Source organism: Aquila chrysaetos, chromosome 11, assembly GCF_900496995.4.
Source record: "Aquila chrysaetos chrysaetos chromosome 11, bAquChr1.4, whole genome shotgun sequence".
Lineage (NCBI taxonomy): Eukaryota > Metazoa > Chordata > Aves > Accipitriformes > Accipitridae > Aquila > Aquila chrysaetos.
The window spans coordinates 11121900-11193988 of NC_044014.1; the positions used below are offsets into that span (position 1 = coordinate 11121900).

The 72089-nt window shown below is 40.5% G+C and overlaps 1 protein-coding gene across 6 annotated transcripts; it reads left to right on the forward strand.

The window, feature by feature from the left end:
- The first annotated feature begins 11950 nt into the window (after positions 1 to 11950).
- On the forward strand, positions 11951 to 51132 carry GPAM (glycerol-3-phosphate acyltransferase, mitochondrial). 6 transcript variants are annotated; one of them, XM_030030183.2, is made up of 22 exons: positions 11985 to 12000; positions 18959 to 19085; positions 20486 to 20616; positions 22642 to 22764; positions 25797 to 25870; positions 28789 to 28902; positions 30148 to 30297; positions 31246 to 31342; positions 32315 to 32451; positions 33563 to 33662; positions 34380 to 34592; positions 34987 to 35100; positions 37095 to 37180; positions 38175 to 38290; positions 38946 to 39016; positions 40141 to 40405; positions 40939 to 41081; positions 42687 to 42764; positions 45311 to 45451; positions 46224 to 46413; positions 46523 to 46581; positions 47785 to 51132. In XM_030030183.2, the coding sequence occupies exons 3-22, from the start codon at positions 20515 to 20517 to the stop codon at positions 47899 to 47901; spliced, it is 2490 nt and encodes an 829-aa protein (XP_029886043.1). In that variant the 5' UTR covers positions 11985 to 12000; positions 18959 to 19085; positions 20486 to 20514; the 3' UTR covers positions 47902 to 51132. The 6 variants fall into 6 exon arrangements, with proteins under 6 accessions (XP_029886045.1, XP_029886043.1, XP_029886046.1 ...); XM_030030186.2 differs by lacking the exons at positions 11985 to 12000; positions 18959 to 19085 and adding exons at positions 12919 to 12922; positions 19442 to 19446; XM_030030184.2 differs by lacking the exon at positions 11985 to 12000 and adding an exon at positions 18320 to 18406.
- Positions 51133 to 72089: the final 20957 nt, after the last annotated feature.

Sequence of the window (72089 nt, forward strand, 5' to 3'; positions counted from 1 at the left end):
TGGCGTCCTCGTTTAAGGGAATTTGTTTGAACTGGCATCCCAGCTTGGATGTCTTTGTCACACAACAGGTGCTTCAAATCACTAATCTCCTGCAGTCCGAGCTGGTATTTATTGCTGTTCAATGTCAGATCCTTTTGCTTGGCATAGCAGAGCATACCATGCAACCCGCAAATTGTGCTGGCGAGCATATTTAATCATACACCAGCAGATTACCTATAATTAGCTCCATCACAGCTAGATCCTTGGAGATCCTCAGTGGGAGGATAATGTCTACTCCAAGGACTGAAGCAACCCTGCAGGGAAGATGGGAGCCCAGCTGCAAAGTACTGCTGGAGTAGATTTAAGATGGTTAAAGCCTTTGATGATCCATCTGAAGTTGTTTATAGTTTCATATTTCAAAGTCCAGGCTTTGACTTCCTTAAACTGTTCCAGTGGGTAACCACAAATATCTCAGGGCTTCATGTCACTCCTGTGCATCTAGATAAACTGTTCATTTATTTGCTTTGTACCGTACTGTCAAGGCTTGTCTGCTGGGATGGAGTTTACCCTGCCCATCACTAGAAGTCAGCGGTTTCTCTATATTTGGACTAGTCACCTTAAACTAATTTTGTATTCAGTGCAGAGAAGCAGGGTCCTTCAGAGCCTGTTACGAGCAATGCATCTGAATGTTTGAGGCATCTACTTTGGGATCAGATGAACTGTGCCCTAGAAATGAATGTTTCTTCCCAGAGTGAGATACAGATATGGATAATCTAAGCTTAGCTGGATGAAACTCACCCAGTACGTTTGCCCTTCAGTCCAGTTCAGCTTTTCCTTAGCCTCTCAGTAATCTCTCAGTATTAGCAGGACTAAGCAGGACTTAGGATGATTTTTCTATGTTGTAGAAGGCACAGAGAAAGCAGACAGAAAAGCACGGTGTGGCAAATCATTTGTAGAATTTGTTCGGACCTGTAAGTTCACTCCAGTTTTGTGTTATTAATACTTTTTCAAAAAAACTCCCAATTTTCATCCCTTTTGAGTGTGCTAGAGCAACACCTGCTGCCTCATAGACCTTCTAGCTCTAGAGCAAGGCCAGGGAGACAGAGTCACACCTCCCCTTGGGAGGTAACAATATTGTGGTCACGACACATGCAATATTGTCCCGGATGGTTATCTCCCCTAGATTAAGAACCCACAATGGTTTTCTGTGTTACTGTTTCAGACGTTCCCACCTGATTAGCACCAAATCTGTTTTCACTCATCTGAATATCTACTAGTCATATTATATCTTATCATGTCAGCAACTGGATTTTCCTGGATAATGGTATCTAATAATCTAATTTCTTGTAGGGATATATTTAAGAAGACTAAATACTGAATCTTCTGATTTGGAGTGAGCTCTGTCTATGACACGCCCCCCCCCCCCCCCAACTGACAATGCTGCATCAGGATCAGTTTTGTGACTTGAAAATCAGAACGAAATGTGTATACAAAATAGAAGCAAGGAGACATATCTGAGGATGAGAATAAAGGTCAAGAATATAGGAATAAAATCAAGAAGGCTAAACTGATACATATTTGAGAGGGTATAAAAAAAGCAAGAGGAAAAGATTCCATAATGAAAATGTAAAGACAGACAAAGGCAAGTTAGAATTTCACTACTTAACATGAAATGAGATTGAATAGTAGATTATAAGAAAGTGAAATTATTCAAGGCTTTCAATCTGAAAGTTAGTTGTGTCCAGAAGTTTAGCAAAATTAATTCTAACTTTGGTAGGAGCTTAAGTCAGAAAACAGAAAGACAGGTTAAAGAATATTTTAAAGCATGCATATAGAAAGAACCAGAATATGAAAAAAACCGCTCCAGGATATTTAAGGAATTAGCAAAAGCAGCCACTGAATTGTTATCTGTGGTGGTTGTGGAAAATGAAAAGACACAACACATTTCAGCTTTCTCAGCCTCATTCATCAGTAGATTTCCATCTCCACTGAATTGTGACTAGTGAACCTACTTTTTCCTTCCTTTTATTCATGCACAGATTTCTTTCTTACTGCCTTTTACAGTCCTTGCATCTTGAATCTTATTCTTTCCAATATGCATATCCAGGGATTGGAATGGAAGTTTTGAAGTTCTGTTATGAACACTTAGACATGCTGGTGTAAAAATGTGAGAACTCCTTATAGCCTTCATTCTGCCCTATTTCCTCTCCATGGAAATTGCTGGTTTGAAGTATGGCACAGCAGCAGCTACCAGCTCATCCCAGTTGCAGTGGAGAGGTGTCTACTGCAGTATATTGCTGTTACGCTTACGTTGAATGCTTGTGGATTTTTGTTACTCCCACTGCTGTATAGTTAAAATGTATGTATCTATGTAAGCCTGCCATTAAGAGAACTGAAACCATACATGCATAATGAGTTGGAAGTGAATTTCCAGTCTTGCACCATGGCTCCTGTGAGTAATACATATGTCACAGGCCTTTTCAGCATCACTGAGATTCCTCTCCTGAGAGGGGACTGTTGAGCTGAACAAATGTTCGAGGGTCAGGACTTGAATTTCTATTATCTATTAATGCTCTTCTGCCACAAACTGCCCTGCGTGGCTGAACTTACTGGAAATATTGTCATGTGTATGTGCAATGCTGTCTCTGTAAAGAGAACAGAGAAAAGTTAGTCTGTGTTCATAGATTTGTCCAAAGACTTCCAAGAGAGAAAACTGAAATGATTGCCTATTCAGAAATACCGCTGCAGAGACCTGGAGAGATGCATTTCGGTGCATGAACTTCTATCTATCTCAGACAAAATCTCTCAAGATGCATTATGCCAGGGGAGATGTTGCAGAACATATAACCTAGCCAGGGATCCCAGCCCAGAGAGGAGAATGAAGGCAGGAAGCATTCGAACTATGTCTCTCTTGAAACACAATGATGTCATTGATAACACACTATTAAACTGTGAGCTCATCCTCCATCTCCGTAAGGCAGTGCTGCAGTATTTCTGAGGTAGTATCTTCATTTTTCAGCAACTGATTGGGTCAAAATTACTCATATTTTTGGATTAAATGAGAGCTGAACAAGAACAAAAATTCCCATAAAGACTAACTTTATATAATACTTTCCATCCATTCTTTCATGCAAAAATATCCTACCAGCTCTAGTGCAAGATGTTATTAAAAGCTGTTAAGAACATTTTAGAATTGGTTGGCTCTTACATCTGACTATACCATATTAAGGTTAATGTATTAAATTAATCTTAAAGCTCACATTGGTTACAGCTGAAATAGCTAAGATATTTCAGCATGAAGATAGGAAAGCTGGAGCCCATAATTTCACCTAAGTCATCTGAATGGATGCATTGTGTGAAACTGTCTAGCATTGTTGCCATCAATTCCAGTCCAACCCCTCTGATTTTTATTAAGCCTAAATTGTCACCACTAAAAGTTGAAACTGATTGAATACATGCTGAAAACAGCCTTCATTACATTGCTGCAATGGTGCTGCTGCAGAAAGTGTCTTTGGCATCTGGAATTTCATAACATTTTCTTCTTGTATGCTTTTCGTTTGGTACATTTATTGGTCACAGGTTTTCTGTCATGAGGATTTTGTCTAGGTATCTAAAACATATCCATGTGACTTTAAAGCTCAAGAATAAAAAAATAGAAGTTGGCTTAGAAAATAGAATGGTTAAAAAAACATTTTCATAATGAAATCTGAAGCAAATTACTGCTGACTAAGCTTATTGATCATGACCACATATTGGCATAAGCAGAACCATAGAATCAACCCTTGGGTTGGAAGGGACCTTTAAAGGACATCTAGTCCAACTCCCAGATGATGGGAGATACAGTAATGTATCGTGTTAGAAGGATGGTACTAGATGAAAAATATTTTGATTAAACTGGAATACTAGGTGTTTTAAGGGAAATGATGTCAACAACTGTGTTTGTTGTCCAAACCCATTATTAATTTTCAGCAATCCAGCCTTGCTTATATCTTTTGGCTACTGTCATGGTTCAACCCCAGCCAGCAACTAAGCCCCACACAGCCACGTGCTCACTCCCCTCACAGTGAGATGAGGGAGCGAATCAGAAGGGTAAAAGTGAAAAAACTCATGAGTTGAGATAAAGACAGCTTAATAGGTAAAGCAAAAGCCACACATGCAAGCAAAGCAAACCAAGGAATTCATTCACCACTTCCCATGGGCAGGCGGGTGTTCAGCCATCTCCAGGAAAGCAGGGCTGCATCGCGCCTAATGGTGACTTGGGAAGACAAACGCCATCACTCTGAATGTCCTCCCCTTCCTTCTTCTTCCCCCAGCTTTATATACTGAGCATGACGTCATATGATATGGGATATCCCTTTGGTCAGTTGGGGTCAGCTGTCCCAGCTGTGTCCCCTCCCAAATTCTAGTGCCCCCCCCAGCCTACTCGCTGGTGGGGTGGCGTAAGAAGCAGAAAAGGCCTTGACGCTGGGTAAGCACTGCAATAACTAAAACATCTCTGTATTATCAGCACTGTTTTCAGCACAAATCCAAAACATAGCCCCATACTAGCTACTGCGAAGAACATTAACTCTATCCCAGCCAAAACCAGCACAGCTACCAAGGCCTGTGAAGCCATAAAGGCTGCACGGGTGATGACATGGGTGTCCGTTAACCAAGTGTCAGTGGATCATATATTTCTCTCTCGCAGGACTTAGCATTCAAGAGTCTTAAGAGCTTCTCCAAATAATAATAATATTTCCCAACATCCTACCAGGTTGGTAAGTATTTTGCCATTTTACAGATAATTATAAACATGTTAATGCTTTCTGACTGTATGGTATCATAAGGGAATCATAAAGGATTGTATAAAGAGCATTATGCCTCCACTTGTAGCAAAGCAGCTGTACAGAATTTATGGACTAAGGGGCATACAATGTGTTAGCCAGCCAGCCAGCAATGGGTACCTCTACAGGAGAAGCTACCAGGTGACATCCAACCATGAGCCTGAACTTACATCACTCATGGTAGATGTTAACATGCCTGTGTCCCATGCAGAAATCTCACTGCTGGCTTCCGTAAATTAACAAGATCATATTCATATATTTGTATTTTGGGGATAAATTCTTGATGCATGTAAACAGGCATGTTTTGCTTCCAAATCAGTTTCAGGTATAACACTGCTTTAAAGCATGTTCTGATAGTTTAACTTTGAAAACCTAAAGGCATGAGTAGGTTAGTGACATCTTCATCTAATAGAAATGAACTCAATTTTATGACCACATGGGCAATGGGGGAAATATGGTCTTACTAGGAACTCTATGATTAAAATGATGACTAAAATAGAAATTTAGAAGTCTTGTTAGGAAATATATTTGACAGCCATAGCTGGAGAGCTTTTGATGTGCACCAAAAGAAGCTGCTATAAGTCAAACACCAGTTCATTTCAGCCATTGGTTCATGTCCAATAAAACCTCCAAGATGGGGCTTCTTGACTATTTTAGTATAAATGCTTGAGAAACACTTGGATACTTTGGGAATGGGGTTAGGTGTGGATTTATATAGAAATGGTTGGTAAACACCTTCTACTGATCAAGAGCTTGTGAAGCTTGCGCAATGATCTGTTCTACTTCAAACTTCTGACACGGGATAACCCATATAATCTGTCCACCCTATTTGAGTGTTGTAAGAATAGCTGTATGTTCCTATATATTCTGGCATCACAGTAATGGGAGCTGTGTAAATGCCTTAGCAAGACAGATAAAATAGCAGGGGACAGAGATCATCCGTGGCACGTCTTCTGGGTACCTCCCCTGTAAATATGAATCATGCTTCATCCAACCAGGTTTTATTTATGTCCTTGTTCACAATCACACATTTGGCAGGATTGGCTGGACGTGGTAAGACACTGGTTATTTTGTCATTAGATTTTGCATAAAAGGAAAAGAAAATACAGTTGGAGATGGCCATACAGTGCTCAGGATACTTGCAGGCAGAGGGAAAGGTGGGAAATAAATGGTTCTCAGATGTCTTACAATGGGCAAAGTGAACTGAATTGGGGCAGAGCAGTTTAATTTCTTTCTTAATCACTGCCTGCTTTACAGTTATCTTTTTATATGTTCCTTTATTTTTATTTTTTAGTTGAGGAAGAGAAATCCACGTTTAAAAATAAGTCTGTGGAATGATGTTTTCTATTTTTCTGTTAGTTAAAGCAATACAATTAGGATATTGTAGACGACAGACAATTCTGGAATAACCGGTACAAAGAAGCCTTTAAAAACTTAAAAAGATGACGGTAAAAGTAATTCAGAAGATAGTAAATAAATGCTTCGTCATGTTTCCCAGATTCTTCTGTACTCATAGATCCTTAGTTTGTATGCAGAGGTTCTAACCATGCATATAGAGATAAAATGGCAGTTTGCCAATAGTAGGCAAGGAAAGAAAACAGCCAATATGACAGTATACTGGTTTCCAAACTGTAGGTGGTGGAAACCTATTTCATTAAGAAAAAAAATGATGTTCCTGACCAACATAATGATAGTGTTTTCAAGCATGGCTGAATTGGATGTCACCTGTAGCAAAACATCACACTGAGGAAAACACCTTGTTCAAGAAAAACATGCTTTGGTGATTAATCCCATCGACACCACTGTGCTCTAAAAGGGCTTTGACAAATGGAATTTAGTTTCAATTAGGGAATGAATACAAATATAATCTGGTAAATTGAATTGTCGGCATATAAGCAAAACTGATTAACTTTTTTTTTTTTTAACTGGGAATTTAAATGAGGGAAAAGGCATGATATGAGTATTGAAGTTATTTTCCTTTTTTTCAGCCCCAGAAAATAAAACTAAGCCTTAACCTGGGTAATCATGTAAAGAATGTACTTTTTAAAGCCACAGTTTGACCTCATTCTCCATGAAGTCTGTTTTCCTCCTGGGGCTCTCCTTCCCCCATGTTTATATTCTCATTCAATAACAGGAAACAATGCTATTCCTCACAAGCAGTAGGATATAACTCTTTGAGCACAACTCCACTGTCGTGGTTTAACCCCAGCCAGCAACTAAGCACCACGCAGCTGCTCACTCACTTCCCCCCCACCCAGTGGGATGGGGGAGAGAATCGGAAAAAAAAAAGTAAAACTCATGGGTTGAGATAAGAACAGTTTAATAGAACAGAAAGGAAGAAACTAATAATGATAATAACACTAATAAAATGACAATAGTAATAATAAAAGGATTGGAATATACAACTGATGCATAATGCAATTGCTCACCACTTGCCAAACAATGCCCAGTTACTTCCTGAGCGGTGATTTCCCCCAGCCCCAGTCCCCCCAGTTTATACACTATATGTGACGTCACATGGTCTGGAATACCCCTTTGGCCAGTTTGGGCCAGCTGTCCTGGCTGTGTCCCCTCCCAACTTCTTGTGTCCCTTCAGCCTTCTTGCTAGCTGGGCATCAGAAGCTGAAAAATCCTTGACTTAGTATAAACATTACTTAGCAACAACTGAAAACATCAGTGTGTTATCGACATTCTTCTCATACTGAACCCAAAACATAGCACTATACCAGCTACTAGGAAGACAATTAACTCTATCCCAGCTGAAACCAGGACATCCACATACATGTCCTTTAATGGCCCTGCCACTTTGTGCAGCTCCTGCCCCTCCCTTGGTTATTCTTCACACCCTTCCTCTGCCTCTATGGTTGGACCAGCATGACTGATAGTTTTAATGATGACTTATTTTTCAGATGGATCATTTCCCCCATCTAGCTCACTGCACACCTCCCAGCTGAGGGATATATTTTGTCACTAGTGAATTTTAACCCCAAAGGAATGGTGTATTTTCCTTCTGTTGAGAGGGAGGGAAAAGCAATGGAAAAGGTGAATCAGGCAGGGTCAGGGTTTCAGGTGATTCTTAAATCTGGTCTTTGGGCTTTGTTGGGTAGGCTTTTCAGTGACTGAATGAATATATTTAAGTATTTCCAAGTGATTGTGTTTGGAGAGATGGAAGCCTAAAAAGAGGACACTCAAGAGGGGAAATAAAATGCCTCCTTAGACTAGTGGGTCGGAAGTAAAGTTGGATGGGTGGATTCTTATCAGGCTGTGAAAAAGGTAAAAACCAAACTTTCCCTTATTTCAGCATTCCTGTCCCCCTGAACGCAGCCCAATTCTGTGTGCCCTGGTTGTCTGGTACTATTTTACTGCTGTTTGAATATATTTGATTCAAACACATTACCTCTTAAACCACTGTGAACACCTCAGTCAAAGAAACAGGCAATGCCACAGATTAAAAAAATAGCCCTGTAAATGTCTTCTTCCAGGCCTGATGATGTTTAAAATACTTGAGTATTTTCTAAAGATGTGATGTAGTTAAACTGTGATAAACTACACATCTTTCAAAAAGTATTTCTGTTATGTCTTGCCATGCATGTGAGTCTTTTATAATGGCTGAAGAAGAAAAATCTGTTTTGTTATACCAGTAGAAATTTGGAGTCAATTTCTATTGATGTAAAAGTGACCAGAATCTGTCGCATAAAATAGTTTGTATAGCACTTCAACTTCTGCAACATAAAGTATCTAAAAGGGGTCTTGGAATGCTCCTTTTGTACAAAATGAAATTTATTTACCAAAAAATTACATCAACTTAAAAAATATTCTGAAGGTAGTACAAAGATAATTGGATATCGTTTCTTGAATTTAGAATATATGTATCTATGTGCATGGCTGCCTGAATTTAGACATACCCTGTGACCTAAGTTAACACCTGAGATAAAAGTATTGCCTGAATTAACAGTTATAATTAGGGGATACTAATAAACTTTGTGCATAGAGAAGTGGAGTATGTTCTTCACCCCTACTAAATTTGAGAAAGCTGCAAGGCCCTGGCATCATGAAGACATACTCAGACATCAAACTCTAAGCCTGTGAACAGCGAGTGAAAAATGGGATAACAGGAGGAGAGAGGCCCAAGTAATCACAGTGCACGATGCTAATGATCTGTTTGTTTTAGACCAAAAGTTTATTATTACAGTCAGTGAAGATATGAGTTGAATTGCACACACATTTTGTAGCAGTGTTGGTCAAAGTTTGTATTAACAGGTTTTGAAGGATAAAAAATTTACAATAAAAAGCCACTTTGTGGTAGACTTCATATTAAGACTACCAGCAACTGAAATGCAGAGCATCCCCTGAAATGCATTGAACATGAAAAAAACTTAAAAAAAAAGAAAGTTTTCTGCAGGTAGAATTTGCTTTCTGGCACTGCTTTGATGATTACTCAAGATTCTATCTGTGCCATGGGTTGTCATCTGTCAGTGGTGTTTGCATTAAGTTGTGTAACTGCTTCTTAATGCCTGTTACGTAAGGATGCATAGATTGCAGCTCCATGAGGTATCCTGCACAAATCACAACTGATAATGTAAGCATGGTTTCAAAGGTTACTCTCAGTTGAATTAATTTTACATTAATTGAAATCCTCCCTGCATAAGTCAAATGCTTGATTAATACAGAAGCGTACCGTGTAAGTTCAAACAGGGCTCAGCAAGTAGGTATCTGTGGTTGTCCTGTAATATAGTGTATAAGTTTTGTGATATTCATACCATACCATATACCAGTGTGATGCAGCTTTCCTGGTCTGGGTGGGAGTTTTGCCATTGGCTTTTAGCCATGCCATGGTTGTACCCCAAGGATCTCAGACTGTATCACCTAAAACACAATAATGTGTAGATAGAGAAGACAGCAGAAGAAGACATAGTCAACGTTCACAAGGTAGTTTTGGGGTTTTTTTTAATTTTATACTACATTTACTGTGTTAGCCCTTTTTCTTGTATTTAATCTAATTTTAATTACGCTGAGTCAGGATCTGTACTGAGGAAAGAGAGTCTAAAGATGTCTTGGACGTTGCATTAAATACAGAGTTTTGCCTGGAATGGAAGAAATTGAAGAGAATGGAGATGGGGAAAGGAATCTTAGTATAGCAAAAATGAAACAAGTATTTAAATCTAAATCAGAAGGATTATAGACAGAGTTGCAATTTGAAATGTTGTTAGCTGTAATAACACTTACCTCCTTTCCTTCTCTAACATTAATTTAACACCTTTCTAAATGATTAATTTTAATTCCCATAGCAAACCCCATAAGTTAGATTTAAGGCACTTCTTCTTTGGAGTGTTCCATCAGCATATATTTTCTGGTGTGGTCCTCTAAAAATGCACACCTTGCTTTGTATGGAGCCTTTTTCAATTCTGAGTATCAACTGACCACCCAAATACGAGATGTGCCACATCTATGGTCAGGAAACATCTTATATAGATTCACCAGAGGAATAGAACAGAGAAGCAGAGTGGATCATGCTACTGACCACAGATTTGCAAAGTGGCATTTGGACTCTTCAATCGTTCGTTGCTCTGTTTCCAAATTTTGCAAGCACAGATATGGATGACTTTTTCTCCAGATCTGCCTGACCCAGGTTTTATGAGATTTAACAAGGCCTAGGTTAGAAAATAAATCATGTTTCAAAATATATTGACTCTCACTTTGAGGGCTGATCAGGAACAGATAACCTATGTATGCTAGTGCTTGAAATATTAGTTAAAATATAGTAACTAAGACATTTTTAGCAACAAGTGTTCCTAGTGTAAACAAACTATGAAATTTTGTTCCGTGTTTCATCATACTAGGATTACTGGTGGTACCTCCTGGCCCATATGTACTAATGATCTACCAGAGGAGCTGAAACTGAACGAGGAATGGCCAAAAATAATCAGGATGATCCTATGATGTAGGTTGCACTTCAGGCTGATATTTGCCCCATAATCCTCTTGGAAGGCTGTTCCAGAAATTACTTCTTAACTGCATGCGAGCCTCCTCCAGTTTCAAATCTCGCCAGTGCTTCCCAAGTATTTTTTTTTATTCATTAACTTAATTAGCACATTCTAAACTTGTGTCATATAAGAAATAATATCCACAAAAAACATATCTGAGAAATGTCACAGGTGAAAATGCATAGAAAGTTCTTTTATGAAAAAGCTGGTGAGGAAACATCACTCAGCTTGAGTGGTGGAGCTCAGTTTAATCTTGGAGACATTGCAGTAGCACAGATAGAAAATGAGAAGAAAACTTTTTGCAAGGAAGAGCCCGAGGCAGATGCATGCCCAGTATTTTCTGGCCACTAAAGCAGATTTCTGAATGCACAAATATTTCATAAAACCAGACCGGTGTAGTCAATCCATAACATTGAAAATGAAAAAGTTCAATCAGAAAATGCAGAAGTGGTATCTATAGTTTACTAGTTTTTCCAGCTCCTCAGCAGAAATAAGACACTGCTGCTTCAAGAGTCTCCTCATCTTGCCTTTCAACGTGAATTCTATCACCCATTATGCCAATTTTATGTTACCTGAACTACCATGACACTTCTAGTAAATCATCATGACGGATAGGTGCTGATATTTGCCCAATTTTTTATGCTGGATGAAATGGGGTTTTTGTTACTTCGTGTCTCTGAAAGACAGGTATTTTAAAGGCAAAAGCTGATATAACCTTCTCTTGTACCTCAGGTTAAGCTGATTAGGTCCTAATGAAAGGCATCAATCATTTCTCTTCCCCAAAAGACCTGGCTCAAAACACCTCTGTCCTACAGCCTAGGGTACTTTGCTGCAGGGAATGTGTAGTCTCATCTCTCACTGCAGGTAAAGGTAAAACAAACAAGAACCCTCCAGAAACCACTGTTGCTTTACCCCTCCTATGGAGAGAACGAAAGGGGAAAGTGCTGTAAGAATAAACAAGGCATATATAATCCTGCATTATCCTAAATCTGAAAGACCTGTGGAGTGACTCAGTCCTAAGCCCACAAACAGCTTTATGAAACCAGCCTGTCATGCTGTGCCTCATCTAGTTTTCCTGAAGCAATGGTTGGTCGTGTGTGAAATACCAAGCTAGTAATATGCACTGTTCTTTTATAAAGGGGAAAGGCCAGAGCGGCAAAAACATCATCTCTTAGCAAGACATGATACCCTTTTCAAGACCTCTGCCATTCCAGGTGAGTATCCTGGAATAATTAAGCAATTTAATAGTTTAGGGTGTACACATAAAAATATTTCTGCTCTCGTGAAGGTACAAGGTGCTTGGGAAAGTATTGGGTTATGGCTCAAACAGTTAAAAAAAAAAACAACTAGGTAGGATTTTAACATTGCGAGTTGAATATCTGTTACTTAGTAACTGAAAGATATGCTTTTGCCGGGTCAGTTGGTATCGTTTTGCTCAAATGATCACTGATAGTTTGTGAAATCTAGCACTGCAATACAATTGTTGGCCATGTCTTAAGACTTAAACAAGGATATTTTTCTGCAGTTCCCAGATCCAGAAGACGCATAAGTGGGAGTGGAAAAAAATGCTTTTGTTTGGGAAACACACTGTGGGAAAATTGCTCAACATGATTTGAATGTCAGAATTGGAATGTAACAACTAGTGTAGCCAGATTAGTGCAAAGAGAAGGCAAAACAATTGCTTTTGTCAGGGTCCTCAGTTAATTTTGTAGCGCTGAAACAAAATTGATAGTTTACTTTTTGTTGATTGTGTGCAAGGATAAAATTTCAGTTACATAAATTTAATTACATAGATCTATGATAAACTAAAGTCTGGAGACCTTGTATTTTTTAGTGAGACTGACTTACAAAAAAAAAAAGCCATCTATGGGAAGTTTTACTTCCCATTTGCTTTTTGCAAAACCTAAATCAGCGAATCCATTTTGTTTGCCTGGGTAAATTGGGGCGGGGTGTGTTGCCCTTTGGAGATTGGAAAATACTGGGATTGTAAAGCCTTCATTGGACTATATGGCAGTCTGCATCAGGATCATTGTATCAGGTCAGAACAGATGGCTCGACACTCTCCTAACCCTCCCAACGTGTTTGCAAAAGATGTCCCCAAAATTTTGAGAAAATTTCCCAATGAACAGGTCTTGCGTCTTCCATGTCAAAGGCATTAAGACTCTTCCAGTGACAACTCCTGGATTAAGGTCCTGAATACCTGTAATAGAGGGGAGAGGTGGGACATCATGTGATTCAACACCTGGGCCATACCCTCTGTTGCAAAGACTGTTGTGCACTGGTGGTTGCAAGAGCTGTCTATGATCCCAACTTCCAAAACCTACACTGCTTTAAATTATAAGATATGACAAGTCCTTCTAAAGCCAACAACTGCACAGCAGAGCAAACCTGAGCAGTGAAAACCATGTCCTTTTGAGATACCGATGAAAGACTTGCCTAGCATCTCATAATAATTAGGGGTTGTGTTATTCTAGAACAATTTGCAATCCCTCAAGGATGAGTCACAGCAAATTTGACAAGATCACAATTTTGTGGGTTTGTTTTTGGGTTTTTTTTTTTTTTTTTGTGATATGCTGTTTTTTCAAAATGGTCCATACTGACTTCAGCTCTCAGATTTCTTTATTTCTGTTCCTTGGTTGTTTCTTTGGAGGGATAGAAAGCAGCTCTGCATTCCTGGAGAGAGAACCAGATGAGAAGAAACTCATCTTCTGTCTGTCTTCTGCAGGGGAGTTGGCAACAAGTAGAAGTCCATTGGGCCTGACGTAAAATAAGGCCACTAGTGAAACTTGAAATATCTGCAAACACAAAACTGGATTTATCCTTTCTGTAACCAGAGTCCCCCACGCATACTGATTTTTAATGATTTACAGATGGATAATATTTTTGAGGTATCCATCAGTATTTAGGGCCTATATACAGTAAATTAGTTGTTTCATCTGTGTTATTTCTCATAAAATTAACTCTTGGATAAAATGTCAGCTTTGCAGATACCCTCAACATACAAACGCAGAGAACTGAAATAACCACCCTTACAAAATGTACCCCTTATTCACAGCAGGCATGGGGAAGCTTGCATTGTTATGGCAGATAATTGCTGAAGGTCTGAGTACGGGAGAATCTTGTTCCAAATTCTGTCAGTCAGTGTTCCTAAATTAAAAATGCTGGCAAATTCCTTTGGATAGTTAAGATTTTCTGATTTGTATGTAATACAAGTATATGTGTAGTTGCTTGATAAATAAATGGTGCTAAGTTTGCAAGTGTAAAAGTTAGTTATACTGGTTTTAACCCAGTAGTGCTTTCTGTTAGAACAAAAGCCTTTTTTATACTAATGTGAGTAACAAGTTCGAGGGACAAGCTAGGAGCAGCTTGGGCTGAAATGCCCATATCTTTTCAAAATTACAGTAATGAATATGATATTTGAATGAGAAGAAATTACAGAAACACAGTGTGCTGTGTTACATAGGAGGGAGTCACTATACTCTTAAAGAATTTTCCATTTGTTCTCAAGATAAGGGAGATGAAATAGAAGAGAAGAAATGATTTGTCTTGAAAGGAGATATAAAGTATACCCAAAGCATTTCTACGTACAATCTTATCAGTCCTTTTCATGGCCGCTTGCCACTCTTAGATGCTCTTAATAAATCGTATACCAAAGGCAATATTGCTGACATGGAGTTCTGCAACTGCCAAATTGCATATTCATTATTGTTCATAGTCATGTGAGGTCAAGTTCGGTCACTGCAAACAGAGAACCTTTGTCTGGATCTTTACTCCCTCCTCACGCAGTTTTTGGTTTCCTAACTTTTGTAGCACTCCCCGGGTTGAAAGTTTCTTTTTAAAGAGGATGCTGTGTACTCTTTTGTAAACATGTCTCCATTACTAAAAGTGACATCATGGGAATCGCTGAAGGGAGCTGAGAGCACAGACCCGGGGTAGAGGCGGTGTAAAAAGAAGTCCCCCTCGTCCTTTCTCCCTCCTCCTCCCCACAGCATTGTCTAGCAAACAGGTACTTTGTTGAACTCCATTGAAAGCATCATGAGGAATTTAAACATAGGAAGGACTAATCAGTATGTACAAAAACAAACGAGTCCTGCCAGCTCTTTCTCATCTGCAGGCTGCTATGCACGATGTGGTCAGCAGCTTATTCACACAAAGCCAGGGTTCTGCTGATTTGCCATCATATGCAAATTGCCTCCCTGGACTCATTGGCACGGTAAACACCTCGGTTTAAGAAGTTTAAAAAGATGGATTGCAAAACTTAGGCATGCTCCCGCTCCTACTGAGATCAGTGGCAAGCCTCCCATTGACTTCAATGGAAGCAGGATAGAGCCTCTCTTTTCTGGAAGCGAGACCCAGCGGTATTTGAGCTTTTTAGAGCACATGCAGCTCTGAAAGTCTGTTCCTTTAGGGCATTCCAAAATTTTTCCCATTTGCTTGACTCCATGGCAACACAACATCATCACTGAGCTCTCAATACTGAAATCAGATTTTACTACTAAGCCTGAGGATTTATACAAGTGTATCCTGTAAAAAGATCTTGCTGAGCTGCAATTGCCATTGGACTAATTCTGCATCCTTTTCAGATGAGTGACAAAATTATCTCTGGATTTATTTCACAATAAGCCAAGAATTTTCTAAGGTTAGAAAAACAAGTAAACTGCTCTACAATCATACCAGAAACAACTTTTTTTTTTCCTCGATTACACAGAATTACTATGTTTGAGTAAAACATTGTATCTATTTACTATTCTTTTCAAAACAGTCTAGAGAATAGCCTAAGCAGTTTTCTCATAAATGATACTAAAATCAGACTCTAGAGACTGCACAAAACTATGACAAAGCCATTGAAGCTTTTTTTTTTGTGTTACTTATATCACAGAAATAACTGTTTCACAACCTGAAAAATACACCAGTGTAAAAGCGTGCAAGGAAAAAACATGCCAAAAGATCCATATTAGATTCTGGATGTACTATAATTCATCTTTTATAGAGGGAAGCAAAGCAGACAAGCTTGCTTTACACTCAGTGGCTGAAAGTTTGCTCTGACTTACATTATAGCACACTGAAACTGAGTGCACTGTTTGCTCCCCTATTTTTGTGCCTGGGAGGGGAAAAAAAATCAACGTGATTCCATACCTAGAGAAGGTAAAGTTGTGTGTAAGCAATATCGATGGTCCTTTGTAATGTAAAGTACCTACTAAGAAGTTCCCGAGTAACAATACAAATGCAGTGGAGCAATGAAATTATTAGAAGACACTAATAAGATTTTTAACTGCCTTATGTTTCATGCATTTTCTTAGACTCTTAGACATTGCCATCCCTGTTATATTCAGTTTTCGTGTAATCCAGTTGTTGAATCATCTCCTCCAATGTGATTTCTGAGATAATTCTGCCACTTTAGTCACAGCTCTGACTTCCCCCATTGCACACAGTCTTACACAGACAGACCCATCCTGGGAGCAATAATCAGGATGTTGGCTGCAGCATTATATTGGAACTTTGACTACTTCTGTGAGATCTGCTCTTTACGCAAAGAGAGTTACAAAAATACATGATGTAACACTGGATTTCACTTATTCTGAGTGGAGTTCAGAGTTTCCCCTTCTGAAGCTTCCGATGCACCTAGGACAAACTCCATGCAATCCTGAGTGTGGGACCGGCTGGGCCACAGGATCAGAGACAGACATCTCCTTCTCTGGCCTCTACAACTCCACCAAGTCAATGCAATGCTCATTATGCAAGCGAAGCTGAGTTGAGGATGTAATAACTGAGATCACACAAATCTGACATAGCACTGTGACTCTCTGTCGGTAGAAACCCTTATATATTTTCTTTCCAGATAGATGGCCTCCTGGGCTAGACTCTCATTAGCAAAGCAGTTACAAATCCACTTAATAGACCCAGATGAAAGCAGAATCTGCCCCCTCTTTCCCAGCTGACCTTCAGTAAATCAATTCAAGAAAAAGTTGATATAAAGACAAAAGCTTTGTTATAAAGCTGGACAGTTATGGGCTTGTATTTCAGAAGTGGCCAGAGATTCTGGCTAAGTTGCTTTTCAAGGCTAAAACTTGAAAGTGGATGTTTGGCACTATTTCAACCAACTCTCCTTCACGAGAACTGACACACAGAACTGCTAATCGAATCTGGAATTCTTGGCCCAGTTGATGAGAAAACTGGGAGAAAACTTTAGTATGTGAATGTGTTGTAAGGAATACAGTTAGACATTGTCCTTTCTCTATACAAAATACCACGCCCTAGAAAATGGTGCTTTGCTATACACTGTGCACAAGTGCTCCACTGTATATTATGCAGAAATATAAACTTTTACACAAGTTGTACATTTCACTACATCACAGCTTATTGCATTTTTTTGTTTGAAAAGTAGATGTCTTGTGTTCCAAAGTCCACCTTGCAACAAAACATAGTATTTTTTCTTGCTAAATGGAGGAAAATTCAGGTCCAAAATCTCTTCTGACCCAAAACCTGCAGAACTCTCTTCATAAATTATCAGCTCTAATACCCCAGTGATATTCCCCGGGAGGCACTCAGTTGTGGGAAGCACAGCAACTCACATATGCACGTAGCAGTTTGTTTTTTTGTCTATCACATCTCATGCATTTTCTTTTATGTGTGAAGAGCATTTGTAATTCCTGCTTAACAGTTCTCATTTGTAATAAATTCAAAATGACGTCTAGAAGTGAGACCTCTAGGAGGAGAATACCTCCTTGGGTTATTTGAATTTGTAAGCAGAGTATTTGCATTGGCGTAAAATGACACCCCGTATTTTGTCACTTTATTCCCCCTTTGCAATTTTGAATAACCGTGAAGACCTGGACATTTGAAGGAGGAACGTAGGTGCTAGCCTTCCCGGAGGTCTGTAACTCAAGTTGAGCCACAGAAAGACTATCTTTAAATAGCCCAAGACTGCCAAAGCCAAAAAATACTCTCAGCCCATGTTTGTTTATATGCAGCAATCTCAATCAACATTTGCTTTTGCACTCAGTGAAAGGCAAACTGGCACCGCTGCAAGGCCGGGTGGGCAGATCGATACCCGTCCCGAATTTTCTGCAATTGCTTCCATTTCGGCGGCAACGCAGTCGCAGCTCCGAGTCGCTGTCAACCCCCAGAAACGCGATTTTACGTAACTTTTCCCGTGTTCTTCTTTTCAGCGGCTCGGATTTGAGCGCCAAACAGCCGCCGGTCCCTTCTGCCGCCAGAAGGAGGGGGCGGGGAGGCGGTTCGGTGGCGGTTCGGGCCGTTTGACGATGCCCCCGCACCTGAGGCGGCGGCCGCGGACGGTGACACCCGGCGCCGAGGGGGAGAGGCCGCGCCGGGCCGCGGTTCTAAGCCGGGGCGGCCGGAGCCGCTGCCGGCCCGGGGACGGGCACCACAGCGGGTGCGCGGGGCTCTAAAGGCGTCGCCGAGGAGCGGGAGGGGCGGCCCCGGGCTCCGCCGCCGGCGGGACGCGGCGAGAGGCGAGGCGGCCGCGGGGCCGGGCGGGGAGGCGGCGGGCCCGCACCATGGCGACGGGCGCTCAGGAAGTCGCGTCAGGCCCGGCGCCGCCGCGCGGCCCGGCGGGCGGGCAGGGGTCCAGCGGCCGCTGCGGAGCCCGCCGTGCGGGTAGGGGCCGGCGCGGCAGGCGGCGACAGCTCCGGGTCCGGGTGCGGGTCCGCTGCCCCCGGCGGCGGGGGACGGCAGGACAGGACCGGGCGAGGGGCTGCCGCGTGGCGGGAGGGGGCGGGCCGCCCGGGGCGCGGGACGCGTGGGCTGCGCGGCGCCGCGGAGGAGCGGCCGGCCCGGGTGCGGAGGGCGCCTGTCGCGCCGCCTCCTGACAGGGACGGAGCGCGTGTGTGTGGTGTGGCGGGAGGGGGGGGGTCGGTCGGTCGGCCGGCCGGTCCCCGCGGCTGCCGCGGAGCCGAGCGGGGGGCGGGCGGGCGCGGGGAGCCTCGGCCGTCCCCGCGGCGGCGTTTGGGGGTGCGGGAGCCGCGGGGGCGGGGGGCGGCTGGGCCCGGCCGGTGGCGGGGCCGGTGGCTGCCCGCGTTCGGCGCCCGCCCCTGGCGGCGTCCGGCGGAGCGTGGGGACGGCCCCCCTTGGCAGCGGGCGCCGGCGCTGCCCTCCCGGGGACGCTCGGCAGCCGGTGCCCGCGCTCAGCCGCCGTGGTTCTGTTTGTAGCAGGTGCCGTGAGCGTGCGGGGTGCCGGAGCCCCGGTCGGAGCCCGGAGGATGGCGTGCGTCGGCAGGCCGACAGCGTAAGCGCCGCGGCGGAGAGCGGGCAGCCGGCAGGGCAGATTCTGGCGGAGGTGCGTAGAAAGCTGCCGTTGCGCGGGCAGGCTTTTAATTACGTGGGTTTTTTAAAGTTCCTCTTTTATCTGTGCCGGTGCAGCCAAGGTCACCTTGAGCGCAGAGAGGACGCGTTTGGCTTTCACCGTCCGGATGGTCGTGAGCGGGTTTATCTACTGGGTGGTGTAGATGTTAATTTGCCTGAGTGCTAATGAAGAAAAAAAAGGGGGGGGGGGGGGCAAATTGAGCGTAAGAGCCGGCCAAGAAAAAAGGATAAGTTATGTACTTAGGCTGTGTGTAAAGGTAAGTATGTGCGTGGATATACTAGCTCAAACTCCGGTTTGTATGGGGAGCTCTGTACGTGGAGGTATTACAGGAGAGGTTTGTGTCTGCTTGGGGAGGACGGTAAGAAAGACAAAACGTTGGACTAAAGTTTTAGGTCTTGCTTTTGCAAATGTTAGCGTACAGGGTGGGAACAGTCTCATTCCTGATGGCTCGTAGCTTGGCTGGAGCGTAAGTTTCTTTGCAGTGACAGATGGAAGAGGCGGTATTGCCACTTTACAGTTTCTCTAGACAAAAATGCCTGAATTCCTATTTCAGTGGCTCACCATAACAAAGCAGTTGAATTCGTAGTCTTTTGCGGATATACCATACAATGCCAACTGGTTTTGATATGTTTGGCCTACTTTCTTTTTTCTTTGGCCAAGGGAGAATTCTTTACTGTGCTTATTATATGAACTATAAAACTTCCCTTTTAAAATAATAGTGCAAGTTTAGACTTTACTGCTTTTTAATCCCACAAGCCCATAACGTCACTTATGTCAGCAGCGTGTTCAGATTTAGGGGTGTGCTTTTTGTATAGAGCACTCCTTCCTCCGAGGAGTTTGCAAACTGGTTTGACTACAGCTAGATCAGACGCATAAAATATACTGTGAGATAGGAGATCTCTTGGGAGAGAGCATTAATGAATTTTTTTGTAGATAATAGGTGTCCTTGAGAAGCAAATGATGAAAGAGTGAGGTCATGGAGTGCAAGAGAATAGTAAACTTTTGAAAGTGGCTGAAATGTGTATTCTTGTGGCTGCATGGTTTAAACCATGCAGTGAAGAACAGTGGAAAAGCATAAAGGGACTATACTGACCTGTAATGAGAAGAAAAGCAGGGAGAGAAAAACAGGGAGATAGCTGATTGGTGTGCTGTGTTTATGGAAATCAAATATGCTGGGTTTTTTATCGTATTAAAATCATGCTGATTTCTGACTGCAGTGAAACTCCTTCAGAACCTAACTTTTATGACGGGCGCAAAAATACCAGTTTGCTAATTTTTTGCTAGATACCCGTCACTGAAATTATGTGTGTGTGTATGTGTTTCTGTGTATGCGTGTGTGTATATATGTATGTATGTATGTTATTATTTTGCAGCTTCTGATCTTCAGTTCAACTCCTGGGTCATGGATGAAACTGCTTTGTCCCTTGGAACAATAGATGTTTCCTATTTGTCCGCCTCAGCAGAGTGTAGTATCAGTAGATGTAAGCATTCCAGTGAAGAATGGGTAAGTAAAAATTGTGAATGTTACTGGCCATATTTATCTTATTTTTTCTTCAAGTCGAAGGTGGGCTTTTTTTTATTATGAAGAAGAATGAAGATAAGGCTTCACCTCTCTCATGCATGATACAGTTTGGTTTTAATTGAACTTGAAACATAACGAGGAACCAACAGTTCAGTGTTGTGCCAAAGACTAATGTTGCTAGAAAAGAAAAACCCTATCAAACCCTATTGATAGTCTTACAGTCTTCTGATGTGATGTTAGTAATCATTTTATATAGCAGTAAATGTGCAGAATCCCATTCTGGAGTAGACTGAGGTCAAACAGAAAGTCAAATAGAAACCTCATTGCTGTTCTGAAGGATGTAGTTTGAAATGCACAAGTGAAAAGGAGCCTGAAGCTAAAGGTGCACAGTCACGTAGCCATTGTAGCTGGAGCTTTTCATGCAATACAGGAGGCAGAGAAAATTTGGTGGATATAAATAAGGAGCCTATTAAAAGTCTGTGTCCTCTGTTGAGTGAGTCTTGGGATTTGGAGGAGGCAAAGGGGGAAGTGAGCAGAGAGGTCTGGGTGGAACAAAAAGAGCCACATGGGGACTGGGCTAGTACCAGTTGGTTTAGAAGCATAGTTCAGGAAGAATTAGACACGGCTCTGGAGGAGGAGTTTGAACTTGATACAGAAGAAGAGTTGGAGACATGGTCAGCGTTGAGGGAAGGGACACACATTCTGGCAGCTGGGTTTTCTGTCTAGCTAGATGTAAGTTACATCGGGCAACAACTAGCAGTAACCAAAAGATCTGTGAGGCAGTGGGATAGAGGCAGGTGAGACAAAAGAGATGGGAAAGAGGTTTTGTAAGAAAGTGGTGGTGAGTTCAGTCAGGGCTTGGAGGCAAGCAGAAGGAGGACAGTATTGTTACAAAGTTGGTTAATTTTGGAGTTAGCATTACAGAAGGTGATAGAGAAGCGATTGGGCCAGGCTTAGCATCTTGATGCTTGTTTATTTCAGATGGAAGACTTAGCCTTGGAATGGTTGCCAATTTATACCACTTGCCAAATGTGATATACGCATGTTTTAGTTTTTAGGCATCTTGAGCGTTGCTTTTGACTTTCTGGTTGTTTCTCGCTGGACTGGCTTTCTAGCTGAGTATGTGAGGTTCTGTATTTGTGTTTCCCAAACCTTATGCTGGTTTAAGGTATTGGTTCTACCCTGCTTCTCTTCCACGTAAAAGTGCTATTTTAAACAATGTTTTGGTTTGTTTCTGTAACTTCCCTTTTATTAAAAACTTAGAATATATGGTTCAGAAAACGGCAATCCAGTGTTCATTCTCAGGCAAGCAATAGTTCAGTAGACTTTATTGGGAACAGTCAATGTCTTTGTAAAAATTATAGTTAAGTATATTTTCATTACGTCCTAACATAAGAGAATGTGTTCTGTGAATACAGTTACTCTGATTTTTTTGGTTCTATAATCTTCAGAAAGACAGTGTGACATTGGAGAAGGCACAGTGGTTCCTTTTTCATATCACTTTGCATGAAACTGCTGAAAAAGAGCGTGCAGAGTCAATGGAGTTAATATTTTGTGTACATTCAGTCTTCTTGCAATTTTACAGGGTGATGTCCAGTTAAAGCTTAATATACATTGCTCATCTTACAAGCACCCCTACATTACTAAGAGTGTAATTTACTGTTAATTTCTTCCACTTTTCTCGGCTGTCAGTTTCCTTGCTGTTTCTTATTAGAGTTATTATTTTAAAATTTTGTGTGTCAGCAAATGCTGCAGTGCTTAAGATACGTAAGTACAACAGTGTGATTTTGCTTTTATTTTTTAAAATGGCATCGTCTGGAGATAATGTAATTTATTTTAGAAAAATCTTGGAAAAATTTGTGTTAGTTTTATGTAATTTTGGGGGGTAATTTTTTGTTTGTTTTTTTTGTTGTTGTTGTGTCTGGCAACTCCTCTTACTCAAAATTTTCACATACCCAGTAAAACATATATTTCTGGATACTTACAGATTGGTCTCTTGTTCTGCAGGGAGAGTGTAACTCTAGGCCCACTCTCTTCCGATCCGCCACTTTAAAATGGAAAGAGACTCTGTTGAGCAGAAAAAGGCCGTTTGTGGGACGCTGTTGCTATGTATGCACTCCCCAGAGCCGGGTAAGAAGATTACGGACTGGATTATGTTTGACAATAACTTGTAGTTGCAGCGCAATGAAGTTTCAGTAGTTTTGTTACTTTCAGAATTAAGGTCACAATGTTCTTCCTTCATAAAGAAATATAGTTTTTCACCTTTGTTTATGGTTATATTTTCTTTGTCATGGAATTAATGGATGACACAGACCTGTTGTGATGCTTTGTCTTCCACTTTTCAGTGCGGACTTACTCCTTGCACAAAACTTAACAGCTCTTCAGAATTAGCACTAGGAAATTGTATGGAAAAAAATTACCTGTTCTGGTAGATTAATAACGGGAACTTGGTGCATATGAAAGGCATACTTTTAGGTGCATATGTTAAAGCTTACTTTTGAGATGCTTAATTCTCTATCTACAGAATAAGTATAGTTTTGAAAGTAAGCAATATGTTCCCTTCAAACTTGAAGAGATTAATCCTGTGCTTGAGAAGACAGGGTGGTTTTCTACGCCTGGCTGATTCCTGGCTACTCTGCCCAGCCTGGAAACAAGGAGTGCCAGTTATGATAGTGGGGATATTTGTCTGCTGGGAACAGCGTCACGATGGTGGCTCTAGAGAGGTTGCGCAAGCTGATTTAAAATGTGAACTCTATTGAACTGCTTTGGGCAGGCTTTACATAAGCTGAAGATGCAAAATGCTGATAAATGGCATAATATAGTTTACAACCAGTTCATCATGTAATTTGACTACGTGTACACCCTGGGCTTTAAATCGCACTCAGTTACACCTGTACTGAGCTCCCTGATTGGCTGGACTAGAGTGAAAATTTGCTTGTTTCTTTGACCAAGGAAAAGTTGTTATTTCACTCTATTCCTATGCCAGAATAGAAAATTGCAGCAATGATATACAAATGTGGGATAGAAATCCAAATGTTCTGTGAAGGCTACGTATGATATGGGCAACAATACAAGCAATTAGATAAACTGAGACTACTTCTAACAGACACTTAAGTGTTTTGACTTGTAAAAAGGTGTGTAGGAATCCTCAACTTAGGGCTTTATACATTTAGTAATTAGTCTGTTAGTAATTAGGCTGTTCCTCTCAAGTTGAGAATTATGCTTTCAAAATAAAAATCTTGTTCTGTATTTTGTCCATTTAATAAGAAACTAATTGCCTATCCTGAGATCCCACTCAGGAAAGGGGCATGACCTGATTAAGCCCTTTATTGCCTTCTGCCACAAGGAGAAAATACCATCCTTGCAGCAGACAATAACAAAGCAGACCCTCTCATTAGACTCCAGATATTTCATTTTTTTTTGAGCAGGCTGTTCGTTAATTCCCTTAAGGAAAAGGGATGGACGAGTGAGGCACATTTCCTTAAGTGTGTTGGCCAAACTAACAGCTTGCCGATGCTCAGAGTGGGCAGTCTTGCTTCTCCCTATGGTTTTCCTTCTTGCTGTCCTGGGGGCTGATCAAGTTCACTAACCATGCAGAAAATTACCTGCTTTATTTATTCATTTAGTCTGGCTGTCTTAGTTTTCTGCCTTGCCTGAATGAAGTTGGCTCGTTAAGGGGTGTGATGAATGCTAGAGATGGTGTAAGGTAAGAGGTGAGGGATAGTGTTCAGTGGGAAAGGGTAGGATGCGGTAGTGGGAGCTGGGCTTCTTCCTGGCAGCAGCAGGGAGTATCAGCTCACTTGTCTCACAGAACCACATCCTCTGCCTGACACAGGATGGGGGAAGAGTTAAATAAGGAAAAGCTGAAGTGTGACATTACAGCTGGAGGATGAATTTCACAGAGCGAGGTTATAATCTAATGGTTAAAGCACTGGAGTGGACTTGGGCATCCAGTGATACTTAACTTTGTTGCTGATTTTTTGGGAGACCAAGAGTAAGTCATTTCACTTCTCTTTGCCAGAACGTTTCATCTAGCTTTAAGATCTATAAAAAATTACCAATGAATAGTCAAAGAAATTAGTATTATGTTGAAGTTTCCTCTTAAAAGCCTAGAGGAACGATTTGTTGATTGTATGTACTACGCAGTTATGCTTTAACATGGGGCAAAAGACTGTGTGCTCCCACTGTAGCACGTAATTTCTACCTGATTTGCAAATGACATAGGACACTTACATATTTTAATTTGTGGCAAATGGTATGTCCTAAACAAAATACAAACAAATGAGACTCTTGCCTGATTCCCATTGCAAAATTGGTAGTGAGGCTGTTCTGCAGCTAAGCTGTTGTTGGTAACCATCACTGTCATGTTTTGTCTTCCTTGACATGCACAGTCCCAGTGGTTTTAGCTGTAATTTACTGTTGGCATGCTACCAGTTTTATAATCAAGTATTATTTGGGCAGAAGGAAACTAGCCTCTTGGTCAAGGTACTTACTTGGAATACATAATATCAAAGTTTAGGTCTTCCTGGCAAGGAATATTTTTTTTATCCATAATGGAAGTGCTCCCAAACTCATCCCAGAACAGTTAATAGCCTGGCATGCAGAGTCTGTATCAGGGATGTAGAAGGCTGGATTGAGTTTGTTGTTCAGGCAGAGCAGGAATGTGGAGATTTGCCACCTAACCATGGATGGATATCCTGACCCTTGGGCTGCCGTTATGTGATGCCTGATCTGCTGGCAAACTGGTTGTCACAGACTGTCAAAAGGCTCATGATTATACTAATGCTGAATGTGGCTTAATAAAGTTCTGTCTCAAATATGAGTTCTGTATTATGACAAATCCTGGTTTATATTACATCAGAATGTGATAACATATTCTGGCTTGAAGAATACAACCAATACAACCATTTCTGTATGCAGTAAAGCCTAGAGAATACTTTGCAAGTATTGGAGTTAGGAATAGTGAACTTCTGAATTTCATTTACATTTCAGAACAGTTTGTGTGTACTTTATAAGAAAGTTCAGCACTTCTCTGCTTTGGGTTTTGTTTATAACAGAGGTGAAAAACATTGCGTTATCTTAAATGTTATGATGAATGTAAAGACACAACTATTCCTATGTAATGAAGTAGTCCGCCAACCTTTTTTTTCTTGGTTTTACAGGATAACTTCTTCAACGCTAGTATTCCTTCTTTGGGTCTACGTAATGTCATATATATCAATGAAACACATACGAGGTAATGTAGCAAGTCTTTATTCTGCTTTTAAAATTCAGTGTGTTCTGATCTTACGACAGGGAAATCTCTAGGATAGTCCGGACTGAGTGAATATATATTGCTATCCTAAAATGCAGGAATTGGTGCTGACTTCAGGAAAGTTAATGTACTTTTTAAATCCAGCTGTGTGTATTTGGGAGCTGGGCAAAGTCCTCTGGGGTTATAGACAAGGAATGTAAGGGTCAAACCTGTTTCACAAAAACCAGAGCATGTTTAAATCCTTTCTCCACTAGTGCAAATGGCAGCATCTGTAGCATAATGCTGAGAGGAGCTGTTTTATTCCCATGTTCAAGAATGACTTCAGGCTGCATTTTAATTTACTGAGCAGATCTGGCTCACAGTTTAGGTGTTGACTATTATCACTAATGACAATTAAATCTGAACATGTCTTGCGAGACTGTCTCTCCTCTGCCTCAGTGGCAGAGCGCAGCTCCTGAAGGATGGTGTATATGACCTAAAAATGATGGTGTATCTTAGCACTTTTGGAAAGATATCTTGTGTTCTGGGATGAAGATGCTGGAAGTACACAAAAATCTTTATTCTGTTCTTTGGAAAGTTAATAATGCTTGCTAAGGTTTTTACGGTAATCATTAGCATAAGCAGGTCCTGCAGTGTTTGTCGTAGAGTCAGAGCAAACAAAGAGAGGCCAGCAGCCTGAAAGAAATGAGCCAAAGTGTCTGAGTGGAAGAAAGGCAGCATTGTGCTGTGCTTGAGAGGGAGGAAGCTAATGTTAGAGGCTGTTCTTTCTTCAATTTGAATTAATTATGTCTTTTTAAGAGTTGAGCTTGTAGTTTAGAATACAGAAAAAGAACAGAAATAGTGTTTAATTTTAACATTTTTTTAAAAATTAGTTTCAGAAGTCTAATGCTTGAATGGTTTTGAATGGTCAGAATTACTTAAATTAGAAATATAAGGGCAACAAAAAATGGGTTAATGAATTATTCTGAAATAAAATGCCTTTAGCTCAGAATGTCATTATAGTCTGAAAATTGAGAATTTTAATGAAGTTCTGAGGTCTCATGGGGTTACATAGTCACAGTTTCTTGGCCTTAGAAAGCAAGAGGGATTCTCTTTAACTGCTAGTGTACTGTACCTGTATTGAGACATTACTGCAGCCTTTTTCTGAGGTGTGAATATGTCAGTTTTGTAATATATCTTGACTGGGTCTGTTCTGTGGGGTTTTTGTCTGCTATCATTGCTACACAATTAGAAAACAGATTTTTCTAATTATACTATGTCATATCTAAGCTGTAAAATGAATGTAGAAGCCTTTATACCTTGACAGATCCCTGCAATAGCTGTGTGCTGTTGTGATGATGTGTTCATAGTTACCAAAATTGTTGTCAGAAAGAAGCATATCCTTAACTTCGCTTTTTAGAAAAATCAGTAAGGCTCTCAAACTCCGATGAGAAGGGAAAAATGGAAAAGCAATTAAAACAGAGTCACCAGTCTACTTCCCTGACAGCATGAATAGCAAAATTCTTTGTCCTTCGAGACAGTCTGAATACTTGTATAACCTTTATGTGTCAGACAGTGCCGATGGCTTGTGCGTGTGCACTCAATTAACAGTGCGAGTGGCCTGTGCACTCAGGCGGTTTGGCCTTTTGTAGTGTAAAAGTTCCTTCTCATCTTTCCTAGCTGGTTTTAACACATGTATAAATTTACTGAAATGTGGTAGGGAGGTTTAACAGCCAAGATCAGTAACTCGGGTGACGACAAGGAGTGAGACCTTAGTGGCACTCCAGCATGGAAAGCAGCATGAGCATTGCCACCCACGGTTCTGTCTGGGACACTCACTAGAGCATCAGCGATGCATTGCACCAGCAGTCCTCAGGACAGCGTTTTTGCATAATACTGAACTGCTCTAGTCTTAGGAAAGGCCAGAATTTAATTTCTTCTTCCAGCTGTTAATTCTGTCCCATCACATCAGCTCTGCTGTTCAGGAGTCCTGCATGAGTGGTGGCTTGTCCAGTCCTGGCCCGGTGAGTGAGGGTGGTGAGGAGAGAAAATAGTCAATATTCACTGCTGGGGACTGGATTTTAGCCCTTCATGTGTCACATGCATCTTCTGTGATGTTAGGAAAACTGTTCAAAGTAACATTTTCTCAGGGGATTGCTGCTTATATGATCCAGAGAGTGGAGGACAGGGTTAATTTGAAAGGAAGAGACTGGCTGCATAAGCTAAGTTGCCTTACTTAAACACTTGAATGCGTAGAGAGATTTACTGATTATTTAGTGGTTCTACTCCTGTTAAAACTTTGCAAGGAGAAGGTATGTAGGAAGCACATAGGGCTGGGTGTTTGAAAACACTGGCAAGGAAGAAAAGATTACCAAAAAAGTGTTTTTAGTGTTGGTGGCTAATGCAAACATATTTTCAGAAGTGTCTGTGAGAGTTTACTCTCTGCGTACAATGTGAGCAACTTTCCCAAGAGGACTCGGTGTTTCTTGAAGCAGTTGACAAACCTCTTAGTTGGGCATTTACATTCCTCATTGTAAAGTCACTGAATCGGAAATCGGCACTAGCTCTTCTTTTGTCCTCGCTGAGCTGGTGAGTCGGTTCCAGTGGACAGACAAAATGTGTATGCTGGTTTGTAGCTACTTTCCTGTGAGACTGTGGATGTTTTAAGGCCAGTATCACCCTGAATTGAAGTAACGTAGACCTCAGTTGTCTCAGGTATTTTGTGCTAGGCATCAGTTATTTCATCCATAACATTAACATATTGGCAATTTACTAGAAGATACAGAAGCTTTTAGGCAGCCCTTCATAAAATTTTACTTACTTTTGCTTCTTAATTGTATTTTTAGGTGGTTTTAATATTCTTTTTTTTGGCAGTGAAATATTTTGAGGGTCACTCTCAAATACCCTTCATATTTTTGTAGGTACAGAGGGTGGCTTGCAAGACGCTTTTGTTATGTCCTTTTTGTGCAAGAGAGGGATGTTCATAAGGGTATGTTTGCCAAGAATCTGACAGAAAATGTGCTGAATAACAGCAGGTAAGATAACGCAAAATAAACGATTTTTCTGAATGACTGATACATTATAATACGACTTCAGAATTTGGAAGCGGCAGGTTTTGAAAATCAGACTATTTAAAATATTAGAGGATACAGTGTCTTCAGCACAGCCTTTCAGGACTGTAGCTTGCAATTTCTGTTTGAATAGTAAAAGAGGGGAGATTAATAATTATAAATCTCCAGATGAATGTTGCATAGTGGGTGGACAGCAGACAGTACACAGAAGAATAAATTGCTACATGGGAACTCTTCAAACGTTTGTTTATCTAATTCATGTAAATCACTACCACTGAAATCATACTGTAGTCATCAGAAGTTGTCAGTGTTTCAGAAATAATAGGAAAGCAGCATTTCAGAGTGTACACCTGAGTGTACACCAAGAGTGCGAGGCAAAACTGGAAAGAGGCTATAGAATGAATACCCACCCTTTACTTTGTGGAGCTTGTTTTCCGTTTCATATACCACATTTTCAATGGCACATTGAGCCCCTGATTAGCTATTAAGGTATCAGTTTTCCCAGGACACAAAAAAATTCAACCACGTGCCCACTCCTTGAGTCTACTTTTGTCAGAGGGCACACACTGCCTACATTAACATTCCTAACTTTCCTGAATTTTTAATGTTTGAGTCCCATCTGGAGATGATAGTGTTGCTTTTGAAAAGTAAAGCAGACCACATTGTGCCACAGTTATGGTGTGTTAAACCACTTAATCTCTCTTAGGTATGTTTTAAATGGGGAAAATAGCCCTCATAAAACTTAGTTACACTTAGTAAAACTGAGAATTCAAGGGGGAAGGTACTGTAGAAGTGCAAAATAGCCGCTGCATAAATCTGTCTAGTGAGGTAAGTGAAATTGCTATGGCAGGAAAAAGAAAACATTAACAAAGAGGAGATTTCAGCTGTTCTTTCTGTATTTTTAACCTTATTAACCATTTCTGAAAATCGGCAATCACTTGATATCAGTGCCTCTGATCTACGTACATACTATTTTATATGGTCAGTGTTGAGCACATTCATCCATCATCCACCTATTTAATCAGAGCTTAGAAAACTACTGAACTAAATTTAATGCATTTGGAGTACACAATACTTTAGTGTGCATATTCTTTTATGCCTGCCAGTTACTCCTGTAGTAATATATAGCTCATTCCCAGCAGTTATTGTCTGTGTCTTGAACTCTTCTGTTGTGGAACTGTCTCATAAGTTTTACTTTTTAATGCTAAGAGTCCAGAAGGCCATTGTAGATGAAGCTTCTGAACCAAGTGCTCCGGGTAGTTTTGCTCAAACGGATCCTAAAGCTATCAACAAAGTGAAGAAAAAAGCTAGGAAAATTCTCCAGGAAATGGTAGCAAATGTGTCACCTGCTTTAATCAGGTAAGAAAAATGACTCGTCAGTATTGTCAACGGGTAGAAGGATGGCCAAGCTCTCTCTGTATTATACCAACAGAGCTTGTAACACATTATTCATAAATAATAATTATTCTAAAAAAATAATGCATTATTCATAATAATCCCTTTTCTAATGTTAACTAATGAAATGGTAGTTATTCTTCATTTTCAGATGCAACAGAAACCCTCTGCCTTTTCAAGGGATAAATCTTGTGATAAGATTAAATACACACTTTTTTTTTTTTTCCTTCTGAAACTAGTTTTTGTGCTAATGCTTAGACCAATATTAGTATGTCTTGTTGTTTCAGGCTGATGTGGGTGAGAGCAGCTAGCTGCAGCATCTTAGACTGTGATGAAAGATCTTTTTTGCAGTGGCCCATTGAATATCATAACCTGCAGTTCTAAGTACCTTAGATAAAATCTTCCTTAGATAAAATCTTACCTGAGATAAAATCTTCTACTGTGATGTCTACCTTTGCTACTAAGGATTAATTTGTCTCTGTCATGTTCCTAGTCCCTTTCACCAACTTTTGTGATGCAAAGCCTATATTTTTTGTAACTGTATTAAGTTCTCCCACAAGACCAGATACATGCTGTCACCTAACATGTCACCTAACTAGCTTAGTTATTATCATAAATTGATCATAGCACCTCCATTAACTTGCCCCCTATGTAAAGTGGTCTCTGCCCTTTGAACAGCTTTCAATAAGGTTGACACAAGTTTTGTGTCATAACTGCAGGAAGCTGAAATGTGGTTACTAACCATGGCTTAGCTGATAGGCAAAAACCTGTTAAGCAATTGGATTTTATAGTAATTTTGTTTGAATATGAAGTAATTAGATTTTATGGCTTTGCCCTTATTCATATAGAAGAAATATAAAATGGAGTCAGAAATGAATGAAGCTTTTTGAGTTGTGTTTGTTGTTCCTTCAGGTTGACTGGCTGGGTGTTACTGAAGTTGTTTAACAGCTTTTTCTGGAATATTCAGATCCACAGAGGTCAAATAGAAATGGTCAAAGCAGCAACAGAGGTAAGGGAGCGTGAGAGAGAATCTGGTAAGGTACATTTCTGAAGTAGTTTCTATTAATGTTTACAGCACTTTTTAGGAGAGCTCTGCTAAGTCTTTATGATACCAGATTGTAGATAGAACTGCCTCATATCTGTGAAATAGTGTTTTAATTAAATGTAATGCTCTCTGAGTTGTGTAACCGAAAATACTATGTGCACTCTGGTTTTACCTTTGTTCAGGATCAAATTTTAACTATCAGGCTGAATGATTATCTCAGATAACCTGCATCCAGTATTATTTCTTTTTTTGTGCTGAGGCAGATGGTAATAAATTAATAGGTCTATTTAGGATTTTTCAGTCTTACCTTAATTTGGAATAAAAGTCTTTAAGAAATAAACTTTTCCTGTTCCTTGCCAGCAGTCTGTTCCCAGTCCTTCGATATTTATTGAAATTGATCAAAATAAGTCCTACATTCTACCTTTTTTTTTTTTTACACTCAAAGGAATTGATTCTTTTTGCAGGGTTTACCTTAGAAAGATGGATAGATAAATGAAACAAACAAACAAAAAAGGTTCCTAATATTTTCTGTTATCTTTTAATTACAGTGTTTGGGAACCCCAGTATTCATAGATCCTTGCTGATATCTAATAGAAATAGCAGTTCTTTGGTGACACTGATGATTTGGCCACATCCCTTTAATTGTTTGATTGTTGTCTCAATACTGTGAGTCGGAAGAAACTGGGAATATTAGTCATTGTTGATGTAATGCATACAACTAAAAACTACAGTCCATGAAAATTAAGTACAGTTGACTAAAATGTTCTCGTTGTCACAGATGAATGAAAACCAGAAGTAAACAAAGTGAATGATGGTAACTGGAAATTACCATCAGTTCTGATTATATGATGCTAGCAATCTCAATAATGGATTTTAGAAAAGGAGTAATATTCCACATTTCTTACCAACTCTTTTTTCCTGCTCTCCCCACTGTAGATGAATTTGCCTCTTATCTTCTTGCCTGTTCACAAATCCCACATTGACTACCTGCTCCTTACATTCATTCTCTTCTGCCATAACATCAAAGCACCCTACATTGCTGCAGGGAACAATCTCAACATACCCATCTTCAGGTAATAACGTCGTCTTATTTGAAAAAGGTCGAGGTGGGGATTCTTCAGGTGACCTATTGTGCAGTATATCTTATGTTCAAGTGTAAGACAATCTGAGTATTAATGGGCCATCATATAGAACTTCTTTGGTTCCTATTACATGCTCAGAGAGAGAGCATAACAAAATCCTTCTGAGAAACTCTTGTGTCGTAACCTAAGTAGGGTTACATCCTTCCTTAACCTAAGGAAGGATATTCCTTTCTTCTAGGAGTCTCAAAGTGGGTAGGCGACTAAGGAAAGATGAGTATGTGAAAAAGCGTTGTGAATGGACAACTCTTCTTCATTAAGTTTAATGAGCTGGCTAATGGGCAGCAACAATACTGAGTGAATAATACTTTGTGGGAAAGTACTCCAGTTTGGTCTCTGTTTAAATTACATTTCTGAAGAAGTGGCTGAAGTGGTCTTTTATCCAGCGGGCCTCCGATCCACACACAGCATGCCATGCAGACCCTGTTTGCAGAAAGTGTTACCCCATTTTGGTTGTTTGAGCTAGTATAGGATTTTCTTACATGAAAACAACTGTATTCGTCATTTCTTCTGTCAAGCAGAAAGGATGTTCTCATGAGAACTTCTTACTGCACTGTTAGATAAAGGCAAGGCTGCGCAGGCGGCGTAATTGCTGGTGCCAAGTGGGAGCTGCCTGCAGGCTCCTCTGTTAAAATTAGCTGGCTGAGCTGATCCTGCAGCCAAGGGGTATGTGCAGTACAACATGGGTACGAAGGCCATGCTGTATGTGCATGCAGCACAGCACAGACCTGCACCCGCTCAGGTTAACTGTTAGGTGGGTCACCAACATCTCAATGTACAATAGTCTCCCGGTCAGGGTCACTGCAGAGGGGAAGTGGTCTGTCAAGGGAGTGAAATGAAGCAAGACAGTGTAGAGAAGCCTGTTTCTTAAGTTAAATAGAGTAATATTTGTGTGGTCACATCATGTGCAAATAGTGTAACACATTTTAGTCTTTGAGAATTTCAGTAATTTCAGTTCCTGTTGCATGCTGGGAATTTCGTACTGGACATGTAGTAGTTTCTTGCAAACTAAAATCAATGAGTACAATTCTTCTTTATTACATAGCACATTGATCCGCAAGCTAGGAGGATTTTTCATTCGTCGAAAGTTAGATCAGAGTCCTGATGGTCGTAAGGACTTCCTCTACAGAGCTTTGCTCTATGTGGTACGTATTTCTTGTCTTTGTTTCTGTAGGTAGTGTTTCAGTCAGGTGGCAAATGGAAAGGAGAGTTCCATCTGTCCGGGGATGTTTTTTACTGCTTTGAATTTGTCTTAGGTTTCATGCTGCAAAAAAAAGGATACGTTTTTGTATGAAGTCTTGAATGTGTAGAATAAAAGAGAAATGAATGCCCAGCACCTTTGAGGATGAGCAGATTTTCACCTTGCGTAATCCTTATTAAAGAAAGTGGAATTAATACTCTCTGAAATAATGTTAAACCTTGTTTCTCTGATTTCTTTTGTTCTGAAGCATATCTAGACTGATTCTGTTAACTTAATGGAAGTCTCTGTTTATGATGGGTTGATGTAATCCTTTGTGCTGTTCAGTATAATAGCTGGTTTTGCATCTTGGAAGATGGGATGTACTGAGGAACCAGAAGGAGAGATGTATGCAAATCGGCTAGATCAACTGTTGCTAGAGATGTGGTTCTTGAACAAATGGCATTATACTACTTGTGTATTCATGCAAATTCAATTGCAGTTTGGTCTGGATTTGTGTCAAGCATTAATTATTGCCTTTATTTTTTTCATAAGTATTCATGCCAACTCATGATCTTCCGATGTTTTTGAAAGGAAATGGTTGCTGACAATATATTTCAAATGTGAATTTGCCGATATAATTAGATATTTATTTTTTCCTCTTCTCCAATTTTTTTGTATTCAGCACATAGAAGAATTGTTGAGACAGCAGCAGTTTTTAGAAATATTCTTGGAAGGCACACGGTCTCGAAGTGGAAAGACATCTGGAGCTAGAGCAGGTCTTTTATCTGTGGTGGTGGATGCTCTCTTCTCAAATGCAACTCCTGACGTCCTAATTATACCTGTGGGAATCTCCTATGATCGCATAATTGAAGGTCACTACAACAGTGAACAGCTGGTAAGAGCAATTGAACAACTTGTTTTGCCTAGGGGACTTTCTGTTTATGTGCAGGAAAATGTGTTGCATAGTTAAACGATGTGCTAGTAGTCCTCTGTCACATGTACTTGGTGTTAGTGCTGAAGAGCGTACAGCCATGAATCACAAAACCTCTCTGATAGGGAGTGCTGAGGTATGGGTGACATACTTCTAAATGCAAATTCATGACATAACAAATAATATGTTCAAGTGGATTTCTATGGAAAACAATAGTTCCCTAGATTTACTTGGAAGCTATAAGGTGTGTCAAAAGATTCGGCCTTGTTTTGTCTGCTATTGCATGCATTTTAATTTTAAACATAACCTTTTAATTGCAAATTGGAAAAAACCCAAACCAACCACCTATGTTTTCCAGGGCAAGCCTAAGAAGAATGAAAGTCTTTGGAGTATAGCTAGAGGAGTCTTCAGAATGCTGCGGAAGAATTACGGATGTGTCAGGGTAGATTTTGCACAACCATTTTCCTTAAAAGTAAGTTTGATATTTTGAAGATCCTTTTGAATGTTTGACATTTTTGGTGTTTCAATAGTGGGACACATTTATTTTGATTTTTCTATTTGTGGGTTATCATCACTAGCATTATTTGCTGAAGTCGATTCCAGCGGTACAAAAGTATCCCTGTTTTGCTGAATGCATGAGTCTTTGGACACATTTGTGTTAAGCTGAAATAGTCTCAGACTTAATATAAAGGGTTATGTTAGTTTTGAAATGGTGTAAGGGTGTAAGTATTCTTACTGGGGTTCTTGGTTTGTTTGTTTTGTGTTAACAAACAATCTTTAAAGTTATCCTTGTACCATGTAGTAATTCTTGATGTTGTAGAGACATTTGGAGTTGAAGGAAACTGAATACAGTTCTCCAGTTTAAGTAATTTAATGGCTTACACTATTGTTGAGGAAGGGCATTTATCTCACTGCATTTTTAAAAGTGCTAAGCAAATTAGTAGCTATAAAATTATCATCGATACTGTATCATAAAAATTTGCATAGTCTTTGAAAGTCACAGTTCGTTATTAGTTTACAACTATTACCAACAGTAGTTCACCAAATGCTGTTGTGTAGTTTCTCAGGGAATGGGGTGGTGCAGTAGTATCTGCCTTCACTTTTTAAATTTTCTCTGATCTCTTTGCAGAATCTGCTAGTACTGTACTTATCTGCATTTCACTAATCTGTGTTCTGCTACAGTATACCTTATTTTTTAGTGTGACTTTAATAAGATTAACTACTGTCACAACAACCTACTGGAACATTATTCAAATTAATTAGGTGTTCTTCTTTCTGCCCTACTTCTCTCAGAAAAGCAGTAGGTTGGAGAGCTTTGGAGGGTTCAATTACCGCAGCATGAAATTACTGTGACCGTCTGCACCGCATTGTAATTAGCGTAGTAGGGAAAGATATTAATTCACTTCCAAAGGAGGAGGCGTGGGCTATTCTTGGTAGGGAGTTAACAGTTGTTCTTGGATCAGTATAAGGAAAAGAAGGTTATCTGCCCTCTTAATCTAGTGAAATGCTAATCACTCTATACCTTCCTAGCAACCTCTGTCAGGTCTCATTTGTATGTGTATTCATTTTTGTAGTCCAGAAAGGTAAGAAATGACAAATTGTTTAAGTATGCCTTAACCAAGATTTGCAGAAGTGTAACTGTATTTTTAAATTGGTGTAGTTATGTCACTGCAGGTTTTTTTAAAGGAGATGAGCTTTGGGGGTTAATTTTGGGCATCTGCAGTTCTGTGAGCACAGGCTTAGAAGCAGAGGAGAGTGAGCTGGCTGTGAAAGTCTTTTAAGCAGCTTTCCTGGAACTGTTTTCCTGACCAGCAGGTTAAGTGGCTCTTTAGTTTCCCACATCAGTCTGTATAGAAACTGAAAGAACACAGTGTCCTGAAAACTGAATAATGTAAATGCTAACCTGTAAGGAGAGGTGTTTTGGCTTTTGAGAAATTTGGGATTCAAGAACACCAAGCGTGCAGTACCCTGCCTGCTTCCTGGGTGCTTTAGTTTGTGGCACTGTGAGGGGTTTTGCAACTGGTATTTACCTGTGGAGAAGTTCCCTATCCTGGTGTTTGAAGAAAGCAGCAGCAAGCAATAATTACAGTCTCAATGTTGGTTCTGAATGGGTATTAGACTTTGCTTTCACTCATGTTAATGAAGGCAGTTCTCATTAATTTAATCATGGAGAAGGTAGTCTCAAAGGAGTTGTTCCCAGCAGGGTGCTGTCAGGGGTTATCTGTTGTTTTTGTTGCAATGTATTTCATGAAGTACGGATTCCTTGCTGTGGAAAGTCTGCCTTTTCATAAAATAACATCAAAAGCGAATAAACGGTTGAAAACTTTTAACTTCTGTGACCTTATTACTGCTCTTTTAGTGTGAGCTATTTTTAATCACAGTTGCATTTTTGAATAATTGCCTTTTTCGTATAATAATAGTATTAGGTGGAAAAATTACAAAAAATAACAAGTCTTCTCTTAACAGGAATATGTAAACAGCCAAAGCCAAAAACCTGTGCCTGCTCCTCTTTCTTTGGAACAAGCTTTGCTACCAGCTATACTTCCGTCGAGGTAGAGATTTTTTGGGTGTTGGGGAGAGGGAGGACAGGTTGGGATTTGTTTGTTTGTTTATTTGTTTGTCTTTTTAGTCTTCTGCGTTACATTCCAAGTAGTATTTGAACTCTCCAAGGGTAATCTAATTATGTATAGAAGAACTAAAAACTTAGACAATTATAACTGTGCAATTTATTATGAGAGTTGCATTCTTTCTGGGGAGCTCTCTTTAAATAAGCTCGAGGAGGCTTTGTTTTTCTTTTTTAAATTTTAGTGACTTCTCTTGGTTTAATTTTAAATGTTATGGAATAACTTAGGGGGAAAAAATAACACAAAAATGTAGGATTTGTTTTTAAACCTCACAAACATTTCAGGTGGGTTTTGGTACAATTCCAAAGCAAATAGGACTTGGGAGTGAGTACCTCTTGCTCAGGGAGGTGACTGTCACTCAGAACTGCAAAACTGTGCTCAAGGGCTAGATCCGCATTTGTTACACAGGTACACATTGTAGTTGAGGTCTTTGCTGGACTTGTACAAACCTGTGTGCTCCTAGTAGAGACAAAGTCAGTAATTTATCTTTAGAAAGTTGTAGGTCCATTCAAAAGACCATTTCTAGTTTGTAGAGAGGCTGGGCTGGAAACTGGCTTTTAGGCAGGTTTGCTTAATCTACTGTTGTCCATATTCATTGGAAGAGAAGAGCTGTGGGGTGCAAATGATGTAATGGCAAAGTCACTAATAGCTATAGGACAAGGTTGCAGGTTTTCTTTTGGTAGTCTTATCTTGGATTGTTGTTTAGTGTGAAGAAATAATCTGGAAGAGTTGGTAGATACTAGAATTTTTGTGGAGCTTTTTACGCATAACATTTTTGTGCCTTTACCAGACTGCATAGTGGTTTTTTGTGCTGTAGTTCAGTTAGTGTATATTAAAAAAAACCCCAAACAAACAGTCTAGGTTATTTTACAGTTTGATCAAAATCTAAAAGTCATAGTGTGAATTTTTATTCTGTATTCAGACCTAATGATACTGTGGATGAAGGTACAGAGGCCTCACTGCCCAACTCCAGGGATATCACCAGTGAACCCTTCAGAAGAGAGCTGATAGCCAACTTGGCTGAGCATATTTTGTTCAGTAAGTGTTACAGTATCACTGTCAGCTACCTGTTTTGTTTTGCTGATTGCATGAACTACCTTGCTCTTTTGGTAATGTCATGCTTCCCAATTCCTTCCATTCAGGTGATCATTTCATGACTTCAAATGCTGTCTTGACAATTCTCCATCCTTTGCCTCTCTCCCTTCTCTTCAAAGTTTTATAAACTCTTCTTTCTGATTAAGTACAAGCTTTTTATTCTGTTTTGTTAACTTTTGTATTTGTTAACTTCTTGGACTAGTATACTGAATTTGCTGTACTCTGAAGTGTTTGTCATATTGATACACTGATTTCTTATCACTTCATGTAAGAAGTTATTGCAGTGTCTTAATGGCATTATTTAAGGTCATACTCACATGAACTCATCTAGCTGCATGGACCAGTGTTGCCAGGTTTTATAGGTTACATGGTGTATGCTTCAGTCAGTAGATCTGTGATTTCTGTGATTTGTGGTATAAAAGATGCATACAAAATGGTACTTAGCTTAGTAAACATTTAAGCTTTACTCAGCCTTCTTAGTTCCAAGTTACTTTAATTTGATTACTTTAATATTTTTCTAAATAATGGGTACTCTTTCACTTGTAATGATGTTCTGAACTTCTCAGGTGCTTAACACGTTTATCTTGTTTATCTCTAGCTGCTAACAAGTCCTGTGCTGTGATGTCTACCCATATCGTTGCTTGCTTGCTGCTGTACAGACACAGGCAGGTAAGGCTTCCATGCTGCTCAAATAGCCAAACATTGCTTTGGCCTTTTAATTAAAAAAAATAGCATGCATTTTACTGTTGCATGATACTTACAAAAGAAGAAAGATGCATTTAAATTAAAGTGCAATTTAGGTAGTCTGTGTACTAATATTTTAGTTAGTAATGGATGCTTGAAGATAAGCCATTATTGATGGGGTGATAATAAATACTCATGTGGAAACAGATTTTTGTAATTAAAAATGTAGTTACGCTTTTTTTAAAGAATACATGGTTTTGGTTAATTGTATTAAGATTGGGTTTTAGATCTCAAAACACATTCACCATTGAATATGCTAGAAATTCTTCTGTTAATTTTCAAATTAGTTTTGCTGTTCCTCAGTACTAGAATTATATCATGATGGCAGAATGATACTTATGTTTAACTGAAGTCTTGTGCGTGGGGCTTGGAAGAATTTTTTTTTTCTCCTACAAATGTGTTTTGCATTTTTTCTGAAATTCCTTCTCCCTCTAATCTGAAGCTTTTATTGCACATAAATCAAGAACAAATCGAAAAATATTGGTCAGATATGTAATCTTGCTTGTCAAGGACAGTATCACCATTCCTGTCAGTCCAGTCTTTCCAATTTCCTACAATAGTGGGATCAAAGAAGCGTTTTACAATGTGATCTGAAGCCATCTAGACAAAAAACAAGGAAGGAAAGTGCTTGAGGAAAAGCTTTTCCTCATGTCCCCAACCACGTGAAGAGTTCTGTTAATTACAATATTCCCAGATAATTGATTATTCATTTTATAGCATAGGTAATCAAAATACGATATCTCTAACGTGTTCTTGAAGAACAGCTCAGGTCTCTACAGGTTGTGAAATAAACCAAGGAGCAAACAAAAAACTTCCATTCCCAAATAGCTGCATGGCTTTAAAATATAATTGCATGTAAGTCAAAACCTGTGGACTATTTCAGCAAAATCTCCATGAAAATAAGTTTTTTCTAATATGACTGTTGTGCTTTGGATTATTGACAATTAGTGTATTGTTTATGTGTTTGCTATATACATGGTTATGTGGTTTACAGATAAACTGCTGTGCAGAAATATTGTTTCACAGTGTGATTCTCTTTTTATTTCTAGGGAACTGATCTTTCCAGGTTGGTAGAAGATTTCTTCTCCATGAAGGAGGAGGTCTTAGCCCGTGACTTTGACTTGGGATTTTCAGGAAACTCAGATGATGTTGTCATGCATGCCATCCACTTGTTGGGGAACTGTGTAAATATCACAAACACTAGCCGAAACAATGAGTTCTTCATCACTCCCAGCACAACAATACCTGCTGTCTTTGAACTCAACTTCTACAGCAATGGAGTACTTCATGTATTCATTAAAGAGGCCATTATTGGTATGTTTCAGGGTTTACCAAGGAAAGACTTTCTTGTAACCCATGAAGTCAAAGAATCTGCACAAAAAACCTCATCAGTTTTTCATGTAATTTACTTCTATTTATATATCCCCTCCTTGCTTCAGCCCATGTTTACTCTAACAAAAACAACTTTAAAGTGAACTCAGGGTTTTTTGTGGAATGTTTCCACCCATTTTTCTCATTGTCCTTTATCTTTCTTGGAAGTATTTGTGTATTGGTCACTGCCATTGGGAAGGCACTATGAGAATTTTGAGCCAACATGGCAAAACCTGTGCTTTGATCAGCAATATTTTAATGAGATTTTGTTTCAATACTTCAATGAGATTTTGTTTTGATCTGACATTAATTGGACACAAACAAAATAGTGGTGAATTCTGTCTTTATTCTTCAATTGCATGTGTAATGTTTGACTGCTTTTAGGCCTAGAAATAGACAAAACTGAAGTTTAAAGTTTCCTTTGCTATAAAGCTTTTTGGAAAAATAAACTTTGCTTATGTTCATTTCTGCTCTAGCCTGCAGTCTTCATGCGGTTCAGAGTAGGAGGTACAGAAATGGTACCGGTGGTGCTTCTCCCAGTTTGATTAGTCAAGAACACCTGGTCCGAAAAGCTGCCAGCTTGTGTTACTTGCTTTCTAATGAATTTACTATATCTTTGGTAAGTAAGTAATTGCATTAGTTGTCCACGTTTTAAATTTTTGTTCTGCTTGTAACTGCATATGTTACTTTGAAATTAATTGATGCTTTCTTCATGTGTCACAGTTTTGATACGTTCACCGTATGTATAGTCTGATGGTAACGGGTGGCAAGAGGTTCAATATAATTTGAAAAAGGAAGATAGTGTTCCTCCCATTTGCTTCAAGGAAACGTCTGAACATTTGAACGACAGTAGTTCCATGAGAACAGTTCATCCAAAAGATGTCTGGCCTAAGATAACACGTGAATTAACTTGCCAAACTCCTGTCACTACCTTATTTCCTTGGCAAGGTGTAACAAAATCAGTTGATCCAGTTTCAGGGATACATACTGAGTACACGCCTGCTGCTCCTTGAAGTGCTAAAGTGGGTGATGCTGGGGTGAGCCTGCAGCATTTCTGCTCTGCTGGCATTAGGCCTTTCCTGAGAAAGAAAAGCTTCTCACTCTGTCTCTGTCAGTTTCCCACAACTTGAGGTTGGGCTTCTTAATGCCTTCTAACAGATTTTGTGTCGCTTATGTCATTGGACCATCACAACTATATCTGCATTCTGCCCGAACTATTTAAATGTTTTTTTACTTAAACAAATACGAGTCTTTGAGAGTACCCAACTCATATGAGTTTGCATAGGTGATTGAAATTATGCTGGGAACTAAGGCTCCAGATTCTAAAGATATTCTTAATTTGCATAGAAGTGCAATAGTCACAGTGTGCCACACCTAGTACTTAGTGGCAATTTTAAACATGGCCTGACTTTGGTTTTTGTTTTGTTACAAAACATTGAAGAGAGCTGATGTTATCTCAGTTTTCAGACACTCTGTATACTTAACACTCTGTATACTTGCAATTTTAAGTGCTAGATATTTTCTTTTTTCTTATGTGTAGAAATTACTTAGAGTTCTAGAGATCCTTGAATTAGTTCTTAAATTTGTACACATATTTCTGACTCAAGCCTTTTTAAATGAAGCATGAGCCAAATTTAGTATTTTTGTCTGGCCAGTAATGTAGCTCATATGGTGGGGTTCTTTAGCAATCTTAGCCTTCTGCTTTCAGAGTTAATAACTGATTTTTTTTTTTTAACTTAGAAAATATTTCCTATGTGATTATGAACAATGTAAAAGAGATTGGGTTTTTATTCAGAGTTTCAAAACACATAAGGGAATTTCTTAAAAGTGTACCTTCCTTTAAATTCCAAATAAATCACTGGTATGAGTCTCAATGTTTTTAGTTTTATGATGATTTTATTCCAGAATTGTTAACAAACTAAAATTTGGTTAGAGGCGATTAAAAGGCAAGAATATTTAATATGGTTTTCTATCAGTGTAGTAATGCATTTCTTAAAAAAAACTGGACAATTTTTAAATATCCTATTTCACTGTAATTTTTTAATGTCTGCCTGTCTGCCAGGATAAACATGAGAGTGGTGCATTGGGATTATGCTGGTAAAAGTTTAATAACTTGCTTAAAAGGAATAATACTGCTGTATCTGAAACACTCTTACTGAACAGGGAACTGTTGTTGCTGTAATGGATGTGATTTTTTTCAGTGCATTTCTTTTATGTTGTGCAGCCTTGCCAGGTGATATATCAAGTTTGCCATGAATCTGTGGAAAGGCTGATACAATATGGCATTCTTCTGGTGGCTGAGGTAAGGTGATAGAGATACTAAATGAGCTTTGTTTCTTGTACTTGACTTTAGCCATAGGTAGTTTATGCTTCTTAGTTGTGAGTCTTGTTCTAAATATATGCTGTTACTGAAAGCTTGTAACAACTTAACAAGTCCAGGACTGATACTACTTCATTCCTACATTTATAAGCGTCAGACATTTTGGTATAGTCATCCTGTGATGCTAGGAATGACTCTGTGTGTAATTTCATTATACCATTAAACCTACTAAAGAAGACACATTTTATACTGTCTTGTAAAATTGGGATTTATTTTATTATTGGAGCCCTTTCAAATTGTAGCATAACTACATGAGTGTTTACTTTCTATTCTACAGGAGTCAGTAGTCCAGATCTTTTGTCATTCTTTGATTCCTTTGCGTCGATCTCAAAATTATTGTAAACCTCCTCTGCTAGCACAATTTGCAGTTTCAGGGATGTACTGGAGTCGCTGTGTGGTGCAATCCACCAGAGGCATACAGTGTAAAGAAAACCTGGGGACCCAGCGGGCAGATGACTCAGCATACCTTTGCTTCCTAAACTTTTTTTGTGCACAGTAAACAAATCTGGGCGCCCAGGAGCAAGAGAAGCAAAATTTAAAGAGCACATGGAAAAGGAGTTATCTATTTGGCTGCTTGCTTCTTGCACCATTCCAGTTTCAAAGGAGGCTAGAGCTGCTTCTGGGGTATTTATTAATGGCCACTGCTTCACTCTAATGCTTCACCTTTTGATACGTCCTCCATTTTTAATATATGTAACCATAGGTACTATTTACTTGATATACCTGGATATTAAACACTCTCCTTCTTTGGAGGTACAACTGCTTGCTTTTTATCTAACCTACAGACAGACATGTTGTTGTGCATTAGATTGTAATCATTATTAGATAAGTCCCAAAACGAATGCTAATCAGAGGATTAGGAAGAAACCTGTATGTTCCATGCCTGGGGACAGGTGAGGAAAATAGGTGTGGACAGCAGTAGATAAGCACTTCTGTCTACTCAAGGATGAAACCTGCCTTGAGGGTTCTTCTGTAAGTTCTGGCTGCTGAGTCTGATACTTTGCTGTTTATAGCTGGGATATAGATAGCTATTAGGCAGTATTTAAATATTTGTGCAACAAAAGTGCAACGTTTGAATGCTTAAAAAGGAGATATATTGTGTCAGTAAATTTCTTAAACTTAGAAGACCTCTGTACCTGCTTACTACTTTTAGCACGTTAAGAATTCGCATAATCAGTGCAAACACTGTAAGCAATGGTGGTTTCATGACTTTGGACAGGTTGGAAATGTTTGTGGGGTTTTTACAACCTGTTCTCTAAGAAAGGTAGCTAGCTTCTGTCTCTTCTAATTATTTCAGTTTACTGCTGACATTAACACATTGATAAATTTCCCATTAAATTGAGCTTGATTGACCCATGCTTTTTTTTAAATTCTTTTCCTGTGATTCTAGTGTCTACTTCAAAAGCTAAGAAATATTCCTAACACATAGTTAGGATCTCTTTGGTATTTTTTTAAACTTATTTTGTGACCTTTGCTTCATTCAAAATAAAACATTTAATCAGAGTGCAAGATTGGAAGGATGTCATTCTTCATTTGCTGCAGAGGCCTTTTTCTTTGTCATGAATATTATGACAGTAATCACATCTACAAGGTGTCTGTAACCCATTTGGTTTTAATCTTCCCTGATTCCCATTTCTAAATGGAATAAATGTATGAGGGTCTTTCCTCAGTGACTTAGCACTGGTGACCTTTGAAAAGTCTTTCTGTTCTACTACTTTGAGCAAAACAAATAATGGTGAATGACTGACACTAAGGCTTCACTTATTCTTTCGAGTGTGTGTTTATTATCTCTAAAACTAATTTCTGAAGATGCATTGTTGAAATTGAATGTTGCATCAAACATTGGTCGGTCAGGTGGAGTATTTCTCTTGCACCTCAGTTACTGTACACCTGAACTTCTGACATACCTTCATCAATGTAATCAAGGTTTAAACAATTTGGGGCCTTTGTGATTAAAACTGGCTCATTCTATTCTGACAAATGCAAGAACAGCATCATTAGAGGCAGTAAGTTACCGCTTCCAAATAGCTACTTGTGGCATTCTGCATTAATTGAGACTTTAGCTATGTAATATAGTAACACTGAGTTTACTACTCTGTCGTTAAGGCAACAGTAGCATGGAGGTTAGCAATATCCACATCCAGATAGCATCTCAACTTTCTGTCCTAACACAGCTGAAAACACTTTCTTGGCAACTGCTACTGCATGGCCTCTGGTAGGAAGATTCAGCAACGCTTGCAAAGATTTCCACTTTTATGCAACAGGCAAACTAAAGAAAAACAGTCTTTTTCACCCAATGTCTCTTCTCTCTGCTTGTCTCAACCCTGTCTTTAATTGGGTCTCACCTGCTTTCATTGAATATTGGTTAATAAGTGGACTGATTAAGTCAGATGAGATTATAAAGTAAATCCATTGTTTACCTGGATTTGGGTTTTTACCTATTTACCACCTTGTCTTTCAAATTTAAGCAGGATGATCAGGAGGATGTTAGCCCCAGTCTTACAGAACAGCAGTGGGATAAAAAACTCCCTGAGCCATTATCTTGGAGAAGTGACGAGGAAGATGAAGACAGTGATTTTGGAGAAGAGCAGAGAGATTGCTACCTGAAGGTAATATTAACCTAAGGCTAATAATATTGAAGCCTGTTGTGAGAGATACAAACTACTTCACTAGTTTGGGAGGCGTAATGATAATTTTTTTTTTTTTTTTTTTTTTTTTTGGTGGTTCACAGTGTTAGTGTGTTGTATTTTGCTACCGTCAGTAAAACATCTTTCCGTCCTTCCCATGAGGAAAACAGCTGAAGAAACATCAAATAATCTTATAGGGAGGTGGAAGGGCAATGTTTAGTGTCATGAAAACTAATAAAGGCTCGAGTATCTTAATGTTTAAATGTTTTATTCTTTACTGACAGCACGTACTCTAAAAGGGGTACATCCGGCTGGTCTTTATTTTCAGCCTAAATTTCACTTCACAGGTTGATCATGTTGATTTTAGACATATTACCAGTTTTCTCACAGAGCTGACACAAATACTCTTTAGGATATCTTGTTAACACTTGGAAACGTGTCCATCTCTGTGAATGTATGGCAACCCTTCTGTTGGCTGCAGAACAGTATGATGTCTTTAATTTTATCTTAGGAAAATAGTTATTAATATCCTGGAGGAGAAAAAAGTTGCATTGATCTGTGATGTGCAGTGCCTGTTTTGTCTCTCATGGTAAACTGCTTTTTTGTTATGCTTTCATAATGTGCTGTGTTGTGGCCCTGTATTCCTTTTTGTAATAAGAATTATTTCGGCTGCTGTTTTGCCATGTACTGTATTGCAGGTCATTTCCTGTTTCCACTGGTCTCTGTCACTTAAGCTCTTGTTGCCCTTTCTTAGGTGAGCCAGTCTCAAGAGCATCAGCAGTACATCACTTTCCTGCAGAGGTTATTGGGACCTTTACTGGAGGCATACAGCTCTGCTGTCATCTTCGTGCACAATTTTAGCGGTCCTGTTTCAGAGTCTGAATATCTTCAAAAGTTACACAGGCACTTAATAAGCAGGACGGAGAAGAATGTTGCTGTATATGGTATGTTAAACTGGTTTTGGAACTGGTTTTGATTAATTCTGTTCCTCCTAACACAAGGTAGCCCAAATTCAATTGCAGTTTGTTTATCTCTGGGTTTTCTTTCTTGCAGCTGAGAGCGCTACCTACAGTCATGTGAAAAATGCAGTGAAAGTCTTTAAGGAAATTGGGGTAAGTGGTGATCAAAGCTGGAGACTGTTAAGTTTCATTTTAATCATAAGCACAATTTTGACAATTCATGGAACCTGTTCGGTGTCAGTTTAAAATCTGTGAATGTATCTGTGCAAATGCATTGTGGGTTTTAAGCATTTTCCTTTCCTTAAGGCTCTGGGCTGTAGGAAAACAGCATACATTGCAGAATAGGGTACTACTTCTTGCCCCTGAGAAAACCTAGATAAGTACTAGGTAACTAGACATTTTTATTCACAGCAAATGAAGTTCCACTGCTCTACTACAGGCCCTTATTGGACATCAGTGACAATGGTGGAAGGCTGAGAGCATGCTCTGTGCTTAGTAACAGCTAAATTTAATTTTGAAGGACTACTTAAATCTTCCAAAAGTATTAGTTACTGAATTTTGGTTTGGCAGTGATTGATGCTCCAGGAGAACCATCCTAATAGACCTCCTGTGTCCACCATGAGTATACAGATTTTCCTTAAAATAAAGGATCAGTTTTGCACTTTACCATTAGCATTTTGAATTTTAAATCACCTATCTACATTTTGCAAATGAAGAGTTTTTCTTTCATCAGGATGACGTGGCTTCCTGAATGCCAGATGGATTTTAGCATTATAATTTTGAAAGCATCAGCATTTATGCAAAGTATTACTAGATAAGGGTTTTGAAGTCTTTGTCTTTAAATTCTGGTGTATTAAATAAACTAACAGTAGTTAGTCTATGGTAAAGCCTATAGTAAAGGTATCTTCCTGTAGACTGTAAGAGCTGTGAAGAAAGCACATATCAAATCCATCATTTTAATTCTAGTTTATTCTGCTGTTGGAAAAGTGGAACTAGATAGCATCTGCTGAGCACCTACTTGGAGCATAGCATCTGAATTCTTGTTTTCAAAGTCCTTACACTTTTAGTTCAGATGCCTTTTGAGTGCGTGTTTTATCCCTTGGTGTTAGGAGCTGGCTGTTTATCATACACTGTGCTTACTTCTCAGTTTCTCTTCTTTTGTACCACTTGAAGGGCTTCAACATTGAGTGAATTCCAATAATATCTAAAGACATTGCCATCTGAGTCTTGAAGAAAGGAAAAAAAAAATTCTTGTAAATGAGGGCAAATTTAGTATAGACCATAAAATTTTAATCATGAAAGAAAGGAGATTCTTTTAATATGGTGTTACTTACATATATTCATGCTGTGCTTTAGGTTTTCAATCAGACAAAACAAAGAAGAGACACTATCTTGGAACTAAGCACTACGTTCCTACCTCAGCGCAACAGGCAAAAACTACTGGAATTCATCATGAGCTTCATGGTATTATAGACCACATATAGCACCTTTTGTTCAGGGGCACGAAGACAGGTTTTGAGACTGTGTCAAAGCCTGGGGACATTTGCTAATCCTACCAAGTGTAAGGTGCCACTGTCTGGGTAAGGCCTTCTCTGACTTGAACTATTGGAAGACAAGTGCCTTCTTATGTATGCATTTATGGGTTTCTTACAGTCCCAATCCTGTTGTAATACAGCGGTACTCAGATGACACTTTGGATACAAGTAATTAAACATGTTGCAAAAAATAAGATAAATGATTAGAATTAGATTTAAAATGAAGAGTGAAGTTTTATCAGTGTTACATTTTAAATAAAGTTTTAAAGACTGTAACAGATGCACAAATACACATATTGGTGATCTGTAGCTAACCCTGAGATCTTGAGTTTAGTGGCAACACAGCTTATGGCATAAACAAGTAACTTTCATTCCAATTCAGTTTTTTTGTTTTAAATAAATGGTTTAAAAATTTTGCTTAGGCAGGATATATATTTCATGGATAAAGCCATAGTTTTTCATAAACGTTAACATAAATGCCAAAATTCTAATAACAGTTACAGACATCTGAGAATAATGGTCATGTAGCAGATGGTTGTGAAAAATGCTGTCAGCAGACACACCTTGCACTATTAGAGCTGTGTAGTGCAGTGGTAAGTTGCACTAATCACTGCTGTCATGAAGAATGTGAGAGTAGTGTTCTTGTTTTTATTATGGCATCTGTCATTCAGCCAGATGAAAGTCAGGAGACAGTTGCCTGAATGTGAGTATCTTGTAAAATCTTAGATTATTATTTAATTGAAAAAAGCTTTTGTTTTGTTTTTAATTAATAAAATGTCAGATTTTTTTTTTTTTTTTAGTGGGGTAAAGACTTGATTTGGTGAAGTAATTTTTAATTTTGGCCCTAAAAATTTCAGCAATAACTTTTGCAATTCTTTGGAAACAAGTATTCATATTGTATTCTGTTGCTGAGCAGATCTGAATTGGCAGTAACCTCTAGAAACACAGAAATATCATAAACAATGTACTTTTGACTCTGATCTAACTGACCAAAAAAAAGTAAATTTGTAGGCAAAACTGAATTATTAATAAATTCTGTCCTATGAAACAGGACTCTGGTCTTGCAATTTGATACTTTTGCATGGAGGACTTGCACTGTAGATTTCATCTTCTCTTCATGCAAGTGGAGATTAGATTGCAACCTATAGTCCTGTATTTTAGTACAGCTGATCTAGCTGAAGCAATAACTTGGTGGTATGTGAAGCTGGTTTGCTTGTGAAATGTGTTTTTCCTCATTTAGATTGCCTTCTATATGAGGGAAATCAAACATTTCAATTACTGCAATGTTTTGCTTGATTTTCATGTCCTGGCCTTGTGAGCAGAAAATCGCCCAACCTTCATCATGTAATCTCTGTTGCTTAACATAAATACGGAAAAGCATACTTGAATCTCAGCACTTGCACTGTTACGCCAGCACAAAACTGATGCACACAATTTGAGTTTGTGGCCAAGGAGCTTGCGTTTGTACTGCACATCTGTCAACAAGAATATTTCTGTAAATTTTTTTTATTAAATGCTATTAATATTTGAAACCTGCAGTTTATAGTTTATTAGCATTATACTGTTAGCACTGTGAGACGCATGTGTTTTGTCACTAAACCAGGTGCTCTACAACACTTAAAGAATTTCTGAACCAAAGCTACATTAATACGGATAGAAACTGACCATAGAGTCGCTTTTGTTCTTGTGTCCTTCTGCTCTCTCAGCAGGATAGTGACCACATCGCACATAATTTGTTTTGTGAAGTCTACTAGCTATTTAGAAAACGGTTTCATCTCATACTAGCTAATATGCACTGTTTGTTAACCTGACGAATGCTCCATACAACAGTTGTTGCTGATGGCTTCCATTTAATGTCAAAAAAAGACTAGGTGCTTCTGAATAACAAGCTCTCGTAGTTTACTGCATTTCAGTAAATCTGAAGTGTACTAACAGCAAAGATTGTACATAAAAAAGATTTTTGAAAATGAAGCAATATGAAGCAAACAAAACTTGAGTCATTTTATTAAGAATGTTCTGCCAACTGACATATTAGTTACCATAAAACCCAGGAGTACTGTGGTCACTGGAGTGTTCTGGCTAGGTGTTGCACCTGAGATAATTTATGGCTGACATTTAAAAAAAAAAAAACCAAACCTGGTTAATATAAATCAGTGAGTGGGTAGGGTAATAATGCATGTGAATACATTAATGAATACATTTAGTATGCACAGGGAGGGGGCACCTCTAAAACTGGTTTGTTTTTGTATGAATAAAACCTGCATGTGAGAAGTCAGTACTATGAATCATATGCCACTGGAAGCCTTTGCATTCTGCAGCAAGTGTGTATGTATACATATATATGCAAGCGTGTATATTATGACACACGACAACTATGCTTTTCCCTGAAAATAAAGCACAGAATATAAAATTATCAGGCTGTAACAGTCAAAAACTAAACCCAACACTTTTGCACTGTATTTACACCTTCAGTGTCTTCTGATTTTATTAATCTCTCATGTTTCCTTTGCTGATAGAATGCCAGGTTGAGTTAATTTCGGTAAAGTTAACCAGTAAAGAAGAAAGGACTGGCCCTGAATTACCACTAATGTATTTTAAGAACTCTCCTCTTACAAAGACTTACAAGAGTCTCGTCATTCCTACGAGCATATTACTCAGGTGTGCAAGTCTTTTTGGGCCAGGATCTTTCATGATATGAGAAACTTAATCTTTCCATATGCGTCCTGTAGATCTCACATTTTTAGAGTGATGAAAACGTAGAATTCCACTTCCCATGCCGCCACAGCTGCCCAGGCTCCCAGGGATTGTAAACTTGTTAATAGATTTACTTTCTACTTACACTGACATGGGAGGCATACCTGCCTTCTCTTTGACAGTATAGGGCTTTATTCACCTATCTTTGATTAGGAAGCATATGCACATACTTGCATTCAACTGCCTGCCTGCTCCACAGAGAAGTATCAGAATCACCATGTAGAAGAAGGTTGAGCTGGGAGGTGATGTAAGATACTGTTGCTCTTGTGTTTCTGTACTAATGAGCCTGATACTGCTTCCTTGAGAATGTTACCACGTTTTACCTGTTGCGTGTAATGCTGTGTCTGTTGTAGAAGCACAGAGGTGTACTGGAGTCATTTTAATAAATTAAACTGTTTGCTAATACGACATTTAACAAGTTCTTCTAGTGGTTTTTGTGTTGTTGTTTTTTTAAACAACCTGCTAAGATAATTCATTCAATAATTTTGTCCCATTCCAGGTAGCTTCTGAAATTAAGCCACGAAAAGCTTTCATTGCAGGTGTGTCTCCAGCAGTGTATGTATTGGAGCAGAACCATTTAAAAAGCAGATTGAGGTGACATCCTGACTCCTGAGTCACTGTTTTGTTGCGAAGCGGAGGTGCCATTTTGCTTCTCCATTTCCCGATCCCCACAAGGCTCTTGTACGTGGCTTCCTCTTTTAAAGTTCCTCTCGCCTTATGGGGGAGGGGGGGTCATTCAGGAGTCTAGGACTGCTCTGATGCTGCAGACTGTCCCTTCTCGTGGCGATTTCAAGCTGACCTGGAGTGCAATAAGCACCTGTCAGCAATTCTGACAGCATCTGGCAAATGTGAATCAATTGCAGTGGGGCTTTAATATAATAAAACCTGCATAGATGATCATTACTTAAATTGAGAAGGAGGGATGCTGTTTCACTCTTCAGAAAAAAAAAAAAAGTTGTAATCAACTGATTCTTTAAGAGGCCTCTAGCAATGTTCACATGCAAGCAAGGCTCGATTAATTGACAACTCTAGGCTGAGGCAGGAAACGAAAATTCAATTATTGTCAATAGCTTGAATAAAACCCAATTCTTATTGGTGATGACCTTACATGTTATTCTTTCTGTAAATGTCTTCCTGTTTCTCAGTCTTTTAAAATCCCAAATGTCAGATAAAGCACTTATCTCCGGTTTTTGTTTAATTCAGTTTTCTTGTAATAAAAGTTTGTCAGGCTTACTTAGAAGGATGGCTTGATTTGAGCTCTCTGCTTTGTTCTCTCTTATGGTACACCAAGTTTTCAGCAGCCCTGTATTTTCAAGGTAAGTTCCACACTGATCTGAATTGCTGCTTGAAACATTTTCTTTTCAGTCTTTTGTAGATGTTCATTGCACTTTGCATTTGCTGGGTGAGAAGTGTCATCCTTATTAATTCTTCTGTAAGTTGGCCCACCTGTTAATGTAATTGTCCAAAAAGTGTCATAGTTGATGCTGTCATTAGAATAAGGAACTTTCATGAATGAAATGTTCATTGCTGGATGTTATGCTGGAGTTCAGACCTGAGAGACCATAAACCCCAAAGAGACTTCTAGATTCTATCTGTCATAAAGCATTGACAGTTACAGAAACAAAAGCTATTTATTTAATTATTGTGTAACTATTAGTTATACAAATACATGTGTATGTAATTATGCAATGCAAAATTTCAATAAAAGATGCATGGCATAATTGCTATGAGTAATCTGCATAAAAAAGGTGTTCTCCAGCTTAGTAGTAATATTGGTTCTTGAACTGATAGTGTTTGCAACCTCTTGGTCCCAAATGTTTTACAGAGTGACAATCTCTGGCAGATGAGAAAACCTAAACATGGAGATCAGATAATGCGTCTAAGGCCATGCATGGGCTCCCTGGCACCGATGAGCATATTCTTTTGCTCCTAATTTACACATCACTTCTGATGCTGTCTTGTATTTTCATTAGCAAGTGATGGTAGTTTGAGGAAAGCTACATGCGTACAGGTACTAAGTGGATTTTTTTTTCTCTCCTTAAAGCACAATTCACAGTCAGAATGGAAGAATTATGGAGTAGAAGAATTACTATCAGTAGTGGACATGATTCCGCTAGCATTTGTTCTGAGTCTCGTCTATTCGGTATCTTCGTTAGTGACTTGGGGAATGGAAGAGAGAGTTTGCTCTTTACATTTGTAGATTAACAAGATCTGTGGGAGCCAGGTAGTACACTGGAGGCTGTCACGATCCCAATGGTAATGATACATTTTGGAAAGATCTGAAGGCAAAAAGAAGAATGCAGTTCAATCAGGGAAGTACAAGGTATTACAACTGAGAGAAGAAAAACTAAATGTGCATGCACATGAAAGGAAATAAACTGCCTGTGCAGCAATTCTTTGGAGAAAACTCCAATTTACTGGCAGATCACAAGCAGAACATGAGCCAAAAGTGGCATACTGTTACGAAAAGGGCAGATGTCATGCAAAGATACCTTACACCTGCACATGAATGACAAACATGGCAAAACTTTCCATTCAGATTGATAAGGTCTCAGCTGGGATACCATGTTCTGTTTGAGGAGCTCTATTTGAAGGATGATTGGGCAAGATGGAAGGAAGAAAAAGGCTTTTTTTTCCCCTTGTGGAGAAAAAGACAAGAATCTGGATTATTCCCTGGATATGGGAGTACGCAGGTTGGATAAAGGTAGTGAATTTAGTATTCAGTTGCAGTGAAAAGAATCAGGTTAGACACCGTAAAAATCTTTTTTACTGTAAGCAAAGAGAAGCACTGAGATAGATGGCCTGGGTGTTGGGTCCCTGGCCCTGCTGGTTGTCCCATGCTGCGTGATGGTGAGCGAAACGGACGGGAGGTGAAGTTCTCCCTTCCGGGCCTGGGTGTCTTCCCTAGGTGAAACAGAAATGGGTTTGTGCAGAAGCAGCTTGGTCAGGCTGCTTTGACTGGTGGTCTCCTGGCTCTTTATCCCCGAGTCCCGAGATCAGGAACAGCTCTAATATAGATTACACTTCTTGTTCCTGTAATCCTTCAGGAATAAAATATATGAAGGCTTTATTAAGGTGGTTCTGTAAAAATATTTGCTTAGTGTCTCTTCTGGTCAAAAAGCACATAGAGTGCCATCAGTGATCAGGAAAGAAATAGAGAAGAAACCGGGTAACATCGCTGTGCCTTTGCACTGCATCTTCAGTGTTGCGTGAGCATTTTCATGGAGAGATGTGTAGGAGCCTCCTACCTCCGCCAGCAGTAAAATTCCTGGTGACTGGAAAACGTGTGAGGGATCCTGCCCCTGGCATTTTCACCTTCCAGACTGTTCCTGGCAGATTACAATAACAAATCACAAATTAACCCTGTAATCTGTGAAGAGATTACAGTTTAACTCTGGCCCTGCTTTGGAAATCCTGAAAGCCAAGTGATATTTCCTGAGTTTTGGGTTTACCGCCGCCTTGACTATTGCATTATCTCAGGAGTTCAGGCTCCAGCGATTGTATCTGCCGAAAGAAAACAACATTTATAAATGCCACAGAATTGACAGTGGCATTGTTTTAGCATAATGCGTTTTCTTTGGAAGACCTTCCAGGTCCCCCCCAAAAATACTTGAGCAACCTCTTTCAGTGAGCTGTGTACTGCGTGATGGCTGCTGTGTAACTGGTACCCAAGATGGCTTGTTAACAGCTAGCTGGAATGTGTCTGTAAAACCAATGTCTCACCTTTGTTGTCGTCCTTCAGATGAGGCTGAGGCAGGGCTGATGGTTTGGTTAAACATTTTGCCTGTCTGTGGAAAGTTCTACAGGCTCACCTTACGGCTGTTAATATATGTGTTCTCTAAATTTAGCTGAAGCCTAATTTTAGCAGTGGTGCTAGGCACCTTTTGAATCAGCCTTCCTCTTGTCTCTGCAGGATGGAGAAGGCCACTTAAACTACTACCTGTCAGAAAGCTGTAAAAGCCCTTTTTCAGTGTTGATATTTCCCCTTCATTAAACTTCATTATTATAATTCAGCGTCTTTGCCTACAAATCTCTCCCTTTGTCTCTCTGGCTGGCCATTTATAGCCTCCAGTTTCCCCAGTTTCTTCTTCCTGTGTGCTACAGGTTTAGACACTCCTCATCCTCATGACCGTTCCTGTTCCCAGGTGCTTCTCGTTGTCCTTCTTAACAGCAGCTCTTTGGTTGGGTGACTCAGCTTTCTCATTCAAACAAAGCTCCCAAAGTATAAAAATAAGCTCCTTTAAAATCCAGGCATGGTAATTAAAATGAATTAATATTTTTCATCTTTTTTTTTTTTCTGTCAGAAAATCCTGTCTCCTTAAAAATCAATGTATTAAAAAGCAGGTATATTTCTCTCTATGCTTCCTTATTTTGGCAAGGTGTTTGTGAAAGAATTAAATCTGAAGAAAGACTTTGCATTGAAGTAGTGGCTTTGTTCAGTTTGGAGTTTTGAAAGTGGAGGTAGAACAAGATCTTTCTCAAAAGTTTTCCATAAAAACTTTCAACAAAACAATTGGATTTGAAATGCTTGTGATGTTTCATTCAGCTGTCATTGAAATGTAATTCATCTCCTCTCTGTTTTGGAGACTAGCTTGATTAATCCACTAGTATTTGTTTTCCTGAATAAATGTTATTTTTTATTTTTGAAAATGATCAGCCTGACTCAATGAGATCAATTTTAATGCTATCCTGCAGAATAATATCATCTATGCAAAGAAATTATGTTTTGAGGAAGCCATACCACAGAACATTCCCTGAAAAATATTTTTTAAATCCCCAGAAGAAATCATTACATGTAGTAAAGTGAATGCTCCCTGTCTCTAGGAGATGAGGAAGCTTAGACATGTCTTACATTTACATTTTTGTAATACTTAGATATAATGTGAATTAATTCTGATGGTAGGTTTTAGAACTCCTCCATTCTTCCCTCAAAACTGCAGATTCTGTCCCTTTTACCCCAAAATGTTTCTTTTTGTCCAAGAGTCTGGGAAAACTGTGTTAGGTATTAGGAGAATTCTATGCCTTTACCAGCTGTAATCATTAACCCAAGTTGTAGTTTGAGGAAGTCTGAAGCAAAGAAGCGTAGAAATATTAGAAGCTGGTATATTCTGGGTATACTCCAGAGAGTTAGGAGAGTGAACCAGGGCAGGAGGTTGCGTGTGTGTTTTTGTCTTTTAATTGGTTTATATGAAGTTATCCCTTTGCCAATGCAGAAGGCAGTAAAAATGAAAAATGTTGGAACCAGTGACACATGTAGTTAATTTTCTGAACTAAGTAAATTAAGTACAAATTGGTTATTAATAATTCAAAGCAAAATGCTAGATAAGAAATCGGAGCAGCTTTTCTATCATTTTCAACCATTAAAAGATTAGTCTGAGCAAGGCAGACCAAGGCTCCCTTATCTCTTCTTAAAGCCTCACTTCTTCATTTATTAAAGAATCAGATCTAAATGATGCAGCAGGCTTGAGACATGGCTGTTGCAATAGCCTGGTGTATCGTGCCCTGCTGCAGACTTAGCCTAAGCTGGAAGCTGGGTTAGGTGCAGGAAATTTTGGGTATGCAGGACCTCCGGGAGATAGCCTGGTCACTTCCTGGGGGATTGTTATTGTAGGTCACGCGAAGAGGTGAGGAGCTGGGAGAGCAGGAGGGTCGGGAGGGCTGTGCACTGGAGGAGGATTGCGGCGACTTCGCTCTGATGCATGGAGATATGGAACTTGGCTCCTGGCTCTGACATGGTCTCCAGATGTGACCCTGGGAAGACCACTTAATGCTCTATGTTTGTTAAAAAGTCCCGCGGGGCCCGGGAGGTCACGGCGTGGTGCCCCGTGGTACCCACGTCCCGGGAGCAGGGACGGAGGATGGACCGATGCCTCCGTAGTTCCACAGGTATTCGTGAGCGCGGTGCTATGGCTTTCCGTGCTGGCAATCCCGAGGTGCGTCCCTGCAGCGGGCACCTCTGCCCCGTCCCTGCCCCTGAGCGGGACAAACGGCTCCTGCTCAGCCGCTGCACGGCAGGGATGGAGCGTGTGGCATGCACAGAGGGCTGCAGCCTCAGCAGGTCCTGGTCCCCCCAGCAGCATCGCGGCAGGTAGGAGTAAATGAAGGGAAGGGAGGCACAGTGAGACTCCCGGGCCAACTAGCTCAGGGTGATTTTCTTCTTTAATACAAAAAAATTCAGTTCTCCCTGTTATTGCTGTGTGACTATAGCAATTTTCACTGTCTGCATGGGCTCTGGTGCAGTGATTTCTTTCTCCCAACTCATTCTCATACAGGGGGTTAATCTTGAGTCTGACTGCTCCCTACTGTGTAAACTACATAAGGGTTTTTTTTGTTTAAATTGTGTAAGAAAACACTCTTTCCCTGCTGTTTGCCTGCTTTTGCATTCAGACTGTACTTCGTGAGGTAAGAATTGCCTCTCAGATCTATCAGGGCTACAGTAAAATGAAATAAAAACAGACTTCCCAAAGGAGACGTGTAGTTGCCACTTACGTCCATGGGTAGAAAAATTCCCGAAGGCTGGAAAACAGGGGGTTAAGGACTTTGGTCCCAGCCTTTTAATTTTTTTTTTTTTTTAAGAAGGATTTTGTCATTTTGCTAATAGACAAACATGGATGAGCCCAGCTCCATCTTCAGTGTGTCCAGCAGGTGGTGGTGGAGTTTCATCTACAACTGCGATCCCCGCCGAGGGCCTGGACACCACCGTTCCCACACCTCAGCCCCCAGGCTGTCCATTAGAAACGAAACATCATTTCCTTGGCAGCCAGATGCAATATTTGTTTAACATGGAAAGCACTTCGTTTGGAGCTGATTTTATCTGTTGCTGTGATTGATTTTTATAGTTGCAGGAGTCAGGCTGTGTTTGGCACCTGACACAAACACCACCACCTTGAAAGACCATCTTTAATGCCTGTGGCATGGAGTGGTGTTTATGCTGCTTCAAGAGAAAATTTGCATTAGGAGAGAAGTTCTTCACTTCACCTCGTCTTCCTCCTGCAACCTCTGTTTCAGACAGGCATTTTAAAGAAACGAAGCCATCGCTCCAAGTCCAGATCTGAGCATGCCTCGAGTTTGGAAGTGTCCCAGATGCAAGACTAGATTTCTGGGTTGCAGACCCATATCAGATCCCTCTCAGCCTCCCTATGCAAACTGATGCCCCCCTGCAGCTGTGGAAGGCAGAGAACTGGATCTTCTGCAAGCTAGGTGGAAAGGAGAGGCTGTGTCCTTGGGGTGTTCTGGAGAGCCTGGCAGGGCTGCCAGCTCAGCTTATCCCCCTTTAGATGTAAACCTTCCTTTGAAGCTGAAAGGCAACTCCAAGACTTTGGCTGAATGTTGGTACAAGGTGTCCTCATAGCATCGCTACATCTCCTAAGTATTCTGCAAAGCATTACAAGCATTAATTTAATTTTAAAATATTCTGCAGCCTTTTCCTTGTGAAGATAACCTTCTTGAACTCAAGTGTCCCAGAAAGTAGAGTCATTAGAACACCAGTGAACAGCCTAATTCATCAGCACACAGTGGTTTTTACTCAAAAACCTCCTGATGCACCCACTAGTGAAAAGCAGATTTGAACCTGCCTTAAATAAAACCCGAGGAGTCCCCTGAGTTTAAGAAATCCTTCAGGGTAGGGGAGACAGCGCAGTTCACTCAGCTGCACAGCATGGAGGTGTGGGGTTTGGACACGGAGATGGCCAGTGCCCTGCTGAGCACCTCTGTCCCGGTGTCCAGATGGCTTTGTGGAGCCCAGGAGATGTGGTTCACGTGCGTTTCTTGACAATAGTATTGATGTTGACAAATCCTGCCCCTTCCTCTTCCCTGTCCCTGCTCAGTTCCTCCCCGACACCCTTGTCCTCTGTTCCTGGGCAGCTGGTTTGAGCTTTGCCGAGAGCACAGCTGAACGAAATTCTGCAGCTTCTTCCCTGCACATCCCCTTCTTTTCTGGATTATTTTTCAGGCAGATCAAAGTCCCGGTCCGGCTCTTTGCAAAGCACCACTGGCCACTGTCAGCACGGCGGAGGGAGCCAAGCTGGTGACAGGAACAAATGATGCAGAAAGGAGGGCAGGAATACCTTACACCCGTATTTTTAAGGGCCTCTTACCCTTAAGGCTTTAAGTTTCTGCGTCAATTCAAGCAATTTCCAGCTAGCCCAAAAAACAAGGTGTGGGGAATGAAGCAACAATGACAGGATCCTTAGATCCCTTCGCTCCTCCCAGATGACGTGCGGGGCAGAGCTCACACCTGGGCCTGGATCTGAGAAAAGAGCAATTGCCTTAGAGATGGTTTTAAAGTGAGAAGGAGCATGGTTCTGGCTGCCAACCCAGAAATCATAAATCCAAAGGTGTGCTCTGAGCTGGAAGAGGCTGCATTTAACTCCCTGTGCCTGTCCTCTGCAGCCTGGCCTGCTGACGGTTTTAGTAGCAATACTATTTTTATTATTCTGCCATTACACTGTTTGGGATCAGAATTTGGTTCCTTTAGTCAAAATGACAAGGAATCAATTCCTGTCTTAAAATTCTTGTGAGAGAAGTGGTTACTCCGGCACAAGTAATGCTCTGAAAGGATTTCTTCCACCTGTGAAATATTAGCTAATCAAGCCTAGAAGAGATTTATGGATACTAACGCAGCCACTGGAGGGCAGCTGTAAAACTCACAACTGCCCTTGTATCAGCTAATCTGTCCCCGAATGGTTCCCTTCAGGCTTATCTTGTTGCAGAAAACATTTCCCTTTTGCTTTCCCACATTCCTTTTTCCTCTCACTCCATTACTCTCAGATCCAGCAGCTTTTCGAGCCTCCAGGACGGCAGCTCCCTCTGCTCACCTGCCAGCCAGCAGCAGTGCAGCCGATGATGCTACTGGTAACTCCAGCTTGGACAAACGACTGTTCTTCCCCCGTCTCCAAGCATCTGTCCTCCCGGTCTGTGCACCGAGTCTCCCTGCTGCTCCTGCTAGAGGTGCTTGCTCTGTAACCCGGCAGGGCATTGAGCTCCATGGGCAATTTGGATATTCAGGGTGAAAAGCCTTTTATAGCCCCAAAGCTTCTTCTCAGGGGGCTGAACGTGTCCCAGCAGCGAAAAGAGGGACACAAACGTCATGCGTGCTGTGCTGAGGGTCGGCTGCGGCACGTTGCAGCCCGGCCGGAGATGCCGAACAGTGGCGGAGCCACCAGCAGCAGAGAGGGCTGGCTGGTGAGACCAGTTACCAACGGCAGGGCGATACTGGTGGTGGGGCAGGCAGGGGTCTCAGCTGACGGACAGCCTGCTTTCGTAGGCACAGCGGGAAAGGGCTGTTCTGGGGTGGCACACAGAAGAGGACAAGAGGATGGACTTGACGGTGTGTGAAAACAAACCCAGCAAAACAAAACAGTGGAGGCTTCTCTGCCAGCTCCCAGTGCTGGAACAGCCCAGCACTGGGCCAGAAACACACTGGAGCTGGCACCAGGGGAGGAAAGGGACGGCGAGATGGGCCCGTGAGTGCCAGCGCTTCGATCGGAGCGTGGTGCCGAGGCACCGTGGCTCAGGAGCTCAGTCCTGGCGATCTCTTGACTTGATACAGAGCAGGGACGCGATCATTTGAATGCCTCCACGGAGTGCTTGTAGGCATTGCACGTTAAGAAAGAAAACTTCCAACTTACCGTCGTAGGAGCAGCTGCTTTGCCGCCCCTCAGCCCCCCACGAGGGGTGGGAGCAGCGTTTGGATCAGGCAAGAGGAGGTGGCTGCTGGGAGAGGTGGCCGCATCCCTGAGGAGCCCAGCCTGTGGGGCGAGGGACGATGACAGTACCGCGCTGCTGGAGGAGATTGCCTCAGGTTACTTGCTGAATTATGCCATTAAAACATTCCACATTGGACAAATCTGTGCTCTGGATGATTTGCCTTTGCCGGCACGGTTGAGTGGAGATACACGCACACACAAACACTCTCTTTCTCTCTAATTTTCCTCTGCATGGAAGATGAGACCTGAAAAAATAAACACGCATATTTCCCTATGGCCTACGATGTTCCTCTAAATGGTGCTTTTGTTTGTCAGCTGTAACGCATCCCTTCCAGTCCGGTGCCTTTGCTGTTGTCGCTGTGAACCCTATTGCATCTCTTTGGTACTGCCCTGCAGCAGGGTGGGACGGTTTCCACTCTGCTCCAACCTCAGTTAAGCGGTTTTTTGGTTTTTTGCTGGCACCAATAGCTGATTGCAAGAGTGAGGCATAGGTAGAAACTAGATATCGTCGAGAGGCCTTGAGAGCCTCAGTCTGTTCTGCTCGGCTCTGCTCGGGGCTGTACTTGGCAATTTTAAGAAGTGAGGTTCCTCAGACAGCTGGGATGACTGTCTTCTTTTCCAGACAATTTCAACCAACTTCCACAAGTCAGAGCAACTGCAGATGTAATAACAAGCTATAATATCATCACTATGCGGTTCAGCTCGTTTGCTGTTCAAGACGCAGCAGTTGCGTGGCTGAACAGCATACACCAGCTGACCGGGCCCTCGGCTGTTCCAGAGCAGGTACTGCTTGTACCGTCGTGTGCCCCATGGGAGATATAAGGGCTGCGGGAAGATGTACGATGAGGTGGTGGTTAGAGGAGACAGGACACAAATTCACAGAAAATAACGTTTCATTGGTTTTGCTGTTCATGGGATGCCATCCTTTACAAGTATAAATAGGTTGTCCTCTCTTCTTAAATTCCCTGTGTTACTGGCTTCTGGGCGTTGATTTGTTTCCACACAACCCATAGGGGACAGAATTGCTGTAGGAAAATGAAGGGGGAAAATGAGTCTTTAACTTGACCTGCAACATCAGAGAATTTGAAAAATTGTGAGTGTTTTTGTAGAGCTTTTATATCATCACCCTTTTCAACTGAGCATCCCAAATGCTTTATAAATATTAATTAAGTCTCATGTGGCTCCTCTGAATTACGTAAAGACAGAATTGCCTCATCCATCAGAAGAGAGGATCCAGAAGCTGCTTAACAATTTGAGACAGCATTAAATGACACCAGCTCAGTGAATAAGAACATAACACCTGCTTGAAACTTCTGGGCAGGAGAAAAATTTAAGCAACGGGACTTGCAAAAAAATAGTGTTGGATCGTGAAGGGCTACATGAGGATCTCTCTTGCCATACCTGCCTTCTGTCTCTCTTTTTGCTTTGTGGGAAAATCTTGTCTCCCTGGCTAAACTTTACCTTATTAGGGTTTCAGAAAGGAAGCAACCTAAAGGGAAAATGCTCATAAAATCCTCACCCCCTCTCCCAGTCCTAAGACATTATTCACGGCTTGCAGATGCTGACACTGGGAACTGCTGGAAGAGAGGGCTGGACCAGACGGACCGAGGTGCCGTGGGAGCGCAGCGGTTAAGGGAACTCTGTGGAGCAGCCTGGAGCTGGGAGCAAGACGATGAAGCCAGGCACGATGTGGAAACCTCATTAGACAGCAGAACACGGTGATTTAAAGGGCTGTCAATGTAGTATCAGTACTCAGGGGATGCTGCTTGTTTGGGAAGGAATTGCAAGATTATTCCCAGTCATTAAGATCACAGAGCCTCACACAAAGACATGAGCTAAGAGCAAACTGCCTGCCAATTACATATCAGGTGTTAGACAAATTAATATCACACCCAGCTGAAGAATTTGGATTTGGACTCTAGTTCATTAAAAAGCTTAACTCAGAGACTAGCATTTAATGAATGCAGAGAGGTATCAGTTATTTACTCAAATTTCTCATCTCCTACTGAAAGTATTCTCATTTTCTCTTTCAAATGCCTGAGAAAGGCACTGGATGAATTGTTTCTGCAGCTGGACTTCTCCAGATGTATCTTCTAAAGCCACTCTGGATTAATGGTTTCTAATAAGACAACTGCAGACCGGGGTAAAATTAAAGTACGGTGGAAAAAATTGTTTGTGTTGGAAAATTCAGGGACTTTTTTTGTGGTATACCAGATATGCCAAGGCAATCTTGGAATGTTCTAAAGTTTCAGTGAGTGCAGGAGACGTGCTAGAGATGCTATTTTTTTTATCAGTGCCACTAACTGACCTTTTATATAGAAATTACTTACGGAAAAGGACCTGCATGGCTTGGTGGGCATCAATTTGCTCTTGCACCAACAATGCTTGCCCAGGCCATAAAGGCCAACTGCACCATAAACTGCATTAGCTAGAGCCTAGGTGCTTCTTCCCCTTTACTGAACACTTAAAGAGGCCACATCTGGAATAACGTGCCAAATTTCCGCCCCCATCCCCAAAACAAAGGCTTGCTCTATCCTGCTCTCAAGAGGCAACAGACACAAGCTGCAACAAGGGAAATTCCAGATACCAGGAAAAAAATCCACAGCGAGGGCATTGAAACCCCGGAGGGAGGGCTCAGAGACGCTGTTGAATCTCTGTCTTTGGAGGTGTCAAACACCTGACTCGAAAAGATGCTGAGCAACTTGTCCTAAGCTGGCCCTGCTTCAAGGCAGGGTGGGGTGGTGTTGGACCACCGGACTGCCAGAGGTCCCTCCCAACCTAAATTATTCCATTATTTTGTTCCCATTGGGGACTGGAGCAGACCTGTGGAATCTGTATTTTTTAGTTCTCTAGGCCATACTTAGACAAATTAACAGCCATAAACAGCCTTTGAGACACTAAGGTTTGTGTTGCTGTAAGAATTATGATCATTGTAAGGTCATGATTGTTCTGTTTTTTCGAAAATGTAAAAGTGAAACTGGTTTTCTTATTTTAATTCCTTTCTTCACCACATATGAATTCACCTCTGCTGAGTTTTAATCTACAGTGAATTTTCTGGCTTTGTTTCTTGCAGAACTTCTTTTGAAGAGCCCTTGTAAAGAATTGCATGGACTTCGAATGGAAATGAAAGGTAATTGAAAGCATAGATCTGTTAATCCTGAGGGTCTCAGTACTGCCTCTTAATATACATAGGTAAAATATGCAAAGTTATAGCAATCAGTTACAGCATGGCTGCAATGAATCTCTTATTAGCTCATGCAAGGCACACTAGATGAAGATTGATGAAGCAGAAAGGAGGTGAAAGTGAATTTTTTATTTAAATGGTCCCAGTTCAATGAATTCTCTGCATTCTTGGCATGATAACCCAATCAATGATTGACTTTGTGAAATAAGAGGATTGACGCTGTTTTAATACATTTCGTTTTACAGCAGTAGTTTTCCTACACACAATATTTGTACAGGAAATCTAACAATACTTGACTACGTGAAAATGAAGTTAATTATTAGGTAGACTTCTCTGTGTTCATCCTCTGTAGGATCTGTGTATCTTGGGAAGGTTTTTTTGTTGCTTTTTGGGGGGTATAGCAATACTACATAATTAGCATAAAATAAACACCAATCTCTTGCCTTTCCAGTCAGGAAAAAAAGGGGTACGGCAGTACATTGCAAAGAGACAAATGGCACTCAGGGTAAAAAGTGCTGGGAGTGGCTCTGTTAGGTTATAACTTTGTCCTTATCCAAAGGAGTTTTTGAAGAGCACTATTAGTTTCCAGTGACATGAAGGAGGATTTCAGCACTGATTTCACCATATGTCTTTGTTTCAATTAATGGTTTTGCTTCCAGGTAAAATAACAGAAAACATACACGTACTCACAGTACCCAGCAAATTCTTTCTCTTCATTTCTTTTGCCTTTTCGTTTTTAACATTGCCAGCTCTCCTTATAGTTAACAATATGTCAGCATTGTCATTAAAAACCTTTGGTTCTGTTGTTATATATGAACTGTAAAAAAAATTGCTTCAGGCTTCAAATTTGGTTTCTAGGGTCTTGCTCATAAGATCCTGTAAAACATTTTATGAATTCATAAAAATATGTTCAGCTCTGCTCCAGCTCTGGGATTCAGTCCATTGACTCTCCACCACAAAAGTTTACTAAACATTTTTTAATACACTTTTATTAGTGAATTTCTTATAGAGCACATTATAAATTTGTCATGGGAGTTTCTTTATAGCTTTTTTTCTGCTTATCACAAATTAAAAAGAAAGTTTGCTGTTTCTGCTACTTTAGAAATTGATTCTCAACTCGGATCATGAACACATTCTTAGGACTCTCAAAAAGGTTATTGTATACTTGCACAACTCTCACATTTCCCTTACTTCAACCTCTCCAGTCTGCTTGTTTTAAATATTTCCGGAAGGATTTTGAATGACACGAGCTAGGTGGCAGGGATATTTAAACGGTGTTACTGCACCTACAAAATCTCCCCAGGGAGGATTTTAATTCTGCAGAGTACCTCTCCAAGGTGGTTGAGGGAATCCGGTTTCCAGAAGAAGGGCAAGAACCTAGGGTTTTCATTTGCTCAGAAGAGCTGAAACAAAGCGAATTATCCATGGTATTGTAAAGTTAACAAACACAACTCTTATCATGACTCTCTAGTTTCTGTGAAGTATAGAAATGCAGGATTTGTCCTGCTGGAAGACAACCAGGTCTGTGTCATCCTGCCTGTGACAGCTGCCAGGGGCATGTGCTAAGACACAAGTCCAAGAAACCCCACAGTTAAATAACTCGCCCAAAGGGGAAGTTTATTCCCAGATCTCCAAGTTCATGGCTGAGAACACAGGCTGAAATGCAGGATAGCTTTTATTGTATGAACTTCTGTATCCCTCAGTGCTGTGGCATCAACCGATGCAATGAGTTTCAAAGGCTCATTAGCATTTGCGTGAATTGCTCCCGCCCAGGCAAACTGGCATGCATTTCCTCTGACCAACTTGCAATGGGTTCCCAATTCACATTAACTAGATTATCTCCTTCCTTTCATAAGGATATATGCAGGAGTGCTCTATTTCCCTTTCCATATGCCACTTGATATTTTACTGCTGTATCTCCCCCTCTTCTCTTTTAACTGCTATTGCTGCTCTGCACCTGATCCTTTGGATTAGATGCTGGGGTGCCTGTCAGTGTATGCGAAAGAGATATTTGGCATGAACAGGATTTTTCGTGGTCTATATAGATGTGAAGTTTATTGTTTATTTTTTCTGATAGTGAAATTTATTGCGAAGTTTATTGGTTTTGATAGTCAAATCTTCCCACAGGCTGCCTCTGAGTTGGGGCAGCACAGGATCACACACTGTCCCAGATTGCTGCAGGAATATTTTTAAACAAATGCCAGTACTATCCTTTACTTCTGCAATAGAGAAGGATTTAAGTAATGATAGGAAGTGAGACTCAGTGAGCGGAAGCATAATAGGAATCAGTTCTCGCCCGGTGATGAGATTTGGGCAGCGTAGATGTGCCCTGCATGCGCTAGCTTTGTGTGTGCAGGAACAAACAGTCCCTCCTAGTCCCCCTTCGGCAGGCTGTACTGTGACCCGGTAAACCTGGGTGATGCTACACTTCTGCTTTCATGAAGCAGCATTATTACCTGCTGCAGAAGTCCCCGTACTCCTTCCCAACAGCAGACCGCGAGCCAGAGTCGCTGGGTCAGAGCTCTGCCCGGTGTCAGGCCACGGCGCTGTCAGATGGCATGCTGTGACCGCATCCCTCCTACTGATCGGTAAGACTGTCCTAAATGCCTAAAAGGTTTTTTTTCTCCCCACTTGTTCAGGATTTAGGCACTTGGGTTACCTTCCTGGCTCGACCACTGAACTGACGTGTTCAATGACTGTAACTCTGCAAACCATGCAGGACACTGGAGGTACCTTGAACTCTTTTTCCCGCACAAGAGCTTGTGTGGCAGAAAGACAGAGTTTTCTTGTTACTATTTGTTCTGTAATAAATCCCTGTTTAGATGTTTTACGAAGAAAGGGGATTTATATTTCCTTTCAACATTGCTCATGTAGGAAACCGTCTGAAAGCACCAAGTAAAATGGTCCTGAGAAGAAAGACGTGGGAGCAGGTTTCTTGTCACCTAGGTAAGGAAGAGGGCAGGAGGTGAGGTTACTGCCACCAGGACTTTACAATACCTGTCTGCTAAGGTTAATGAATGCTTCAAACCACATCTCAAGTTTGCTCTCCTGTGGAATATTAAAAACCACCTAACTGAATCATGTGAAAGCTGTGTCCTCTAGCGAGGCTCTTGTGATTGCTGGCACCAATAAGGTGCTCTAGCCCTGCGTTATGTAGGAGTCATCTCCCTGCATCTGCAGTGGGACTGGCAAAAGTACCACCGACCTAGAAAATTTCTGTAAAATCTCTTATGGCTGATGTGGCACCTCAACAGCAAATGATGCTGACCTGGCTAATTCCCATCTTTAGAATAAGCTGAAATAAAATCTGAAGTTGGAACACGTATGCTCCTTGAATCATCAGGGTAAACATCTGAAGGTTGTGGTAGTGCCTTGGGTCCACCAGTAATAAAATATGTGTGTGAGCTTGTGCTGTCATTTGTTTCATTTCTATTAGCACTTTACCTGGTGGAAGCAAGCAGAGAGAGAGAATGGCCAAAAGTGATACATTGCATTGTCGAGAGTCAGTAAACCTTAGCCACAGAGTCCTTCTGCTTGTCATAGGCAAGTGATTTAAAACTTTTATCCCTTAGCTTCTGCTAGCACATTTTGCACAGATCATCATTCTTCACCCCACCTTACAGCTGTCACCTGCAACGGAGAGCCCATAAGTGATACAAAAATCACCTCTGCAAACAGGACGCAGGACTAACAAGAAACCACAAAGAAAAATCGTGTACTCATTGCTTGTAGCAGTTAGTTCTCTCCAGTAATAGCTGCAAATCAGTGCTTTCCCCAGCTGCATTTCTTACCAAAAGCTTTCCTTGAAAGGAAATCTTAGGCGTGGAAATGAGGATAAAATGCTTGGTGGTCCCTAAGGTTTTGGAGCATTCAGTTCCTTCTAAAATTAATGGAATTTGGGCCTGTAAATCCCTTATGTGGCTTTGAACATCCTGCTTGACTAATATTTAAACTGCTGAAGTTCATCACAAACCTCCAAGAGTGAGCACTGCCAGGACCTCCTGGGAGTTGAGAATACCAGCAGCTGGCAAGAAGGAAAATGTACTCCATCATATGTATATGAAATGCTTCACTTTTGTAGCCGTGAAGCCACAACAGTTACAAATCTTAAATGGCACTTGCAAGTCTTCAATTTCATATGTTCATATGTTACTGAAGTCCTCGATTAATTAGGCAATTATCTTTCAATAGCACTTTTCCCACCCGTCAGCTGCTCTGGGTTACACACATCCCTTTGCTTGTCTGCTATGTGACTTTGTTCAAGGACCAAACCTTCTATTTTTAACTTTGCCAGTGCTTAGAGACCTTCTTCACCCCAAGACCACCTTGTCTGCACTGCAGACAGTGTCTACACATAGCAAAAAATGGTGTTCACGGCAGTAACTGCGGTCTGCAAGATCTAGTCCCAGCTGGGGGACTTACTGGGTGTTACTGCCATAAGAAGCAGTGGGGCAGTTTTTAAGGCCACATTTCATGTAAACTTTGGAATGAGAACTCAGGGAATATTTGGGTACCAGTTGGCAATTTGCTTGGAGCTTTTCTGAAATCTACTTAAATGCCCACAATATTGGATAATGTTAAATACTCCAGTTCGTTCCATGTGAAGTGGCAGTACTGTCTGTCTGTTCGTTGTGATTTCTGCTTTGAAGATGTGACTGAACAGATTGTGTCTTGTCCAGTTTCCACCGCTGCAGGCTGCTGCAATAAGAAACATCATGTTCAGAACCACTCATTGTAGCATGATGGAAACAGCAGAATAGATGTTGGGCAAACTTGGCAAAAATCATGGACTTTCATCTCCAAGCTGAAATGTATTTGGTTTAATAGCTGGTCTGAGAGGTGTACTTTGAACCCATTCTTGAAAAAAGCTTGTATTACGACTGTGAAAGATTGTATTCCTGCAGATTTCATATTGACCTTCTGTCATTTGAGGTTTTAAAAATAGAATTGTTTCTTTTTGCTACTTCTAGAAGATCCAGATTTGCTACATCCAGTAAATCCAGGAGCAGAACAACGCAACAGCCCTAGGATGGATCATGCTACTAATGGTAGGCTCTACACAGGACTTTTTAAAACAGTGAATTGTTCGATCCAGGCAAATCTGTCTCCTCATACCAGAGAGAATATTCCTTGGTGCAGCTCCCTTTTGGGAAATATTAGTGTGTTAATCCCACAGGGCTAGATATGATTTTTCTCCATCAAAACACTGATGAACAATTTGAAAGAAGCAAGCACACTGTGATGAACTGTAAAAAATCAGCCCAATAGCTGATAACTTTGCATTCTGCAGAAAAATAAGAGAATTAGAATTGAATAATTGTATTTGCTATTTCTTTTGTATCTTTTATGCTAGGTTTGCAAAACATTCTATAAGGTTGTCACGTCCTTGCAATATGTTGTTAAATATTTTTATTCCCATGTGATGGGCAACGGTAGATGAAGTTAATGAATTCAGAGGCCTGAGAAAGGCCTGAGGATGCCTGGAAGGTCAGAGGCAGAGAATGAAAACCAGCTACTGTAGCTTCTAACCCCTGACCCATACAGGTCTGCCAGCTCTGAGGAAATTTTGTATACAGCTGATACTGGTCAGAAACCATGGTGTATGTTACCCTGTTCACAAAGTCTACATCTGGAAAATGCAGATTCGGTGTTTTGCATGTTAATTCACTAAAGACTTTGCATTCTCAAGCATAGAGTGTCTCACACAAATCAAAATGAATTTGTCCCAGCTTTGTAAATCTTAAAGTTATAAGTTTTTGATTTAAAAAACTGATGTAGAACAGGAGAAAAGAAAATCGGCATAGTTTGGATTGACCTTCCAGTTCCGAGAGAAAACTTTAGAGGTGTTAGTGATCTAATTGTGCCATAATTACCCATATAATGGGACACAGATACTTTGGAATATGCGTTTCGCTCCAGCTAGGGGTCAGAAGTAGCCATGTAAATGATGAAAAGAGTATAAAATATGATAGACTAAAGCATTTCTGCGAGCCCAATTCTCTGATGTCTTACAATTTAAGATCCAGAAATTAATGTATATTGATTCAAACAGCTCAAAATACCCTGCAAGAGCTAATCAATCCAAAAGTACTTACCAGCAATAATTCAGTCAGCTGGTGAACTAACTGACTGTTAATGATGAGTGAGGAAGACTCCCTACATTTGTGAGCTATTAGCTGGATCATCTAATCTGGTACTGAAGATAATTGTCTACCAATATATATGAAAAAAACAAAGTGAGAAAAAAAATTAATCCCAGGAAGTGTTCTTGCAGTTGAAGGGGATCTCAGAAAGCTGCTGAGATGACAGAATTGAAGGTAATTTGTTGTTGGCTTTTATATTGGCATTAACATTTGCAAATGTAATCTTCCAGACGAAGGGATGGGTGACACTGTCAGGCCCCTGAGGGCACTAATGGCCCTTAGTGTCCCTGCAGAGCCCCCCCTGGGGCCTCCCCCACCCCTGCCCATGGCCCAGGAGACCCATTTTAGCTCAGCCGGGGCCATCAGTCCCTGTCTGTAGATGTGCCTCACCGTGACCCTGCCTCCTGGGTGGACCTGGACATGGACATGGACCTGCCCTGTAGGCAGCCTGTCTCCTGGATCGACCCCTCGGGAATATCTCGTAGCTTTGTCTCCAGTCCTGTCTTTCTGAAACGGCCACTGCTGCCATATCCTAGGTGCAGGAGAAATCCACTAAACTGTACCTCCAGTGCTTTCTTGGATGGTTGCCTGCTTTTGTCTGGTTTTCTTTTTTGGGGCTAAAATGCTGTGGACCAGACGGTCCTAAGCGCTGCGGAAGGAAAGGCCACAGCCAACAGCCGGAGCTGACTATGGGTTTGATATGGACAGACAGTAAGATCACTTGGGATGGGAAACAGTAGCTCAGGTGCGGCCCAGGCTGAAGCAGGGGATAGGAAGAGATATTCTCAAAGTTTCCAAGCTTTGGGGAAATAAATCAGTTGCTGAAGACATCTACCCAATTTGCAGCAGAGACTCAGCTGTTGGAAAAGACGGATGAAGCTGGGGTCTGTGAAGCACAGCTGTAGCTGCACAGGGCTTGGGTGGAGGGGAGCTTCTGCCCACCTCTTGCACCCCTTGGGGTGGGGGGGGATCCTGACAGCCTGCAGCAAGGAACTGCCCAGACCAGGTCATTCATGTTCTCCCTTTGAGATGAATGGTGGGTGCTCTGATGAAGCCACTTCGGGATGGGATTTTTACCAAATGTTTGGTAGTATTTGAATTTCCAGCTGGGCTCTGGGGAGCTAATTTATGTCAGTGGAGCTCTCCTCAGTTACAGTGACTGGAAGGCCAAGCATATGCTTCCTTATTAAAGACACCTGTAGTACCTGGAAAGAATAGGAAGTTTTAACAATATCTTAAGTTTAAAGGAAAGGGAAGGAAATAATAGCCAATCAAGCATTCTACTTGGGAACTTCAGAAAAGCAGCTATTTAATTAAAAAGTGACACTTCCACAAAAAAATGGCGATGTTTCTGGAAGCTGGGACAAAATGAAATAACTTTAAGAAAAACAAGAGGAAGGGAAACGTGTTTGGGTTTTTTTTTTCCACACTAAAACTTCATTTAATTGTTAGTGAAGCACCGCACATCAGAAACACAGCTTTTTCTTCTGTGGTATAATTAATGCTGAAACACACCTGACAACATGTCTGCTTGCCCAGCACCAGACAGCAGCTCGCATGGCTTTCCTGAGATGTTGGAGAGCTTCTTTTCAATCCAAGCCCAGCTGATGGCCCCTGTATCAGCAGGGTGGAGAAAGACGAGTTTGCTTGTTGTCTGCCTGCAGCTGTTGGTAGTGTCTCTGAGCTTTCTCTTATTTTCCAAGATGGGGAAAATTACAGGTACAGGAGAGGTAGACTGTGTATCTTTGTCACCACACACTATTTATTATCATTTCATAGCAAAGAAAGATAATCTTTGCTTTTAATTTAATTACTGTAGATTCCTGAATATGACTTAATACTTTAATGGGAGCTCACACTCAATCTCTGTGGTAATTTTCTCTGCCTCTTTGGGCTCAAGACCTTATGACGATTTAGGCAATTAGTTTCAAAATCCATTCTCTTGTGGACTGCTAGGGTTTTTGTGATGTCTGTTGGTATACTAATGCCTACTTGCTGCACAATGTGCTAATTACTTTTGAAAACAATTTCACACTTTACTGGGAAAATAAAAAGGAAATTGTTTTAGATACCCTTTAGAAAATAGTGTGGACAGAAATGGTGACTGAAGATTTGTCCATGATATTTCAAGCGTCAAATCGATCCTAGTGTTGTTTTAATAGCAGCAGTAGCAAGTGCCACTGAAAGATTAAACAAATAAAAAAGACCTTAACTTTGATGATTTAGGCCTGAAACTTCAGGTGCAATGAATTTAACATATGCCTATTTAGTACTTTCAGAATAAATTAGCTCTGTATCTGTGCATGAGGTCTGAGCTTGCACAGCCCTATATCTTTTG

Bases quoted from the DNA above. Each gene is read 5' to 3' on its own strand.
- GPAM (XM_030030185.2), top strand. From the start codon at position 20,515: ATGGATGAAACTGCTTTGTCCCTTGGAACAATAGATGTTTCCTATTTG. The intron at 22,765-25,796 runs GTAAGAAGATTA...TTGGTTTTACAG, and splicing joins TATGCACTCCCCAGAGCCGG to GATAACTTCTTCAACGCTAG. The intron at 38,291-38,945 runs GTAAGTGTTACA...GTTTATCTCTAG, and splicing joins GGCTGAGCATATTTTGTTCA to CTGCTAACAAGTCCTGTGCT.